The sequence below is a fragment of the Apium graveolens genome, chromosome 1 (genome assembly GCF_009905375.1).
Source record: "Apium graveolens cultivar Ventura chromosome 1, ASM990537v1, whole genome shotgun sequence".
NCBI lineage: Eukaryota > Viridiplantae > Streptophyta > Magnoliopsida > Apiales > Apiaceae > Apium > Apium graveolens.
Window position 1 is genome coordinate 184751162 of NC_133647.1, and position 72089 is coordinate 184823250.

General features: G+C 35.6%; 4 protein-coding genes, 1 non-coding gene and 1 pseudogene across 7 annotated transcripts; 4 read left to right on the plus strand and 2 right to left on the minus strand.

Moving 5' to 3' along the window:
• The first annotated feature begins 9820 nt into the window (after positions 1-9820).
• On the plus strand, positions 9821-9927 carry LOC141680591 (small nucleolar RNA R71). The gene has a single exon (XR_012558367.1). It is a non-coding gene; the product is annotated as a small nucleolar RNA R71 (small nucleolar RNA).
• Positions 9928-26978: 17051 nt separating this feature from the next.
• LOC141673271 (transcription factor IIIA-like) lies at positions 26979-30612 on the plus strand. The gene is made up of 7 exons (XM_074480005.1): positions 26979-27127; positions 27814-27978; positions 28264-28398; positions 28952-29237; positions 29435-29670; positions 29889-30032; positions 30129-30612. Exons 2-7 carry the CDS (start codon positions 27847-27849, stop codon positions 30315-30317), a joined length of 1122 nt encoding a protein of 373 aa, XP_074336106.1. The 5' UTR covers positions 26979-27127; positions 27814-27846; the 3' UTR covers positions 30318-30612.
• Positions 30613-45134: 14522 nt separating this feature from the next.
• LOC141673277 (isopentenyl phosphate kinase) lies at positions 45135-51512 on the plus strand. 2 transcript variants are annotated; one of them, XM_074480015.1, is made up of 12 exons: positions 45135-45289; positions 45595-45825; positions 46116-46213; positions 46982-47024; positions 48099-48160; positions 48302-48358; positions 49151-49186; positions 49268-49345; positions 50015-50081; positions 50177-50239; positions 50777-50880; positions 51043-51512. In XM_074480015.1, the coding sequence occupies exons 1-12, from the start codon at positions 45220-45222 to the stop codon at positions 51136-51138; spliced, it is 1005 nt and encodes a 334-aa protein (XP_074336116.1). In that variant the 5' UTR covers positions 45135-45219; the 3' UTR covers positions 51139-51512. The 2 variants fall into 2 exon arrangements, with proteins under 2 accessions (XP_074336116.1, XP_074336118.1); XM_074480017.1 differs by lacking the exons at positions 49151-49186; positions 49268-49345.
• Positions 51513-51964: 452 nt separating this feature from the next.
• On the minus strand, positions 51965-53984 carry LOC141673286 (eukaryotic translation initiation factor 5A-4). The gene is made up of 5 exons (XM_074480022.1): positions 53767-53984; positions 52746-52868; positions 52568-52624; positions 52409-52483; positions 51965-52323 (listed from the first exon to the last, which is right to left on the minus strand). The coding sequence occupies exons 1-5, from the start codon at positions 53887-53889 to the stop codon at positions 52222-52224; spliced, it is 480 nt and encodes a 159-aa protein (XP_074336123.1). The 5' UTR covers positions 53890-53984; the 3' UTR covers positions 51965-52221.
• Positions 53985-57237: 3253 nt separating this feature from the next.
• On the plus strand, positions 57238-58534 carry LOC141713201 (proteasome subunit alpha type-7-like; annotated as a pseudogene).
• Positions 58535-62322: 3788 nt separating this feature from the next.
• Positions 62323-71070, minus strand: LOC141722870 (mitotic checkpoint protein BUB3.3). 2 transcript variants are annotated; one of them, XM_074525064.1, is made up of 10 exons: positions 70740-71070; positions 70357-70487; positions 67564-67646; positions 66111-66362; positions 65683-65743; positions 64742-64822; positions 64586-64667; positions 63705-63805; positions 62807-62929; positions 62323-62706 (listed from the first exon to the last, which is right to left on the minus strand). In XM_074525064.1, the coding sequence occupies exons 1-9, from the start codon at positions 70851-70853 to the stop codon at positions 62851-62853; spliced, it is 984 nt and encodes a 327-aa protein (XP_074381165.1). In that variant the 5' UTR covers positions 70854-71070; the 3' UTR covers positions 62323-62706; positions 62807-62850. The 2 variants fall into 2 exon arrangements, with proteins under 2 accessions (XP_074381165.1, XP_074381163.1); XM_074525062.1 differs by having other exon boundaries at positions 62323-62711.
• Positions 71071-72089: the final 1019 nt, after the last annotated feature.

Genomic DNA, 72089 nt, shown 5'->3' on the forward strand with positions numbered 1-72089 from the left:
AAACAAGAATCCTCCTTTAGTTTGACCTAACCTCCTCTGTTCCTTCACACAAGATCTCTATTTTCTCCCGGATTTTTTTGGTTGTGTGACAATTGACAATGTTATTGTACATTACATTGTCAAGTGACTCTATCAGTATCAGCTGCAAGCCACTATCTAGTGAGACTATTTCTTTCTCAGGCTCAGTGTATTCTGAAGGATCTTTAGGAGCATAATGAGATGGAATGACCATGTCTCCATCTGTAGATCCCTCAACTCTTACCATGGGAGTGAAAGGCCAATTCTTGTGGATCTGAATGTATAATGGATTGACCATCCTGATGAATAATAACATTTTCTTTTTCCATAGTGTATAGTTAGATCTGTCAAAGGTGGGAATTTTGATACTGCTATGTAACAGCCCGCACTTCCGGACGATTAAATCTAAATCAAAACTAATACAAAATACAATTTACCAATTCAAAATCTCTATTACAAATGTGTCTATTACAAAAGCACAGCTAAAAGCGGAAGTCCAAAAGTCATTCTAAGTTCTCGAAACTCCAATGCTATCCAACTCAAACTCTTAGGCGAAACCTGAAATTGTAAGTAATGAGCTATACAGCCCAGCAAGAAACCAATCTGATCCAACTAGTTAGCCAAGTAACACGTACACATATAACAAAATACGATAATCTATACGATATGATATAGGAAAAAAACACTTTCGATATATATTCTTATTCTTATTCTTATTCAATACACACAATACACATAACACATAAACAAAAATAATTTGAAATCCGTAATTCATGTCATGACCACTACAAGTCGGTGATAACGGTCCTAAATTTTCAGAAAAAGGTCACTACAATCCGGTGACTACGGTCCTAAGTTCTTATTCGATATTTTCACAAACCATGGCAGAAATTAAAAATTCAAAATTATCATTGAGACAACACACATATACATCGATAAATATTCTATAACACATAATACTTTCAAATATATCATCACCTAGCCCAAATTTTGATAATCAAATATTGATACATGACTTACAATTTTGAAAACACTAGCAAGATCGATCAAAAATTTACTTCAAAACCTGACCAGATCTGAATATAGCCTTTTTGACCCTCTAAACTATGTTATCTTGACAAACACGAAACACGAAAGTTGTAGAGAACAAAAAGAGTTTTCCGAAAAGTCCAGGATCACTGAATTCCGACTTACGATGAATTTTCTACGAATTTTACAATATTGCTGATTTATGTGAATAAAGCCCTACGAATTTTATGAATAAAAACGAAGAGGACGAATATGATGTATTTATAACGATACAAAACCCTATATCTTAACCTACAAGTTATGCATATTAGAATTAGATCCAAATTCTAGGCCTATTAGTCTAATTCAATTTTAAATCCTAGTCCTTTTCTAATTTTAATATTTTTTTTCTATTATTCTATTATTAATCGAATTCTAAAAATTACGAGATATTACATGCTAAGCTTTTTTTATAAATTGGAGTGTAAATCAATTTTCTCCAACATCTTATATGTTTTATTATACTATTATATAATAGACCCTCTAGTACAAACCTTGCAAAAGTTTCTGTATGCCATAACTTCTGCAATTATCATTTTAAACATCAAAATCATTAAAATTTTTAATAACATGAAATTATCTTTATCTTTTTATAATAATAATCTTTTATAATATGAAATTATCTTTTTTCTTTTGAAAAAGAAGGGTGTGATATATGAGTGTTTTAGTTTGACAATGAACAAAATTGACCTACTATAATTTATTATCAAAATTATTTAAGAACAATAACAATTAACTATTTATAAATTATATTAAAAAATATGCGGTTTATATTTTAGATTTTTTAAAAAAATACCTTGTTTTTTTAAAAATATTTTGAAAATACTGTCATTTTTAAAATTCTTTTAAAAATACACCTTTTTAATTTTTATTTTTAAAAATACGATTTGCAACCTCTACAACATATTATGCAACTTTTTTTTAAATTGCTTTTAATATAACAGTTGTTGCAAATTTGAGACGCAACAAATGCAACCTTGAAATCAATCTTTTCAAAATTGGAAATTAAGTTGCATAATTTTCCTATATTTTGGATAATTTTCCTATATTTTATTACCTAAATACTGGTGAAGTTCCTAAATAACAATATGTTAATTATCATGACCCTTTATACCGATCAATATTTCAACCACCTCAAATACCGACAAGATACTCCATTTTTAATGAAGTACTCCTGAGTATCCCCACACATTTCTCTAGAATATCATGTATGTTATTTGTTAGTGAAGAAACATGTTGGGTGATGAATACAACACAAGGGGGTGAATGTGTTTTGGACAATTTTAATGGCTTTTTAAACTTTTAAGAATGGTGAACAAAGTAATCTGTATTGTAGAGAAAATGTGCTTTAACAGAATAATTAAAACATGCACATGAACACACTTATCTTTCTAAACTCACTTAATTTTATATTAAAATCAAGATAGTGTTTTGCTACAAAATTATGGGTTCTTAGTATGTTAAGAACTCAGCTTCTCTTTTGAGAGTTACAAGATTTTTCACATCTATTTGTTACTTCTAAAACAAAGCATCTAGTGTTTACTTTATCGAATAATAAACACTGGTTTTTACACAGCGTGCCATGGCATGTACTAAACCCTACTTTTGGATAACCAAATCTTTCTATTTCAAGCTTAGTGCATCTTTGCTAATCTTGCATGACTGTGACTTTACTTTTCTAGTTAATTTTGGCCTTCGATCTTGTAATCTTCAAACTGCTTTTGTAGACTTTTCAAATCAGTGATTGATTTGTTTGTTGATTGATAATCTTGGATATTAAACTGACCAGCATTCTGTACTTGAGCTTTACATCGAGATCTCCAGTTAGTTATATAGAGAATTAGACATCTCGATAAGTATAATGACTTATTGGGATCTCTAATTAATCTATAGTTATTTGACTTATCGAAGTCTCTGAGTTCTCTATAAGAGAATTTGGCTTGTCGAGATCTCTCATCTTCATGTCTTCACTTTAGCTTATCAACATCTCTGAGTTCTCTAGTGATAAATTGACTTATCGGTATCTCAGAGATCTCTAGTGATATTTTAACTTATCGATATCTCAGAGATCTCTAGTGATATTTTGACTTGTCGATATCTCAGAGTTCTCTAGTGAGGAAATGACTTGTCGATATCTCCAATCTTCATGTCTTCAATTTGGCTTGTCGATATATCTGAGTTCTCTAGTAGCTTTTCTTTGACTTCTCGATAAGTCATTCTGGAGTTCTACAATGACTTCTCTATAACAGATAATATGTGACTTATAGATTTCTTGAATTAAAATGTTTTTCCCAAAATAAATTTATTCAACTCCAATCTTCTTCACACTTTCTCTGAGGCATGATCTTCATGATCATCTTACAGAGTTTATTCTTAGGCTTGAAACTGTTTACTGAAAAATACTACAGTCTAATATAATTACACTTTTACAGACTTAAGTGATACATTACAAAATATAAACTTAGATTACCATACAACTTACTTAAGGTTGTCAATTTGACTTAGTCTTGTTATTGTACATGCATGTCTTTCACAACAAAACAAATACTACTTTGTCAATGGAGTATCATCTATAATTTTAAATTACTAATATAAGTTTTACACACTTTAATTATCGCATATGTGGTAGAGATACCACCGCACTCAATCTATGCCTCCACCCAAGAAGGAACCCCGGTAGGGGCAACTGAGGCTCTGCCACAAGGGACGAATCTCCAGGCTCCTCAAGGAACGAATCCCATATTTCAGTAGCTACATGCACCTGTGAACCCTCAACCCATTGAGTATGCGTACTCCATTAACGTGACCATTAGCCCCCTTATGAGATGCCTCTATACCCCGAGGTTGGAGGAAATGGACACTCTAATCGGAGTAAAGGACAAGGGTGGACGCCCAAATATGTGCGTGGCTTGAATTCTATCCCTGAAGACCGAGATTTCTCTGGACCCTACTCTGATAGAGACTCTGAATCATCGGACGATGAGGTCGCTCCAAGGAGGAGGCATGTTGGTAAGAAACCGATGCCTAGTACCAACCCACATCCATGAGCACTTAAGAGAAGATTTCCTAAGATGTACAGGAGAGGATCAGGGCTCATGAAGCTGAGATCCAAAGGCTAAAGCGCGACCTGGAGGCGCACCTGACCCCAAGACCTCCACTTGTTGCGGGGCAAAGAGATTTTCCTCCAATCATAGATCCGGATGGTCCAACACCAAGAAGGCCTGCTACCCCAAGGGCAGATCCACGTGATTTGATGACCCTAAGAGATCCTGATGATTAGAACCCACCATTCATTGACGAGATAATGAATGCCCGCATCTTAAGGAAGTTCAAGATGCCCACCATCAAAGCATATGATGGTACTGGTGACCCTGGTAATCATGTAAGAACGTTCTCAAACGCCATGTTGCTACAGCCCGTGAACGACGCTATCAAGTGTCGGGCCTTTCCTCAAACCCTATCGGGTATGGCTCAAAGATGGTACAGACGTCTACCCCCAAACTCGATTGGATCATTCAAAGACTTGAGCCAAGCTTTTATCAAGCAGTTAATAAGTGGCAGAGTACACGAGAAGAGCTCGGCTTCTCTCATGGGCATAGTCCAAAGAACGGAGGAGTCCCTTAGAGATTACTTGAACCGATTCATGTTAGGGCAAAAACACGCGCTAAAATTAACGCAAGTATACGCGTTCGCAAGTAGTATAAGATATAAATCAGATTTGTTCCCATATAGAAAGGTTTAGGTTAAGTTCAATTTATGCACCTATGCAACAATGTATGGTTATCGCTCAATGCTAAGACATATAACAAATTGGGTTTTTATTAAACTAAGAAATTAAACTAACAATTATAACTAAGAGAACAGGAATGGTTGAATTAATATATATGACAAACATGGGATTCTAACTTCATTAAATACTTCATTCAATATCCTTTTCGTTCTTAACCTTAGCATGTGATGGTGATGACACTAATCAGATAACACGAAACTGATAAACGCTAACTTTCGTTGCATGAGTACCATTCTACCAGACATCCATAAAAGAGATAGAAGCTGAATAGGCACCAATTATATTGAGACCCTATATGTCTATAGAATTTGACAACATAACGGTTTAAGCACAAGTTATCTATCGTGATTACATAGGGCAAGTAAGATGGTTAAAATTACCTATGAATCATGTATAACAAATATATGAACTTATGCTAGCATGGCAAGTTCTAAACCTTTATATTCACTGTCGCTTCAATAGAGATTAACACGTTATCTTATATGTTAGCTACGCACATAAGACGAATAAGCACAACCAATACTAGGATATCAATCAATCACCAAACACCAAGATATCGAAATAAATTAATTATTGAAATCCATAAGTAAATCCGCTAGAATCCCATGATAACAATTAGTTCATAATCGAACTCATCGTCACCGTGGGTTCCAATGAAAGCATGGTATACACAAGGTCTTAATAAACTGAATAATAATTAAAGTACGAATAAACGAGATCTAGGTTCAACAAGAACGAAAACGAGCATCCAAAATTACAACTAATTCAAAGAATCACAAGTTGAAAACAAGATCTTCTTTTTCAGAGTTGTTTTGTGTTTCTAGGTCTTCTCCTTGGTATCCCAATCTTCCCGGATGATGAAAACCCTTTTTTTAAGTATATATATGCCTATATTGGACCTGGACCCGTAAAATCGTCAAATTCCACTCAAAAAAGATTTTTCAGCGAACTCAGCCGCGCATCAGCGCGGGGCCGCGCGACACACCAGGCGGGCGCCTCCACCAGCGGGCGGGCGCCTGAAGCCTGTCTGGAAAAATTCTGATAAATCTTGTTTTGGCCATAACTTTAGTTATACTCGTCAGAATTAGGTGATTCAACTGTCCACGTGAAGCTAACGAGATTCTCTACAACTTGACAATGGCCTTGGCTTCCAATTCTGATCACTTTTCATCATATTTCCTTTAAAAGCTCCTTTCTTCATTTAACTGATATCTGAAATGCAATAACACAAAAATACATCAAAATACCAACAACTTGAGTCCAAAACACCAATTTAAGCTTGTAATAAAGTGTTCCAAGTGGATATAAAATCCGCTTATCACACCCCCAAACTTGAATCGATGTTTGTCCTCAAGCATAAACAGACTCAAAACTATAAAACAAACCTAATGCATGAATGCAACTACGTGAATACAACTAAATGATAATGCAATCGATCCCCTCAGAATAACCATCACCAAATGAATAAGCCAATGCTTCTAAGAATGCAATGACTTAAAACAGAGTTTGAATAAATCCCACAAACCAACCCACAAACCAGAAACATGCGTGTGTGGAATGCTTACCAGATATCTCTCGATACTAGATCAATAACCATAACTTATCTATCATCGAAACAATCAAAAGTTTATAAACAGAATAGACAATAAACGCATTATGACTCACAACACCTCCTTTCTACTAGAGTTATAAAAGGGTTCACACTATTATTGAACACATAACAAAGATGCTTATTTGACCGTGCAATGAATGAGGTCCCAAAAACTTATGCAATAATACCCATGTAGCGAGCGTTAGGTTAGTAGATCCCAGACTATAAAAGCCTTAGGTCACTAGGCACAAAGTCCCTTAGAACTTAATAACTCGAGTATTAAAGAGCTCACTCTTGATCAATTATGCATAAACACATACTTTTTTTTTCTTTTTTTTTCTTTTTTTCAATAATTTCTGAATGAGTGTGTTTCGCTCCATCTCATTCAACCCTAGACTCTCATAAAACTATGAGCCGGCTACTAGCCATTTGACGCCTAGCCTTACAACAACTAGCAATGAAATCCAAGTTTTTCTCCAGATAAAAAAATCATTGTTTTTACGTCATTACGAGAATATCACAAATTCTAAATATAACCAAGTGATTAAATCTCAACAAAAAACAAGTATGATCATGATCTAGATCAAAAGCAACCATATAATACTTTGTGATAATATTTGTTTCTGGCATGCAAATCAATTCATTAGGACTTAAAAATCCCTCTATTCGTGCATGGCCTCTATATAGTGAATGTCGTGCATGGCCTCTATACGCCTAATTACTCGCATGTACTGCTCATCACCAACACCAGTCCTATCAACTACCTCCTGCACATGAGAAGAACCCTATGTAGGCACTGGAGGATTCGTTCGGCTACCCTCTACATCATCAAAAATATATCCCAAGCCCTTATCATATGGTGCACCTAAGAACGCATAACTCAAGTGATCTGGTAGTGGGTGAAACTCAAGTGTGGAAACATCTTCAATAGACGATTCCCCCATTAAGGATCTCTCTAAGGTCTCTGACTTTGGAAATTGCTCAAGTTCCGAATTCACGACAAAGTCTACCCACTCTACTTTAAAGCACTCCTCTTTAGTTGTGGGTAACTTTATTTCTCTGAACACCTTAAAAGTGACCTTTTGATCGTAAACCTTCATCGAAAGCTCTCCTTTTTATACATCAATCATAGTTATGCCTGTAGCCAATAATGGTCTTCCCAAGATAATAGAAATCTTCTTATCTTCCTCGAAATCAAGAATTACAAAGTCAGCAGGGAAGATGAGTTTATCCACCTTGACCAAGACATCCTCCACTATACCTCGTGGATAAGCGATTGAACGATCAGCTAGTTGTAATGACATGTATGTTGGTTTCGGATCAGGCAGACCAAGCTTCTTGAAGATAGATAAGAGCATCAGATTGATGATAGCTCCTAAATCACATAAACACTTGTCGAACGATAAGTTTCCGATGGTGTAAGGAATAGTAAAGCTTCAAGGATCTTTAAGTTTCGGAGGCAACTTCTGCTGCAGCACAGCACTGCATTCCTCCGTTAGAGCAATGGTCTCTAAGTCATCGAGCTTCACTTTCCGAGAGAGAATACCTTTCATAAACCTCGCATAGCTAGGCATCTGTTCAAGAGGTTCAGTGAAAGGTATGTTGATATGAAGTTTCTTGAACACCTCCAAAAACTTCTCAACCTGCTTATCCGGCTTTTTCTTCTGCAGCCTTTTAGGAAAATGAGCTGGAGGATAGATCTGTTTCTCCCCTGTATTACCCTCAGGAGGAGTGTGTTCTACAGTAGTCTTCCTTGGTTCCACTTCTGCTTCCTTCTACACTTCTTCTTCAGCCACAACTGTATTTTCTGAAACTTGAGATTTTTCAGGCTCTTCGTCTTGCTGAATTTGGGGGCTTGCGACTAGGGTTGTCAATGGATCGGAAATCCGGTCCGATTCGATCCGATCCGGAGACTAATGGAGCGGATATGGATCATTAAAAATATTCCGATCCGAAAAAATCTGATCCGATAACGATCCGATCCGATAAGTAGCGGATATGGATTTAAGCCGATCCGATCCGTTAACGATCCGATCCGACTATTTATTATATATAATATAATATTATATATATATATTACAATGAATTATATGTAAAACAATTCATACTATAGTATGGCTATCATTATACCAGTAATGTTAATTTGATATAAAGAGCTCATTTTGTGCTCACTGGTGTGGTGACCATAATCTGACATGCACTGTTTTTGTAAACCATAAATATACTGTTAGTGCTCTTCATCTGTTACATATTAGTTTAATAAAATTTAATACTACAAGTGTGCGAACAAGTCTGTCTAATATCAAGCATTGATTCAAATATAACTCTGAGTAAATTGGTCACTAAATCAATTGTGTTATGATGTTTGAGTTTTTTAATAAAAATATTAACGGATCGGAGCTCCGGTCCGTGATCCGTGATCCTAACGGATCCGGATATGGATCGGGCTATAAAAAATCCGACAAAAATCCGATCCGGATCTGAATCCGGTAAAATTAAATGGATCAGGATATGGATCAAGGCCGATCCGATCCAGATCCGATCCATTGACAGCCCTACTTGCGACCTTTCCAGACCTCAAGGTGATGGCGTTCACCTGTTCTTCAACTTCCCTCTTGCCTGCATTGGCTTCTGTAGCACTAGAAAGCGTTCCTGGTGGTCGATTCAATAAGGCATTAGCAATTTGCCCTATTTGGTTCTCCAGAGTCTTGATAGAAACAGCCTGGCTTTGGCATATCAGCCAAAACTCCTCCAATTCAGATTTTTCATTCGAAGATAGACACGCACCATGAGTTTGTTGTTGAATTTGGAGTTGTTGTCTTGGTGCAATTTGTTGCTGAAAACCAGGAGGGTTGAATAGGTTATTTCCAAACTGCTGGAACGGTTGTTGCATCGCATTCTGATTGTTGCTCCATTTGAAGTTAGGATGATTCCAGTTATCAGGATGATAAGTGTCTGAAACTGGTTACTGCGATCTCTGAAAGTTGCTCACAAACTGAGTTGAGATACTAGATATAGCGCATTGCTCTGTCACATGTGGACCTGCACACAACTCACAAACACTAATTATCTGCTTAACACAATAGTTAGTCAGAGAATCGATCTTCATAGACAACGCCTTTAGTTGAGCAGTGATAGCCGTAGCTGTATCCACTTCAAGAACTCCTGCTACCTTGCCCTGTGAACATCTCTGGGTTGGATACTGATATTCATTAGTAGCCATTAGTTCAATTAGATCATAAGCTTCCTCATAGCTCTTTGCCCATAATACTCCACCTGATGCTGCATCGAGCATGGGTTTGGACTGTGCTCCCAAACCATTGTAAAAACAGCTGATGATCATCCAATCAGGAATTCCATGATGAGGACACTTCCTAAGCATCTCCTTCTAGCACTCCCATGCTTCATATAAAGATTCTCCTGATTGCTGCACAAATTGAGTAATAGCATTCTTGATTGCAGCTGTCTTCGCCATAGGGAAGAATTTAGTAAGATATTTCTGAGCAATATCTTCCCAAGTAGTAATCGAACCAGCTGATAGAGAGTGTAACCAGCTCTTAGCCTTGTCCCTCAGAGAGAATGGGAACAGTTTCAGCTTCACAGCATCTTCACAAACACCGTTGAACTTGAAGGTGTCGAATATCTCAATGAAATCCCTAATGTGCATACTGGGATCTTCCGTTGAATAACCCCCAAACTGGATTGAATTCTGCACCCATTGAATTATGACAGGGTTGATCTCAAAGGTATTAGCTGTGATAGCTGGCCTGACAATGCTAGATTGAATGTCATTGATCTTGGGTTGAGAAAAATCCATCAAGGCTTTCGTTCGTGCTGCTGGATCTCCCATTGTAATGAGTACCTGAAACACAAACAAATAAACCGTGAAAGTAAAAGAATTTGAGTTAGTGAACTTTAATGACCACTGATGACAAGCACATAAACTAAAAATTAACACCAAGTCCCCGGCAGCGGCGCCAAAAACTTGTTGGGGCAAAAACACGCGCTAAAATTCACGCAAGTATACGCGTTCGCAAGTAGTATAAGATATAAATCAGATTCGTTCCCACGGAGACTGGTTTAGGTTAAGTTCAATTTATGCACCTATGCAACAATGTATGTTTATCGCTCAATGCTAAGACAAATAACAAATTGGGTTTTTATTAAACTAAGAAATTAAACTAACAATTATAACTAAGAGAACAATAATGGTTGAATTAATATATATGACAAACATGGGATTCTAACTTCATTAAATACTTCATTCAATAGTATTTTCATTCTTAACCTTAGCATGTGATGGTGATGACACTAAACAGATAACACGAAACAGATAACACGAAACTGATAAACGTCAACTTTCGTTGCACGAGTACCATTCTATCAGACATCCACAAAAAAGATAGAAGCTGAATAAGCACCAATTATATTGAGACCCTATATGTCTATAGAATTTGACAACATAACGGTTTAAGCGCAAGTTATCTATCGTGATTACATAGGACAAGTAAAATGGTTAAAATTACCTACGAATCATGCATAACAAATATATGAACTTATGCTAGCATGGCAAGTTCTAAACCTCTATATTCACTGTCGCTTCAATAGAGATTAACACGTTATCCTATATGTTAGCTACGCACATAAGACGAATAAGCACAACCAATACTAGGATATCAATCAATCACCACACACCAAGATATCGAAACAAATTAATTATTGAAATCCATAAGTAAATCCGCTAGAATCCCATGATAACAATTAGTTCATAATCGAACTCATCGTCACCATGGGTTCCAATAAAAGCATGGTATACACAAGGTCTTAATAAACTGAATAATAATTAAAGTACGAATAAACGAGATCTAGGTTCAACAAGAACGAAAACGAGCATCCAAAGTTACAACTAATTCAAAGAATCACAAGTTGAAAACAAGATCTTCTTTTTCGGAGTTGTTTTGTGCTTCTAGGTCTTCTCCTTGGTATCCCAATCTTCCCGGATGATGAAAACCCTTTTTTTAAGTATATATATATATGCCTATATTGGACCTGGACCCTTAAAATCGTCAAATTCCACTCAAAAAAGGCTTTTTCAGCGAAATCAGCGAACTCAGCCGCGCATCAGCGCGTGGCCGCACGGCACACCGGGCGGGCGCCTCCACCAGCGGGCGGGCGCCTCCTCCAGCAGGCGGACGCCTGTCTGAAAAAATTATGATGAATCTTGTTTTGGCCATAACTTGAGTTCTACTCGTCAGAATTAGGCGATTCAACTGTCCACGCGAAGCTAACGAGATTCTCTATAACTTGACAATGTCCTTGGATTCCAATTATGATCACTTTTCATCATATTTCCTTTAAAAGCTCATTTCTTCAGTTAACTGATGCCTGAAATGCAATAACACAAAAACACATCAAAATACCAACAACTTGAGTCCAAAACACCAATTCAAGCTTGTAATAAAGCGTTCCAAGAGGATATAAAATCCACTTATCAATTCACGAAGGAGGCTTTGAAGGTCCCTAATCTTGACGACAAGGTAGCTATGATAGCCCCGTAACAAGGGACTAGATATGAGTTCTTTAAGATGTCTCTGGCTAAACGCCTTCCTGAAAGCATGCTGCAACTCCAGGATAGGGTCAGAAAGAATATCAAGGTGGAGGAAAGTATGAAGAAGACAGTGGTGAATAATGAGACTACATGCAACAAGAAGTGAAAGACGGATCAGGAGTACGATGCCAATGACATGTATCCTCGAACTGAAAAAGGCTCTTACGCGTCTTCTAAGAAGAATCAGCAACCAATGTTCACTAAATATGCAAGTTTGAATGCTCCGAAGAGCCAAATCCTTATGGAAATTGAGAAGGACAAAGAGTTCAAATGGTCGAAGCCACTAGGGGGCCCCAAGAAAAGAGACAAGAGTCGATACAGCAGGTACCACAAAGATGTTGGTCATGATACTGATGAATGTAGGAAACTCAAGGATGAGATTGAGTATTTGATTTGAAGAGGAAAGTTCAGACGTTTCACCAAGGGTGAAAAGGCTAGAGACCAAAAAAGAGACAATGATCGAAGAGATGATGATCGAAGGGGTAATGATAGAGATCGTAACCCACAGCTCCGAGGGCCAGTAATCAATATGATCTCAGGAAGTCCTAGAGCAGCTAAGACTATAATGATGAATGAACTCTCGAAAAGCTTATGCGAGATATGTGATGAGCATAGTCGGAGAACCGTCTAAGCGTTCTAAGTCAGAGATGACGCTTGAATTCAGTGTTCCAGATCTTGAAGGTTTTAAATTTCCTCAGGACGATCCTCTGGTTATCACCCTGATAATTGGAAATTGTCATGTTATGAGGGTCCTAGTGGATAATGGAGCTTTCGTGGATATTCTTTTCCATGACACATTCATAAGGATGGGCTATAATAATTCTCAACTAAATTCATCTGATGCACCCATCTAGGGTTTAAACACATAGAATACAAAGTCGAAGGAGTAATACAACTTCTCATCACTATTGGGGAAGAGCCCAGGGAGGCCACACAGATGTTAAACTTCCAGGTTGGTAAGAAAACCTCTACTTATAATTCCATCATGGATAGAATAGGGATCTATGTGTTTAAGGCCATGCCCTCAACCTACCACGTGGTATTGAAGTTCCGGACTAGGAACGGTGTCGAAGAGGCAAAATTAGATTATAAAATGGCCCACATTTGCTTTGTTGCAGCACTTAGGCCCGATGGAGCTAAGGGGCATGTCCTCCCCATAAAATACATGGATGTCCGAGAGAATGAAGAACTTCGAGGGAAGCCAGCGGAGGACCTAATCCCAATTCCCCTGGACTTCTTAGACCCATATAAGGTCACGTATATTGGAGCATCTCTAAACAAGCACTTGAAAGGCCAATTGACAACTTTCTTACAAGAGAAGAATGATGTGTTTGATTGAACGACAACTGATATGCCTAGGATTGCCCCGAACCTCATAACTCATAAGCTGAAAGTCGATCCAACTCAGAAGGCCGTGAAGCATAAGAAGAGAACTTATGCCCCTAACAGGCTGGAAACCATTAAGCAAGAGGTCGAGAAGCTCCTAGAAGCTGGGTTTATTGAGGAAGTGCAATTCCTTGAGTGGTTGGCCAACCTTGTAATGGTCAAGAAGGCCAATGGCAAGGGGATGATGTGCATCGACTTCACTGTCTTAATTGATGCTTGCCCTAAGGATTGTTACCCCCTACTAAGGATTGATATCATGATTGATGCCACCGCTGGACACGAGATGCTAAGTTTTATGGATGGCTTCAGCGATTTCAATCAGATTAAAATGCACAAGGATGACACCCCTAAGGTATCTTTCAAAACTAACTTCGGTGTCTTTTGTTATCTTGTTATGGCTTTTGGACTTAAGAATGCAGGAGCTACTTACCAAAGGTTGGTAAATAAGATACTTTCCCATCTAATTGGGAAGACCATTGAGGTCTACGTTGATGACATGTTAGTCAAAAGCCTGAGCAAGGCCTATCATATTAGTCACCTCATAGAGGCATTTGAAATGATGAGGCACCACAAGATGATGTTAAATCCCACCAAGTATGCTTTTGGTGTTAGGTCGGGAAAAATTTCGGGCAACATGGTCTTAAAGAGGGGAATAGAAGCCAACCCCGACAAGTTCAAAGCCATCCTGGACATAGAGCCACCACACTCTATCAAGGATGTTCAGAAGGTGACAGGAAGAATCGCAGCTCTGGGGAGGTTCATCTCCAAGTTTGGAGGCAAATGTCTGCCCTTTTTCAAGACTCTTAAGAAGGTGAAGAATTTTGAATGAACAGATGAGAGCCAAGAGACCTTTGAACAGCTAAAGAAGTACATGGCTAAAGGCTCGTTGCTGGCCAAACCAAGTCCGGAGGACACTCATTATTTGTACCTCGCAGTATCTGAGCAAGCCGTGAGTGCAATCCTGATAAAGGAAGAACAGGAAACTCCAAAATCATGTATAATATGTAAGCAAGGTGCTCCACGGAGCAGAGTTGAATTACTCCACCACAGATAAATTTGTGCTTGTCATCCACACAGCCTCGAGAAAGCTGAGACCATACTTTTAGAATCACAAGATCGAAGTCCTGACAGACCAACCCTTGAGGAACATTCTTCATAGCCCGAAGGCCAGTGGAAGGCTTATTAAGTGGGAAATTAAGTTGGGAGAATTTGATATCAAGTACAAGCCTTGAACAACCATCAAGGCTCAGGCCTTAGCAGACTTCGTGGTCGAATGTACCATTAATGCCCAAGAAGTCGGGGGCAAGAGATAGTAACCCCAGAAGAAGGAGAGAAAGATAAAGATACGACTCTGAAAGAGTATTAGGTTCTCCATTTTGATGGAGCGTCCAAAATAAATCCAGTGGTGTATGCCTAGTCTTGCAAAGCCCCGATGGGTTTATAATTGAGTATGTTTTGAAGTTGGACTTCCCAACTACGAATAACGAAGGAGAGTACGAAACATTGATAGCCGGCTTAGGCTTGGCTAGAACCGTGAGGGCCAAAAACCTTAAGGTCTCTAGAGACTCAAGAATTGTAGTTGCTCAAGTCAATGGAGAGTTTGAGGCCAAGGATGATACTATGGACAAGTAACTGAGAGTCGTGAAGAAAATACTAAGTTAATTTGACGAATGGTACGCAGAGCATGTTCCGAGATAGGAGAACACTACGGCTGATTCTGTATCCCAGTTCGCCTCATCTGAAATCAAGAACTATCCAAGAAGTATCTACTTCCAGGTCCTGAAGACCCCTACTATATATGTCATAAATTTGATAGCACCGGTTGGTATGGCAAGTTGTTGGATAGATCCGATCAAAACCCACCTTGAGACGGGATGGCTCCCCGGCGATGCCCATGAGGCACGCAAACTGTCGGTGAGAGCATTGAGATATTCATTGATTAAAGGCCTTCTGTATAAAAGGCCCTTTGTTACTCCATACTTGAGATTCTTGAGACCTCTTGAAGCAGAGGAGGCACTTAAAGAAGCCCGTGAGGGGATTTGTGGACAACATTTGGAGGCAGGGCCCTCGGTCACAAGATAACTCGATTGGGATTCTACTGGCCATCGATGTTAGCCGATGCAAAGGCTTATATAAAGAAATATGACATATGCCAGAGGCATGCACCAATAGTACGACAGCCCCCAGAGAGGCTTACATCTATCACCACACCCACCCATTTTACAATGTGAGGAATGAACATCCTTGGACCATTTCCTATAGCATCAGGACATAGGAAGTTCATTGTGGTAACCATATACTACTTCACATAGTGGATTGAGGCTAAGGCACTAGCCAAGATAACCACCAAGAAAATTGCCCAATTTTTCTGGGAGAATGTGATATGCCGATTTGGGATCCCACACATCCTTGTAACGGAGAATGGGAGACAGTTTGATAATGCAGAGTTCAGAGAGTTTTACGACGATAACAACATAGAGCTTCGCTTCACCTCGGTTGCACACCCACAGAAAAACGGGTAGGCGGAAGTTGCTAATAGAAACATCCTTGATGGACCTAAAAAAAGGGTTGAACGCTCAAGGAACACTAGGGTAGACGAATTTCTGCCTATATTATGGGCATATCGTACTACTGCAAAGTGATGACTGAAACTACCTCATTCATGTTGGCTTATAGAGCCGAGGTTGTGATGTCCCTTGAAATCACCCATGGATAACCTAGGGTTGAAGATTATGAATCAGAGATCAATGAAGAAGGCATAAGGCTCGCTCCCGATCTCATTGACGAGGTCAGAGATGAGGCCAACGACCGCAATGCAGAGCATGAACAAAGAGCCTCCCTCTATTACAATAGAAGGGTAAAAGAAAGGTTCTTTTAGGAAGGAAACTTGGTTTTAAGGAAGATCGAGGCATCAGGAGTCGGGCAGAGAGGAAAGCTAGCCCCTAACTGGGAAGGGCCTTATAAGGTCAGGAAGATATAAGGACGAGGATCCTACAAGTTGGAGACCCTGAATGGTAATAAAGTGCCCCGCACTTGACACGCTTCAAACCTAAAGGTTTATTATGTTTAGGATGTTTGTGATATGTTCCTAGTAGTTAGTATTAAATTTCTGAATATGGTGGATGAAACCATCTTATGTAAGGGTTGACCCCGTTTTTCAGAGATATTATCTATTTATGCAAGTTTATTTCTATCATCTTGTCTACCAATTTATTTAAGTACGAGCATCTAAAGAATGCAAGTCTTGAGGGACCAAATGCCGAAAATAAAAGACAAGTATGAAGTATAATCAAACAAAATGCATAGAAAAAGATCCTGAAGGATCATAAGTTAAGTCCCAAAGGACCAATAGTTTACAAGCCAGTATGATTCAAATAAATAGAGTCTGAAAATATAGCCACATGCGGCAACCAAAGCCATGCAAGGCCATAACAGTCACTCCTTAGAAGAGTCCTCCTCCTCATTATTCCCCGCCCCCTAAGACTTCTTCCTCCTCCTCCTCTTCCTCATCCAAACCCGCCTCAGAAGATGAGCTGCTGCACCCATGAGCTGGCTCCCTGATTTTCTCGCAGAGGACTGCTTTAGAGCTAGGGATTTCGGAAGGGGCCTTACCCTTAGAACCAGAACCTCCGTGGATTGAACGAGATTGAGACAGCATGCGGGGAGTCTTGGGCACAGACCCGGAGGCCTGCCCGGATGGATCCATAATAGGAATCTCCCAGGGGAAAGAAAAGAGATTTAGATCGACCACGTCCGAATACAAGCTATGAACGTCCTTAACACCCCTTTTCCATCCTAAGGCCAAGTTCACGGGGCGCATCTGGTCGACGTTTTCGTCCATCATCTGAGTAAACGCATCGGATCTATGATATAAGTCCATAAGTTCCCTTCATTCATTATTCCTCTTATGTGTCTCCTTGGTATAATTTTTCTCCAAGACAATAACCCTGTCTTCCGCCTGGTGAGCCTTAGACTCCCACTCATCTAAGAAGATCTTCAATTTGTTCATGGAAGTTTGCAATGTTGCATAGTCACTTCTCATATTTATGCTATGAGTATAGGACGCGGAAAAGTAAGCATTTGCCTGACAAGGAAAACACAAAGCAGAATCATAAAAAAAGGCTAACTTAGATAAGAGTCAAAGTACTAAAAATGAACAAGACTCAGAAGGACTGAGTCATCAACACACGAAGTCCTGGCCGACCAAGACCAGAAAGGGCCGACTAGACCACATGGAGGCCTTTTTGACCGAGCAGGACCTCCTGCAAAGATGGTCTAGACCCCCCTGAAGTATTCTTCGAGGCCTTCCTATGATTTTTTTTAAAAAAATTTAAAATAATTGCAATTGAACAAAAAATTTTACAAGTTAAAATTTACCTGGTACAAGACTTGAACCCCCAGCATATCAACTTCAAGCAATTTCTCACTTGAAGAGACAAAAAGAAGGTCAAGAGGAGTAACACGGTTCTTCGACCACACAAGAGCTAGGCATGAAATCGCAAGCACCGGGTCATTAGTAGAGATTCCTCATGAAGGTTCCCAAGGAACTTTTTGGCCCTCTTCTTGCTATAGCCAGAAGTTTCAAGAAATGCAGGGACCTTGGGAATGCGGTTCACTTGCTTGGCCGCGTCCCTTTCCATTCTCCCCGTAACCACGTCACTCTTGTCAGTCATGGCATCAAAAGCCTCAATAGCTGAAATGAAGAGAAAGAAAAACAGATATAAGAATAAAATTGCACAAAGTTGAGGTAGAATAAAAATAAATATCCTCTTTAGAGAGACTGTTAATGCCAGCCTCGACAATTTTTGCCTCTATGACGAACTCCCAATAGGGGGTTCTCCCATCATCATCAGTAAAGAGATCACGATCATGAAGCTCGGCATCTGAAAGATGAAGGATGTAGTGAGAGCTGTCAATAGGTCTGCTGAAGTTGCGTCTGAAGTTTACCCCCCGATCTCCATCTTTCCATTCCAAGACTACGAATTTCTTATTCAAGCAATGGATTTAGTCATGGAGAGAACTCGTATTCACTATGTGAGGAATATGAGACCTATGTTATTTAACAACCCATCCATGCCAGTTCAAAGGAGATGCCTTCATCATAAATATGGTTCAGAACATTGTTACGCTTAGTGGGATGCCCAAGTCAGTGCACCTCACTATGAAGAGGATGATGAAATCCCACCCATTGAGGTAAAGCTGACACGGATGGATCTTCAGCTCAACAAGGAGCCTCAGGATAAAGGGATGTAGTGGAAACCTTAACCCGGACTTTAGTGCTGCCTTGTATACAAATAATCTTTAAGGGCTGAGGTTGCAAGTCCTCTCGCTAGGCTTAGCCTTGCGAACCTCTATACATTTTGGCTAAGGGTAACTCGACCGAATCTCCTCAACATCCTCTTTGCTATGCACACTATTGTGGTGGAATGCATCAAAGTGGACAGTGCTCAGGTACTCATCACCCCGCTTGTCCAGCATGCTCTTCAAGCTGTTGGAACAACGATTAATGGAATAAGGGGAGACAAAAGTTATACTTTTCAAAGAGCGAATCGTAGCCCTCTTGTACATAGCCTCCTTGGTTGAAAGGGAAGATTTGCTAGTACCTTGACCTTCAGACATCTTGGAATAACTTGAGAGAAGTTGAGAGCTTATGAAAAACTTGAGAGAATTTGAGAAGTTGAGAAATGAATGTGTGAATGAGAATGAACACTTCTCATCTTCTTTTATAGGAAAAGAGCTACCTGCTACAGCAGGTCGTAACTCTGACTGGTTTGCGTTAACAGGTACCTCTCAAAAAAATACTGGAATGCGGTGGAGAAAATGATCGGAAAATCGGGAGAAAAGATATAATAATCGAAAAAAGCGATGCAGAGCATCGCATATCGTATCAGTCCTCCAAGAAATCCCTGACTGAGGCCATACACAAGTCGTTAGTCTTAACTGAAGACTAATTTTGCTAATCACCATGATTAGTGAGGCCTATGAAGACTAGATCAAGATCAAGTTTTTAGGTAAACAAGTTTTGTGAAGAACGGAATGTTCACGAGTACAAGAACAGAACGTTCTCCTCCCGGCCGACCAGACCACCCTGCAGGTGGCTCCATGGCCGACCAAAAGCAGGCTGGGCCGACCAGATAAAATGGGAGCCTTTTTGGATGACCAGGAACCTCTGTAGGTTTGGTTCAAACCCTCCTGAAGGTTTTTCGGAGGCCCTCCTGTGAAATTTCTTGAAATTTCTTGAAAGGTTGGCCTTCAACGAGAGTAAGTTTCGTGAAGACTAGGACACCCACGGGACAAAGTCCATTAAGATCATAATGTCAGAAAGAACAAGCTCCGTGGAGACTATAACGCTCACGAAAATGTGTTTCTCGAAGAGTAGGACGTTCACCATAGCGAGTTTAGAGAATTTTCTCCTCCCGGCCGATCAGACTACCGTACAGGTGGCCCTATGGCCGAAAAAGAGCATGTCGGGCCGACCAAGCTACATTGGGGGCCTTTTTGGCCGACCAGGATCCCCTATAAGATAGGCCCGGGGTCTCTTGAAGGTTTTCCGGAGGCCCCCTTGTGAATTTCTTGGAAGTTTTTACAAAAATGTGGCTCTCAGCGAAAACAAGTTTCATAAAGACTAGAACATCTACGAGAACAAGTACGATGAGGTACAGGACATCCTGTAAAATAAGTATGATGGAGTATATAACATTATGTAGAACAAGTACAGAACATTCAGTAGATTGAGCACAAAATGTTCACTGAAACGAGGACAGAAGAGCCAAATGGGGATCTAGGGCCATCATGGGGTGAGATCCATGGAAAATTAAGAGTAGACAAGGCCTAGCAAGCTGCATGCAAAGCTTGAAAGTGGATAGAAGGTTCTACAAAAAAAATCTAGGGACAACCACCCCTGAACAATAGGGGGTTCTGTCCCTAGGCTGACCAGGGGAGGCCGACCAGAATGAGTTGGCTCTCTTTTGGCCGAGAAGGACCTCCTGTAGGCTGGTCTAGGGGGTCCTACAAAATTTCGGGGACCCTCATGCGAAAATTTTTGATTTTTTTTGCAAAAATTAGGAAAAATGGAAAACAAAATCATTTTTTTAAAAATAAATCAGGATTTTAAACTTAGCCCGGATTAGGGCAGATTAGAGAAATTTTGGGCCGATTAGTGTATATTACACGAATTAACCTGAATTAAGTGGAATTATTGACTCATGTGACATAATTAGCCTCGATTAGGGTCGTTTAACCTGTTCACTCACGTGATTAGTGTGAATTAGGGATAATTAATATTATATGCGTACTAATTAGTCCTGATTATGAAAAATTAGCCCCTATTAGGGCAGATTAACCTCGATTAAGGCCAATTAGTGTATTCTAGCTTAAAATTAGGCTCTTTTAAGCCTAATTAGCGGCTTATACATGGAAATTAGCCCCGTTTAAGGCTGATTAGCCCCGATTAGGGGTGATAAACGCTCGCTTTTTAGTCCCGATTAGGAACGTTTAGTGTTAAACACTATCCAATTAGCCTGTGCAAAGGCCTTAAGTGTGTATACTCACACCATGTAAGTCTTTGTAAACGTGTAGGTCTCCACACAATTTACGGCAAATCGGCGATACCCGTGAAGGGACGATACCCGAGTAGAGCCAAAAGTACCCCGAGTCACGAAAAGACCATTATAACTTCCATAAAAACTCGAGTAGTATTCTCGGAAGTTAAGGGGCAAATGATATGGATAGAAAATACATATTAAATACACATTAAATGTCACAGTAATTAAATTTGGACTTCTTGTCTTAAGCCCAACACATACCTATCTGGTCTAAACTCATAGTAGACTCCAGATGGCCCAAGTAGTCAAGGCCCACCAGCAGAGGTCGTCAAGGTCCATGAACATAAACTGTTCATGGACTAGGCCTAATACGTTTGGAAGAGCAGAGACATGTGTTCAAAACGGACTCAAAGTCTTACAAAGAAGGATATGGAATTCTTTCCCTTACAGGACTCCTAATTACCATCTAAGTAGACCCACCTCTATATAAAAGGGCTCTACCCCTCAACCTAGAACTATGTTTTTGCCTTGATTCTCTACTACACAGAGTTACGTAGGTATCCTGCGAGAACCGATAGTCCCTACTGCGAGAACAACCATTAAAAATCGAAACTCACAAACCCTAACATTAATTACTAGTGTACCCTAATTTTTGTTCCACGACAGTTTTGTTCGCAAAAAACGCTTTTAACACTAGTAAATATGGTGCCCAAAAATGAAAAGTCAAGTAAGTCCGGCTTATTATGTCACGCTCTTGTTTTGTAGTAACAAATGTTAGATAATTGTTAAATTAATATGTAAGTAAGATATTTAACAAACGACAATATTTGGTGTATAATTGCATAAAAATTTTATGAAATTAAAATAAAATTGAAACTGCGAATCAAAATATTGGCTAAAGTACATTGTGAAACTGCACGGCGGGGCACTTTTCCCAGAAAATTTAGGGGTTTAATAAAAAATATAAATTACTGTAAGGTGGTTTCTAAGGCAAAAATTAATTGTATCATGATAGATAATTGATTTTTCTTTTAAAAAATTTAAGAGTAGTTTAGTTGTCAGCCAATCACAAATTTAAGAAGAAGAGAAGGACTAAATGCAGGAAATGAAGAGAAGGATCAAAGCCATATTACAAACTAGAATTCCACGTAATGCAGTTCATGATAGAGTAGCGTGGATTCACACAAAGGATGGTTATTATTCAGTAAAGTCTGATTATCATGTCTGGCAGGAAAGAAATTTGGCCCATGTACAAGAGGCTCAATCCAGTAGGTTGGAAGAGGTTGTTGAATTTGAAAATCCCACCGAAAGAGAAATATTTTTGTGGCGTTTATGTCGTAACAATGTCCCTGTCCGTGTGGTTCTGTAAAGGAGATGTAATGGCGTTCCTAGGATTTGTCTGATATGTAATATTGATGTGGAGCATGTGCTTCATTTGTTCTTTCATTGCGACTTTGTAGCTCTGTGTTGGCAATATATGGGAATGCAATATGATATGTGGGAGATAAAAGATGTTTCATTATGGTTGCTGGACAAACTTAGTTTTGAATCCTATGAGAGACTAAAAATGACTCCAATGGCACTATGGGGTATCTGGTTTTTTAGAAATAAGAAGGTCTGGGAGCATAAAGTGGTAATGTCAGAATTTGCTATGGATTGGAGCTTAATGCAGCTAAAAGAATGGATCGATGTCAATAGTAAAATGCACCAGAAAGGGATGCACCAACAGACCAAATGAACGACTCAACGAGGAGGTGACATATGGGCGGCACCAGAAAATGGCTCACTCAAACTTAACGTTGATGCCTCAATAGTGGAAGAAACTTCATTTTTTTCGGTAGACATGGTTTTGCGCGATCACAAAGGTCACTATCTGGTGGGTAAGGTCAAGAGGTTTGCAGAAACTGTGAATGTATTGGAAGCAGAGGCAATCAGTTTTGATGAAACTTTGTCTTGGATTAGTTCGAGGACAGCGGAAAGGGTTATTGTTGAGTCTGACTCACTTACTACAGTAAAAGCTACAAATAGTCAGTCTGGGTACCATTCGGAGATTGAACATATTTTTTATACTTGCAGAATGAAGTTGAGTGTTAGACCGAATATTTGTGTTAATTATGTGAGAAGGTTAGCTAATAGGACAACCCACTTAGTGGCTCAGATTCCTTATGAGCTAAATTGTTGTATTGATCTTGTTTCTCCTCCACATAATGTGTTGGAGTCTTTGATGTTTGATGCTTTGATTGAGTAATGAATTTAACTTTTCTTCAAAAAAAAGAAAAACTCATTTAGTGTTAGACATAAGAAATAAATTTATTGTACATGTTAAGTTTTATTTAATTACACCATAAAAGTTTAAATTTTTAATGAAAACGTAGCAAAAAGGAACGAGAAGGTCTAATAATATTGATTCTCAATTTTTTCTCAAAACTCTAAAAAATGGATAATTTGATTCATTCGCGATCTTTCTAAAATAGATAATTAAAACTTTGAGACTGCAATTTCTGCAATTTTTTTCTATGCAGTTTTACAAAGATATCCTAATAATTTACATTGACCGAATTATAAACCTGTCTATCAATTTTCATGCATTCATATCAAGATATCATAATAATTTATATTGACCATGTACAAACACATGAATAAGTTTTAAAATGGCAAATTGTATATTTTAAATGTCTAATTATCTTAAAAATATTATATATAATCGGACATGGAGTAATTAAGAATAAAAATAAATTTCTTTTGTAAATTGGAGTGTAAATCAATTTTCTCCAACATCTTATACGTTTTATTGTACTATTATATCATAGTCCTTTTAGTACAAACCTTGCAAAAGTTCCTATATGCCATAACATCTCTAATTATCATTTTAAACATCAAAATCATTATAAAATTGTAAAATCAATCACATAATTGTTCCCTCCATATTACAGTGTATACAATAATGTGAATGATATGGTGTTTTCAATAATAAATTTTAATAACATGAAATTATCTTTATCTTTTACAATAATAATCTTTTATAACATGAAATTATCTTTTTTCTTTTGAAAAAAGGTGTAATATATGAGTGTTCAAGTTTGACGGTGAACAAAATTGTCCTATTATAATTTATTATCAAAATTATTCAAGAAAAATAACAATTAACAATTTATAAATTATATTGAAAAAATTGTGGTTTATATTTTAGGGTTTTTTTTCAAAAATACCTTATCTCTTAAAAAATATTTTGAAAATACTGTTATTTTTAAACTTATTTTTAAAAATACACATTTTTAAATTTCATTTTAAAAATACGATTTGCAATCTCTCCAACATGTTATGCAACTCTTTTTAAGTTGCTTTTAATATAACAGATGTTGCAAATTCGAAATGCAACGAAGGCAACCTTCAAATCAATTTTTTCAAAATTGAAAATTAAGTTGCATAATAGTTCGTAGGGATTGTAAACCTTATTTTTGAAAATAAAATTTGAATTTTTGTAAATAAATTTAAAAATATAGTATTTTGAATAACTTCCCTATATTTTATTACCTAAATACTTGTAAAATTCTTAGATAGCCATATTTTAATTATCATGACTCATTATACCCATAAATATTTTAACAGGTAAATATGGACACGATTCTCCATTTCTAATGAAGTACTCGTATCCCTGCGCACTTCACTATGGCTGTCAAACAGATAATTCGGATACAGATCTGCCTATATCCGGATTCGGATCCGAATCCGAAAATCCTTATCCGTATCCGAATTCGGAAATATTTAAAGAATAATATCTGAATCCGGATTCGACGGATACTATCCGAATACGGATAATATTCGGATCCGAATCCGATTTTCAATCAGATTTTTTATTTTATATTAAAAATTGAAAAAATTGAAAAAAATATAGTTAAAAATAAAAATTCATTTTGAAAAATTAAAATAAGTGATAAAGTGATTTAATTATATTTTAATTTTTCAAAAAATTAATTTTATTTTTTTCAATATAATCGTTATCTTTAAATTGTTGAACTCAAATGATTTTTTTTCTTTATGTCTATAAAATTTGTATAAACATAATATTTAATATATTTATATATATATATATATATTTATATGTGTGTATATACACATAAACACACTATAAATTTAATATAATATATTTTTAAATTATTTAAATATTTAAATATAAAATATATTTATTCAGATTCGGATATTATCGGATACGAATACGCCTATATCCGTATCCGTATCCGCAATCGTCGAATTCGAATACGGATAATATCCGCTTGTGTCGGATACGGATAATATCCGCTTTATTTCGGATACGAATACGGATTTTTCGGATGAATATCAAATTTTTCGAATTTTTTTGACAGTCCTACACTTCACTAAAATATTACGTGTCATGTTTGTTTGTGAAGTAAGAGCATTCACATTAGTTTCCCCTTTTACACTTAATCTCTATAATTTAGGGATATTTATACTATTTGATCCAAAAACATTGCTCCATCCGAGACCCTAAAATGGAGTATAATTTTAGGGATCAAAAGCAAATTCCCATATGTGCGGGCAAACTGTACGCACCGCATCTCAAATGGAGGCCATGTGTGAAGTTGATATTGGTAGTTAATAATGAAAAGCAAAAAGAGAGAGAAAGTGAAGCAATAAATAGAGACTATGGGGAAACTCATAGGTTATGGGCTGCAAGAAGAAAAGCAGAATTTAGGAATTATTTTGAGGACTTGCTATTTATAGTAATAATATAGGGATGGGAAAGGTAACCGGATGTGAATGCTATAAGAGCATCTCCAAGAAACTCGTGACATCAACTCCTAAGTAAAAATTTGAAGAGAATGCACCAAAAATTTACTACAACAAGCTCCTAAGTGCTCTCCTAAATTTGAAGAGCCAACATTTTCTCCTCATATTTAGGAGCTAAATATTTTTTATTAGTATATATCAATTTTCTCAACTTCAATTTATGCAAATGTTATGTAAAAATTAGACTAAAAATAGGTAAAGGTAAATTTGAGGAGAATTGTTGGAGTGAAAACACATATTTGTATCTTAAATCACTAGGAGCTTATTTAATAAAAAATTTTATGAGGATCATGTTAGGTGACTCTTGGAGTTGCTCTAACAAATTATTTTGTCAATGGAGAGTATAATCTATAATTTTAAATTACTAAGTTAAGTTTCACACACTTTAATTAATAATTAGGATTTAGGGTCTAAGGTCCATAAATCAATATTTATATTATTCATTTTTTTAAAATGTTTGTAAGACTTATATAGGGAATTATGAATCTTATTGTAAAATATGATACATGCTTAAATATAAAATAAATATTTAATAATTCTAAAAATTAAAAAAACAAATACTCCCCTCATACTTCATTGGCAATTAACGGTTCAAAATGTGTATATCGGGCCCAGAGATCTCCATATATTTGATTATATTTTCCCAAAAATGTGCCCTATTGCTAGATTAGGGAATTAAACCTGTCAATTTGTAAAACAAAACCGAAAAAGAACATGTGAATTTGGTGTAAAAGGAATAACACAAATTTAATGTCGTTTTTTATGTTCACTTTTTACGTACAGACATGAAAAAATATATCTACATTTATTTACAATGAATTAAACACTAACTTTGATAAAAAAATTGGCTCAGTGTAAAAGAGATACTATTATTAATTTATTCACTAGGAATCATATGCTTAGTAATAGATGAAATTTACAAATTAATAAAACAACTTTTCTTTAAATTAAAAAAAGTTCTACCACAATTTTAAGAAATATTTTTTTATAAAATATTTTAAGAAATGTAATAGTATTTTTGCAGAAAGTTTCCTCCCACATTTTAGAAAAAACCCAATTAATGTATGGTGAGCCGGTGACTATCTTTCAGATCACCGGGCTCAGATAAATACACTAGTTGTATTCGAGACATTTGGGCTCACCTTACCTTACAAACATCCAGCCCAGAGCAACTCAGCCCAGCCCAGCCCAGCCCAGAACCGAGTAGTTACCTTATTTATATACCTAACCATAAATCACTCTGTCTAGGGTTAGCTGAAAACAAACAAAAAACGCGGCCGTTTAGCTTCACATTTTCCAGAGCTAAAGTCATCGTAAGTTTGAGTTTTATATGTTTTGAATTAACAGTTAACTCATGTTTCATTTGATCTTGTCTGTATTGTACTTGTGAAATTGATTGTTTCAGTTCTGCGATATTATGAATTGATATTTAACTATTGTTTTGTTTGTGTTGCAATTGGAATTATAATTAGAGACTTGTTTTGTTATAATTACACGGTGGTTATAATTTATTTGAACTTAGCTATGTGTTTTAAGCAATACTTTCGTGTTTTCGATATTGCGTAGTTCTGAGCTTGTAGTTGTGATATAATCAGATAGTGATAATAAAATGAGAATTTAGGGAAATTAGAGGGAGAATTAGAAATGGTGGAAAATGATGAGGATGTGGAGAGTGAGGTGCCAGGTTTTAGAATGAGTTGTACTTTCTTCTCAGATTATATTTTTTATGTGATGAGATTTGTGAAGGAAATTAGTAGGGCTCAAGGTGAAGATTAATCCGTATGTTGGCGGGATGTGATTTGTTTTTTGGTTGAATTTTTGTGAATATGAAAATTAAGAATGAGAATTGCCATTTTCTATCCTCAAAATAGTGGAATTAGTTCGTTCTAGCCAAACGTAGCATTTTTTATCCTCAAGATTATTTTTAGTATATATGACAAAGACAATCGTGTCTGTTTTGTTATATGTTCAATATACTGAATGCTAAACCATATTGCAGTTGTTACGATTCCTGATCTTTGTTGATTCAGAGATGGAGGAGGGAGCTACTGAAATGAAAGAAGGGCCAATATTTAGAGATATTAGGCGATACTACTGTGAATATTGTGGTATTTGTCGGTCTAAGAAGTCTCTCATCTCCTCTCATATATTATCGCAGCACCAGGTATAATATATCGAATTTTTATCTCTGTATTGCAATTAAGAAGCAACAAATTTAGCTCTGAGATGCATGCATGAGCTCTTACCTTGTATCCCTATTGTTGAATATATTCAAGACAATTTGTGCTGATCTTTTGATTATAAAATTCAATCGTTATAAGAACAAGAAAGTAGACTAGTTATAAATTTTCGAGTCATGTAATACATTGTTTTTTATGAATTCCCAAATATCTATTTCATTGGCATACAAATGAGCTAATTATCACTTATTCATACTTGTTTTAATCAGGATGAAGTAAACAAAATAAAGCAAGATGATAATGCGGAGAAAGAGAGGCTGAAGTCTAATACTTGTGAGGAATGCGGTCTGAGTTTCCAGAAGCCTGCTCACTTGAAACAACACATGCAAAGCCATTTACTCGAGGTAAGACATGTTTCCCTGTTTGTATGTACCATTCAGTATCATCTCGACTTCAGGATATCGGTTGGTATATTAATATGCGGTTATATTCCTTTCTCTGTTGAAAATGAAAGAAAAGCAGATATGTTTTTGAAAATACGTAGTCAGATTCTTGATTCTTCACATACATGAGTTTACCAACCTACTTGGTGGTGCTTGCATCGACTATAATATTAAAATGGACTTGATTCCTCTGTCCATGCTTCTTGTTCCATGTTCAAATCAGTTTAAAGGATTACATCTTGCAGGGTTTTAAGTTGCTCCAAGTAAGTTAATTAAATAAAAATGTCGCGTGAAGCATTGGATCCCACAGAAGAACTCCAAAATGCGAGAGGCTTCAACATCTACCTTGATTGGATTAGTATCAGGTAGGGGGACCTCCTGAGAAGCTCCATCAGGTGAGCCTCAGCACACGCGGTTTTGAGGTTTGAAAGGCTTTTTGTTATCTAGTAGTGTGATGTTGAAGTATTCTGAAATTTAAAGTCCTTTTTAGTTATATGTAGAACTTGCATTGCAGAGACCATTTATGTGTCCAGTAGAAGACTGCAATTCCAGTTACCGGAGGAAGGATCACCTGAATCGTCACCTTCTGCAGCACAAAGGGAAACTATTTGAATGTCCTTTAACAGACTGCAGTTCTAGATTTTCCATTCAAAGTAACATGAAGAGGCATGTGAAGGAAGTTCATGATGATTCTTCCCTTGTTGAAGTTATTACTCAGACAGAATACCTATGTCCAGAACCTGGGTGCGGGAAGGTTTTTAGATATGCCTCACGATTGAAAAAGCATGAAGATTCACATGGTAATAACATATTTACTAGTCTTTTGTAGTCTTTTTATTTTAATATTTCTATAATGCCAAAGATCTTTTTGGTGTATTATCATCATAATTCGTGATCTTATTACTAGATTTTTTCCGTTCTTTTCGTGTTTTTATTTGATTGTCATTTCTATTTTGTTCGGATTGTTGTGCTAATATGAGAAACATGTTGTTTGCAGTTAAGTTAGAGTCGACTGAAGCGTTCTGTTCGGATCCTAGCTGTATGAAATATTTTACCAACGAGCAATGCTTGAAGGCTCATATTCAGTCTTGTCACAGATACGTTACTTGTGAGGTTTGTGGAACAGAACAGCTGAAAAAGAACCTCAAACGGCACCTACTTACACATGAAGCCAGGCCTTCATCCGAGAGGATAAAATGCAGCTTTGAGGATTGTATACACACCTTCTCAACTGTAAGACTTTTTTTTGGGTCACAAACTGTAACTTGTTCTGCTGCATACATGACAAATTATCCGTGTAGTGATAGATAGCTTGTTTGGAAATAGGAAACAAATTGAAAATTATTTTAAGCAACCTGCTTCTATCAAGTTCGATATAGCAAACTTCAAATGGATATTATTATATGGTTTAAAATTTCCAGGGTATAATTTAGCTGTATATTTGAATGCAGAAATCAAACCTCAGTCAACACATGAAAGCCGTGCATTTTGAACAAAAATCCTTCCCTTGTAGCATTCCTGGTTGCGGCATGAGTTTTACATTTAAACACGTGAGGGACAACCATGAGAAATCTGGATGCCATCGTTATATTCAAGTAAGTTCTTTTTTTTTTCTAAAGCACTCTCATTTGCAAAAAGGGAAAAAAATTGGTTACATCATTTCGGTGCTTATGGGATGTTTTGTGGTTCAGGGTGATTTTATGGAGACAGATGAACAGTTTCGTTCTCGGCCAAGGGGTGGGCGGAAAAGAGTGTGCCCAACTGTAGAGACTTTTACAAGGAAGAGGATAATTCCCCCATCTACTGGATCAGTTTCTATTTCAGATCAAGGGCCAGATTATACGTCATGGTTGCTTTCATCAGAGAATGATGAGATCTGATATTATTCAGATGGGTAGTAATGCAACATATGTAATTTTTTTTTTGTAAAGATATGGATATGGATGATTTTGCCAAGAGCTTATTCAAGAATCAAGGGTTACCACGAAGTACGTAGCTGTGTATTCCTGGATAGTGTTGTTAAGTTTGTATTATATGTCTGTTTGTAATTTAGGAAAATTATAGTATCTTTGTTTAGCGGAGACATTTACATCTGAATTACGGCGTTACTTGGCTAAGATGCCTGTTGAATGTTGATTTAAATCCAAAGAAAGAATGAAGTATTTATTTAGCTTATTTTGTTTTGTAATTCATTTTTAAACACAATTCGTCTGTTTTTCAGCTAATTGGTATTTATTCAAAATTTTAAACTTTTGCCCCGAGACTTCTAGAATTTACTGATTTGAAAATTATATACTGAAGCTAATATAGATTCAAAGATTTGACGGTTTTTTTTGACAAAATGCAATTTTATTACTCCATCAAATCTTGGTGAATACAAATTTTGATTTTAACTGGAACAGATTCCCAATCAAAAATGCAATCAGGATGCATATACGACACATGTGCTAACTTATGAGCCGGTATATTCGTAGATCGCTCCCCAAAAACCTACTTAATATTGTTGGACTAACGAACTATCTCTCTGCATTCTTCAACAACCATCCCAAGCCTTGATCTCATAGGTGCCGCACTTCGAATCATTTGTATGACGACCAAACAATCAGATTCAATTATGACTTCCATCCACTCCATTTGTTTTGCCCACCTCAAAACTTCTTTAATCGCCATTGTTTCTGCCAGCATAGGATTCATGAGCTCTGCATAACATTTGGTTTTGGCGAGGATCATTTGACCTCCATGATCACGAGCCACTAAACCCACTCCTGACGCTTCTTTTTCTTCGAAAATCGTTGCATCCACCGTGATCTTTACTACGTTTGGTTGTGGCTTAACCCAGTATAATGCACCATCTCCTGAAGCAGGAGGTTGAATAGGTGCTCCAGTACCTCTACCCTGAGCTATCTTCCACTGTGAAAGATACTCCCAACCTTTCGTAACTATTTTCATGGTTGACCATCTCTTGTTGTTCCATCTCCAAATTGACCAGCAAAGAGTGATGGTTTTTTCTCTCTCATTCAACGACTGACTTGCTAGTACTTTGTCTAACTATTTTACAAAATCTCTACTTTCCTCCATATTGATCTTTGGGTCAAAAATTTTCTAACATATAGCTGCCAACTTACAATGGACTAAAACATGACAAATGAATTCGTTTCCTTCGTTACAAACTGGACATATGGCATCCAGTTGCACATGCTTAATCTGTAGTTGTATTTTGGTTGGTAGGCATGAGTTGGCTGCTCTCCAGACTAGATTTAAAACTTTTTGGGGAGCTTTGATTTTCCACAAACATCTCCAAAATGTACTATTGTTTTCCTCATTCCCTACTGCTTTCTAGCTCTAAATCAATCTATAAGCGCTCTTTACTGAATACTGACCAGAGTGCTCGTGTTTCCAGCATTAAACATCTTTCTCAAGTTCCTGTTCAATCATGGTGTTTAAAATACACTGTTGATCTCGTTCTTCAAAAATGTATTGGATTATTTCAATGTCCCGTTGTTTTGCATCAGTGCAGAATAAAGAAGCCACCTTTTGTTGAGCTATAGCAGGAGAGTTCGTGACAATGTACGGGTTTTCGACATTTTGTAATCAAGGCTGCTGCAAAATTGACACATTTTTGCCATTACCTATCCTCCAACACGAACCTGAAGAAATTACTTTCTTGGCTTCCCACACACTACGCCATATAAAGCTGGGACTATTTCCTAACTCAGCCTCCATAAAGTCCTTATCCGCATAGTATCTAGCTATACACGAGCCACCAAGCTATCTGGGTTCGTCAACAGACGCCAACATTGCTTTCCCAACATGGCCATATTAAAGTCCCTTAAAAACCTGAACCCCAGACCACCTTCATATTTATGCTTTGACATTCTTTGTCGGGCCATCCAACTGATCCTTGACTCGCTTTTCTTTGAAGTACTCCAGAAAAATTTGGACATACATTTCTCGATATCTTTGACAAGCTCCATTGGTAGTAAGAATACATTCATAGCAAAGGATGGTAGAGTTTGAGTTACCATTTTCAACAAAAAAATTTGGCTGGCTTCGAAACATTTTTCTCACTCCAATTTTGGATATTGGCCTTCACTTTATCTTTTAAATAACTAAAGACCACTGATTTGTTCCTCCCCAATATATTTGGCAATCCCAGGTACTTAGAGGAGTTATCAGCTTTCTTAATTTGCAGATTTTGGCAGATCAATTCCTTATTATACTGAATGACATTTGCACTATAGAACACCGTAGATTTAGCTCTGTTAACTCTTTGTCCCGAAGCACGTTCATAAATTGCCAACAACTCCATTACTTTCATTGCTTCTCCTTTATCCGCCTTACAATAAAGATAGCTATCATCAACGAATAGTGTATGACTGACAACTGGAGCTCGCCTGCAAATTTTGACGCCCGTCAGCCATTTTTTTTATTCATAATGGGATATTAGAGCAGATAAGCCCTCTGCACAAACAATAAAGAGATAAGGAGACTGTTGGGAACCACGGACTTAGGGTGTTAATACGTTTTACGATAAAGATTACGAAAAGAGGATTACCTTGTTAATGGTTGATTCCACGCTCTTCTATTGTATTCCCAAATTCCCTTGAGCGAAGTGTGGCCTCCGTCTTCTCAAGTTATCCTCTCTTCTTGCTCCTTGGTGGCTACAATATGTTTTCACCCAATTCCAAGCAAGAAGAGAATAAGAATATATATATGCGACAATAGGGACCATGGATAATTAGGTTGGGCCTTCTAATTATATCTTGAGCCTAACCCAATGTAATTAAATATTAATTCAATCCACTAAATAATTAATATTTGCACTACCTTTCCTAATACCGTAATTTAATTAATTCGGTTCCAATATTATTTGCTTATTAAATTCCCCATGTTTAAAATATCATATGTCCATTAATTAAATAAATTACTGATAATTTATTTAATTAATATCTTTTATCCTTGATCATCCACTCAACCTTTATTTAATTATGCCAGAATAAATTTCACCTGCAGGGTTTCACATAATTAAATCTTTTTGAGCTTTCAAGGGGACATCATTAACCCGAATATTATCAGGACATGGATTCCTTCAATAAATAATATCCACCATGTATATAATTCCATCACCCAAAATATAATGATATAATTCAAAAAAATTATTTCATATATAAATCAAAGCATGTAAATAATATACACGTGTCAATTACTATTTCCGGATTAAGAACCTAAGCATTAATAATAACATAGAATCTTAGTTCTCCTTCTTAATCAGTATTAAGGGAACAATTCTAAATTTGATCATGTTCAATATACACAAAGTATACTAGTATTATTTATTAGTCAATATAAACTAATCTAAATAATACTACAACCATACCAGTGGATTGTCCAACACCACTTGTGCTGTGAACCTTATTATATTATATAACCATATTTAACAATCTAATATTCTGTATCCCATTTGATACTAAATTGTTCACAATATATAATATTAGACAACATGTAAACATTCAAATGATTCTCAAATAAACTGGCCAGAAATAAATGTACATACTTCAAATAAATATTTTCAGTATACACTAACAATCTCCCACTTATACTCAAAATATTCTATGTGTACATCAGTGTTTATTTAATTCACTATTACATAAAAATCCATGTGTCCATCCATCTGACTCCTATCGCTTCCACATGCTTGTCAAAAACCTTGGTTGGCAAGCTCTTTGTGAAAGGATCTGCTCAGTTGTCTTCTGATGATATGTGAGCCACAACTATATCCCCTCGCTTTACGATTCCTCGTATGAGATGATACTTACGTTCAATATGTTTAGCTGCTTTGTGGTCTCGCGGTTCCTTTGAATTTGCCACATCACCAGTGTTATCACAATACACCGTCAAGCTCCTAGGCAAATTAGGTACCACATCTAAGTCCAAAAGGAAGTTCCTGAACCATACAGCCTCCTTGGCAGCCTCAGAGGTCGCCACGTACTCGGCCTCCATGGTGGAGTCTGCAATGCATTTCTACTTTACACTCCTCCATATAACGGCTCCACCTCCCAAAGTAAAAACATATCCCGAGGTTGATTTCCTCTTATCCCTATCTGATTAGAAATCTGAATCAGTATATCCCAAAGGAAATAGATCTGAGGCCTTGTAAATTAACATATACTCCTCAGTCCTTCTCAGGTACTTGAGTATAGTTTTTACTGCACTCCAATGTTCCTGACCTGGGTTCGACTGATATCTACTAACCATGCCTACAGCAAAGCAGATGCCAGGCCTCGTACATAACATAGCATACATTAAGCTTCCACATGCTGAAGCATAAGGAACTGCTTTCATGCTCTCTATATCCTTAGGTGTCGAAGGACACTGCTTCTTAGATAGAGAAACTTCATGCTTAAAAGGTAGAAAACCTTTCTTGGAGTTCTGCATGTTAAAACGAGCTAATACTTCATCAATGTAGGGCTCTTGAGATAAAGCCAACATCCTTTTCTTGCGATCCCTTATAACTTTGATCCCAAGGATGTATGCCGCTTCACCTAAGTCTTTCATGTCAAATTGTTTGAACAACCATGCCTTTACTGATGACAACATCTCAACATTGTTTCCAATGAGTAAAATATCATCTACATATAGTACTAGAAAAACCACTACATTACCTTCACTTCTCTTATACACGCACGATTCACTTGGACTTTGATCAAATCCATATGACTGGACTACCTGATCAAAATGAATATTCCAGTCATAGAAGCTTGTTTAAGTCCATAAATAGACCTCTTAAGCTTACATACCAGATGCTCTTGGCCTTCCTTAATGAATCCTTTTGGTTGCTGCATATAGATGGTTTCTTCAAGATTTCCATTAAGAAAAGCTGTCTTGACATCCATTTGCCAAATCTCATAATCGAGATGAGCTGCTATAGATAAAAGAATACGGATTGACTTAAGCATGACTACCGGTGAAAAGGTTTCCTCATAATCGATACCTTCTTTCTGAGTATACCCTTTCGCAACAAGTCTTGCTTTCCAGGCTTTCACCTTTTTATCTAATCCCCTCTTTTTCTTGTAGATCCACTTACATCCAATAGATTTTATACCTTTGGGTGGTTCCACGAGCTCCCAGACCTGATTAGAATACATTGATTCTATCTCAGATTCCATCGCCTTTTGCCAAAGATCTGCATCTTTGTCTTGTGCTACCTCTTCGTATGTACGGGGATCATCATCATGTTCACCAGAGACCAAGTCTGAAGACTCACCCAAAAATATGAATCTATCAGGCTGTTGAACAACCCTCCCACTACGACGAGGCACTGGTGCGGTATTAGTGACAGGTTGTACATTATGTTGTGGTTGTTCTACTTGTACTACAGCTTCATGGGTATTATTTGTCCCTCCCACTAGTTCCTCTAAAACGACACTACTCATGGGCTTGTGATTCATTATATATTCCTCCTCTAAGAATCTTGCATTGGTGCTAACAATGACATCCCGATTCTTCGGACTATAAAATAAATATCCTTTCGTTCCCATGGGGTAGCCTACAAACAACCTTACTTCTGTACGAGATTCTAACTTAGTCGCGTTCTTGTTCAGCACATGTGCTGGACAACCCCATATTCGAATATGTCTTAGACTCGGTTTATCCCCGGTCCACAATTCTAAGGGGGTTTTAGGAACCGACTTAGAAGGTACTAAGTTCAGAAGATAAGCTGTTGTCTCTAAGGCATGTCCCCAAAATGGCTTGGGTAAATTCGAATAACTCATCATCGATCTAACACTCTCTAAAAGAGTCCGGTTCCTTCTCTCTGCTACACCGTTCTGCTGGGGTGTGCCTGGTGCAGTTAACTGGGATTTTATCCCATTTTCTGATAAATATTCCCTAAATTCTCCAAGCAAGTATTCGCCACCACGATATGATCGTAGTGACTTGATACTTTTATTAAGTCGCTTCTCCGTTTTAGCTTTGTACTCTTTGAACTTATCAAAGCACTCAGACTTACGGTGCAACAAATAAATGTACCCATATCTAGAATAATCATCAATGAAAGTGACGAAATATTCATAACCACCTCTTGCTTGGATATTCATGGGTCCACATAAATCAGAGTGAACCAATTCTAACAGTTGTTTGGCTCTATTCCCTTTTGCCTTGAAATGCCTATTAGTCATTTTACCTTCCAAGCAGGATTCACAAACTGAAAATGGCTCCACTGCCAATGAGCTTAAAGGCCCGTCTACTACCAGTCTTTGAATCCTCCTCAAGTTAATATGACCTAATCTTAAGTGCCAAAGATATGTTTGGTTCAAACTAGAAGGTTCCTTTCTTTTAGTAGAGTTAGAAAATGTGTTGTTCAATTCCCTAAATTGCAGTTGCAGTGCAGGTTGACTAGGATTAATTATATACAAATTGTCTTGCAATGTACCAGAACATATAATTCGTTTATTCATCATAATAGAAACATTACGATCCAAACAAACATTATAACCATCCAAAGCAAGTTTAGAAACCAAAATTAAATTCCTTCTAAAAGAAGGTACATAAAGACAATTGTTCAAAACCAAAATCCTATCAGAACTAAAAGATAAATGAATAACTCATACTGCAACTACTACTACTTTCGTAGCATCTCCCATGAACACGTATATCTCACCATCTCTAAGCATTCTGGATAGTTGGAACCCCTGCATAGAATTACAAACATGATCAGTGGCTCTTGTATCTACACACCAAGTGCTCGTAGATATAGCCGCTATAAATGTTTCTGTAACTAGAGAAAGAGACATACCAGTATTGTGTGTCTTCTTAGGAAGAGGACAATCATGTTTCCAGTGACCTGACTGTTTGCATCTGAAGCACTTTCCCTTAGGATTTTTCACACCACCCTGAACTCCCACTGCCTTCACAGCTTTCTGTGTCTGAGCCTTTTTCTTCTTCTTAATACCTTTCGGCTTAGAGGAAAAACCTTTCTCAGCCACATTCACTTGAACACTCTGCCGAAATAATCCTTCAGCTGCCTGAAGTTCTGTCAGCAGTTCCGCGAGACTATACTGCCTCTTGTTCATGTTGTAATTCAAGCGGAACTGCTCAAAACTCTTGGACAAGCTCATAAGGATAATGTCAATCTGGGTTTCCCCGTCAAGTTCAGCACCAAGGATCTCTATCTCATTCAGATGCGACATCATCTTGAGAACATGATCCCTTACAGGTGTGCCTTCAGCCATCTGAGTGTTCATTAAAGCCTTCATGGCTACTTGCCTAGCAACCCTATTCTGATCTCCAAAAAGTTCCTTGAGATTAAAGAGCATATCCGAAGCAGTGGCCATAGACTGATGCTGATGCTGCAAAACACCCGACATTGCTGCCAGAATGTAACATCGCGACATCTCATCAGCCTTAATCCACCGTTTATAATACTCTTTCTCATCTTCAGGAGCATCAGCAGCAGGCTGTTCAGGCTTGGGTTCATAAGTGCAAAACTTGTACTCCTCAGCAGTCAACACAATGTCCAAATTTCGTTTCCATTCAATATAGTTAGGTCCGGTAAGTTTGTTATCCTTAAATATGGTGAATAGTGGATTAAAGCCCATTTTATCCTGAGAATCATGCATAAAAACATCACATAAATAAGGGTGCATTAATTATTAAGATCTAAATTATTAAAATTTAATGCACTAACATCTAAACACCATAAGCTTCTGGTACGCCACGATGTGTGACATGTATACCACCTAATTTTGTTTAAATGTTACTTCGGTCCTATTACTAAACAATATGCCACGTTGGGGTGGACTATATTATTTTTCATAGCTAAGTGTATACCATCATCAAATCTTAAATTATTCGAAATCTATGGAACTTGGTACGCCACGATGGGTGGCGTGTATACCTTCCAATATTCGTAATTTTTCCTTGAATAGAATACTTCAATTCAATATTCATCAATGGTTTGATTTCCAGGTAGTGGAGGAGTCACATCGGTCTCGCTTAAAACCCACAGCCTTACAAGTTCGATGAACCCGTTTTTGACAAAATCGCCCCAAATCAGAAATAAAGAAAATCCGTATTTATTACTTTCAAAATTTATTAATTTAAGAAGTTTGTTCTAGTAATTTCTATAACATTCTAGACACCACAAATTAAATGCCACGATGGGTGACGTATATATAATTTATATTCGTCTTTATGTTAAATTACCTACAACCAATAATGGAGACCATGGGATTTAGTTTCATATTAATTCCCTCCCCCACTTAGATTTTTTTTTATTAAAATTGAGGAATTTTAAAATTAAATGGGGCCCTATGTTGTTATAATTATGTCTAATCATGCATTCAAAATACACACATAATTTTAGCAACATATAACATTTAATTAAAGCAATAAATAAATTTTATGTCCATGTCGTCCTAATTAAGTTAAACATGCAATTTAAAAGAATTACACACATAATTAACGACACACATAATCAATAAATTAAAGCAATAATTAAAATTTAATGGAAAAAATTAAAATAAATTTTCCACTACTATGGCCCTTGAAAAAAAAATCCAGCTCTAAAAAAAAAAATCTGCCCCAAACGCCCCCAGCAGCCCCAGCTGTCGCAGCAGCCGCAGCAACTCCAGCAGCCCCAGCAGCCCCAACAGTCCCAGCAGTCCCAGCTGCCGCAGCGGCCGCAGCGCGCGCGCCTGTTGCTTTTCTGTGAGTTTTGTTTTGATTTTGTTCGATCCAAACATCAACAGCAGCCCCTTGTAATCGCACAGCGGAACAAAAAACTACCGGAATTGATTTCCGATCGAACATAACTATTACAAAATACCCGGGACAATTACAAAAAAAAATAGATCTAATACAAAACTAATTTGGTAAAATCTATTCTAACACGATCAACTTTCGTGTAAATTACAACCACGATTAAACCACGTGGAAACCAAAACAAAAATTAACCACGATTAAACCACGTGGGATCCAAACACATAATTAAAATATACATGGCCATAATAGTGAATTAACAACCTGCATCAAAACCAATACAAGCAAAACACTATATACACGCATATATAATTACGACATGGACATTATATCATAAAACGTAGAACCCATTACCAGGCTCTTGATACCAATTGTTGGGAACCACGGACTTAGGGTGTTACTACGTTTTACGATAAAGATTACGAAAAGAAGATTACCTTGTTAATGGTTGATTCAACGCTCTTCTATTGTATTCCCAAATTCCCTTGAGCGAAGTGTGACCTCCGTCTTCTCAAGTTATCCACTCTTTTTGCTCCTTGGTGGCTACAATATGTTTTCACCCAATTCCAAGCAAGAAGAGAATAAGAATATATATAGGCTACAATAGGAACCATGGATAATTAGGTTGGGTCTTCTAATTACATCTTGAGCCTAGCCCAATGTAATTAAATATTAATTCAATCCACTAAAGAATTAATATTTGCACTACCTTTCCTAATACCGTAATTTAATTAATTCGGTTCCAATATAATTTGCTTATTAAATTCTCCATGTTTAAAATATCATATGTCCATTAATTAAATAAATTACTGATAATTTATTTAATTAATATCTTTTATCCTTGATCATCCACTCAACCTTTATTTAATTATGCCAGAATAAATTTCACCTGCAGAGTTTCACATAATTAAATTTTTTTGAGCTTTCAAGGGGACATCATTAACCCGAATATTATCAGGACATGGATTCCTTCAATAAATAATATCCACCATGTATATAATTCCATCACCCAAAATATAATGACATAATTCAAAAGAATTATTTCATATATAAATCAAAGCATGTAAATAATATACACGTGTCAATTACTATTTCCGGATTAAGAACCTAAGCATTAATAATAACATAGAATCTTAGTTCTCCTTCTTAATCAGTATTAAGGGAACAATTCTAAATTTGATCATGTTCAATATACACAAAGTATACTAGTATTATTTATTAGTCAATATAAACTAATCTAAATAATACTACAGCCATACCAGTGGATTGTCCAACATCACCTGTGCTGTGAACCTTATTATATTATATAACCGTATTTAACAATCTAATATTCTGTATCCCATTTGATACTAGATTGTTCACAATATATAATATTAGACAACATGTAAACATTCAAATGATTCTCAAATAAACTGGCCAGAAATAAATGTACATACTTCAAATAAATATTTTCAGTATACACTAACAGAGACAAGGGGTAGGGTTTCCTTGTCTCAAACCTCTACTTGGCTTAATCAAGTCACTCTCAAAATCACCATGGACTATTTTGTAATCCACAGTTGATACGCATTGCAAGATCAGAAAATCCACCAATTGCTAAACCTCATTGCCAACAACATACCCCTCAAAAATCTCCATTCGATTCGATCATAAGCTTTGGACATATCCAATTTAATGGCCATGAAACCTTATTTTCCGAACTTCTTGCGTTTCAAGTAATGAATAATCTCAAATGACACCATGATATTATCGGAAATCAACCGACCTGGTAAGAAAGCACTTCGAGTGCCCGAGATCACAGTTTCTAACACTTTCTTCATTCGGTTTGCAATTACTTTCGTGATTATTTTCATAATAACATTACACAATGCCATTGGCCTCAAGTCTGTCACTGATATTGGGTGTTTCTTCTTTGGAATTAACACAATATTGGTAGTATTGAGACTTTCCATGATTTCTCCTGTTGCAAAGAACTCCTTGGTCGTCTGAAAAACTTCTCTTCCTACTACAACCAGTTTTTCTGGAAGAAGGCAGGGGTCATGCCTTCAGGTCCCGGTGCCTTGTCAGGGTGTATGTGAAACAGTGCTTCTTTGACTTCTCCATCCGTAATTGGCAGTAATAATTCACTGTTCTGCTGCTCCGTTATTGACTGTGGGATATAGTTCCATACAGCTTCACATTGTGTTTGCTCTTCTGTAAACAACTGTTGAAAATACCCTGTAATCACGTCCTGAAGACCATTACTCCAGTCATCCCACTCTCCCTCATCGTTCTTCAGTTTTTGAATATGGTTTGCCCTTTTTCTTCTGTTGCAAGATTGATGAAAATACTTAGCACCAGCCTGTAACCACAGTTGTTTAGGCCTCAGGCGCCAAAAAATTTCACGTTGGTCCAACACCAAATATAGTTGTTTCTTAACAGTATCATATTATGCTAAAGATTGAGGATCTCGCTTATTTCGTAGCCACTTCAGTTTGATTTTACAATCTTTAATACGTCTGTTAAAACAACTAGTGATCTCCCTGCCCCACACTTCCAAACTTTCAGCACAACTTCTAACTCTTTGAATGACATTGCTAATACTGTTATCTTCCCAGCAATTCTTAGTAATTTGAAAACACATTGGCTCTGTTAGACAGGCATTTTCGAAGCGAAACTGCTTCTTTTTGTTACCTCTGGGTTGTTGTTCCGGGACTACCAGCAATGGACTATGATCAGACGGTGAACCTTCAAGGTTATAAACCTTTGCCATTTGAAAAGTGTTAAGCCATTGGGAATTAGCAAGAACTCTATCCAACCTTATTTCGATCCAATGCGCAGTATTGCGTCCTCGCTCCCATGTAAATTGATGTCCAGTAATATTAAGATCTCGGAGTTCTGTGTCATTCAAACATTCATTAAAACCATCTATCAGTTATTTCGGGTTTGGAGCTCCTCCTCGCTTATCCTCTTGAGAAGTAACATTATTAAAATCCTCTACTAGACACCATGACAGGTTTGCATCTCTGGAAAAATTTCTCAAAAGGTCCCAAGTTTTATATCTTTGTGATCTCATTGGTTCTCCATATATACTTGTGAGTCTCCAAGGAGCTTTATCAGTCGAACTTATAGAAACATCAATATGCGACCTCGACAAACTAACAAATTTACTACATCTCAATTTTTCCAAAATATAGCTATGTCACCACTATTTTCTTGCGGCTCTACTGTAAAAAAGCCTTCAAAATTCAACCGACTGCATAATTCCTCCATCTTGGCATAACTACTTATTGTCTCACTAAGAAAGATAAATGTTAGTTTTTTCATATGGGTTGTATCTTTGAGGAACTGAATCTTCCCAAGGGAATACAAACCCTGGCAGTTCCATGACAAAACATTCATAATGATTGGCGGGTCCACACTGCAGCACCCGCCAATAAGTCATTTTTTGAGTCTTGATCGATACTGGTCTGTGTCTCCATGTCTGTGTATAGGGCTTGGGCCGTAGGAGTAATTTTCTTGTGGTCTCTTGTTACTTTACGTTTTGTAGGGTCCACCACAAATAAAATATCCGGTCCATTGAGATTTCCCTCCTCATCAGTGTTTGAATTATCACTTCCATAATCTATTGGTTTCCGCCAATCCTTCCTAACATTATTCCCTTAGAACTTGCACCAGATTGTTCTCCAATCCCTGATTTATTGCTAATCAGCTGTACCTGCCCACTTTTTTCGGGACTTACCTTATCCATATTATCCTCTCCTCCACCACCCGAGTTGCTTCCCTGAGAACCACCTCCGCTCTTCAACCACTTGGCTCCCATCGTATGTGTTCTTTTTCGTGATTCTACCCTAAGCCATGCTCCATATGGTTTCTCGATACATTCAAGTGGAGTATCAAAGATACGATCACAAAAACGTTCACCATGTCCAATCATTCCACAAATGAAGCAAAATGTGGGGATAACTTCGTATTTAAAATTGACCCAACTTCATTCCTTCTCTGAATTTCTTAACTTCATTCGACGTTTGATAGGTGTATCCAGTGATATTGATACTCTTATACGCAGAAATTCTCTCCAGACACCCACAAAATTGTTTAGATCTCCACCAATATACATACCTAAGTAATTGCCAATATATGTGACTACGCGTTGAGACATGAAGCCAACACTCATGTCGTGAAGCTGGACCCATAAATCGATCTTATTAAACTTTACTGTCCTTGGATTGGCTCCTTCCTGAAGCCTTTGCAACACTAGATGAAATCTTCCGAACATCCATGGGCTCCGTCAATAACCCTCTTAATATCCACTTCATGATAGAATTGGAGATGAACCTATTAGTTTCCAGTTGTTTTACATATACACCCTTAACAGGTCTCCATAGTGAGGCCATCTTATATTGCATGGCCTGAAAATCGATAGGTGAATCTGTAAGAAAACGGCCTACCAGGCACCAACGTGTGTCGATTTCACTTATATCCTCTGCTACATTCTCATAATTAAGTCCACCAGTTTCTTCATCTTCAATTTGTATCGTTGCAAAAGCGTCTTCCATCTCTTGTAAATATGATTTATGATTGTTCATTTTGAAATAGGTAAACTGAGGGTAAACAAACTGATTGAAAAAAACTGATACTCCAAATGATTGAATGAAAACGAAGTGATTACCACTTCACCGAGACAAACATGTCAAATGACAAGACAACGAGTAAATATAAAACACCAACACGATGGTTTTTTAGATGAAACACTAAATTTTAGTGAACTTGGATAAACTATCACAATCATTTAGTAAACTTGGATAAGACCAAATCTTTAAGATTTGACAGTTAGTGAAGCCAAAACACCACATTTTAGACTTTCATTATGAAGCATCTACGTTAGAATCTTACCGACTAAATAACTTATTAACTTTTCAACAAATATTTTTTTTTAATAAATAAATAATTGAGAAACCAAACCAAACATATCCTAAATCCCGCTTATCGCAAGGGTCTGAGAGGGTAAGATGTACGCAATCTTCCCCTCGTTCAGAAGAATAAAGAGGCTGTTTCCCAAAAACCCTCGGCTTGTGTTTGCATTTGAAAGAAAATTATAAGTGTAGCAATTCCAAATACACAAAAATTTGATAGCATAAATAAATATAGAGGAAGACAAAACTTAATGTATGGTTTTATTCATATAGGATTTCCAGAAATTCAAATGCACTCTACTTTTGAACACGAAATTATAGAATATAGTAATTTTGGTTATTACGGCGGTTGAAAGCGATTGTAAGCGATTGACACATCTTATGTTCTTGTAAACCCAAGAAATATAGATGTTAAGATATCCCCGTTGAAAATCTTGCATGTATGTATCTTGATCTCCAAAAACGATCATTATCCTTGTTCTTTGTATGATTAGGCGACACATGTATTTACATTAGACTTATCTTTGTCCTGAAATCTACATTCTTTTGCAACACCGAACTTTCCATCCTAGTACAAATAAGATGTTCATATGTCAGCAACAAATTTTTCATCGATGTTGTGTTTTTGACTTTCTATCAAAACATTTCATTAAGATACAAAATTAAGATAAAAAATGAACTTTGATCTTTGTTGTAAATTGTAACCGTTAACTTTAATTTAATCGTGTTGTCTTTTTTGTTAATCCCAAATAAAAGTATAGTATGGATGTATAAGGCAAATGTAAAAAAATTAATAAGGAAGATATAATAAATAATTGAGAAATTATTAAAAAATATATTTTTTATGCCTTTTTGCGATTTCACTCTATTCTAAAAAACATTTATAGAAATACGGGTTTGGTAATAATTAACGTTGCATTTAGTTACACTCTGGGAATTTATTTGTTGCGTCGGATTATATTTGGTTGAAAAGTTGTATTTTTACGATGAATGAAAAAGAAATCACTTTTCTCGGTAAACCTCTTTATGTTTGAAAGTGCAAGAGTGCAACAACATATCAAGTACTTTGGTCAAAGCAGAGGAGACACAAACACAAGTATACAACACAACACAGCTTAGGAAAGAAAAAATGGAGTTGGAGCACAACAGACAACAAGCCTCCAAAACTAATAAGCCAGTTCGTTGCATCGTCAAACTCGGTCTCCTTCTATTCTCCTCTCTGTCCCCCATACATCATATATATCTTACACACACATAATATGCTGTTTCTAAATTAATTTATTGCTTTAATTTTTATTTTCATTTTTTTTGTTACTTACAACTGCTGATAGACTTGATCATTTGAATTGTATAGGTGCAACATACTCGTGTTTCTTGTTTTCGTAAATTAAGTTTTCGAATAATGGTTGAATGTTTGTTTGGAATTGTTAATTAATGAAAATTAGTGCTGATAAGAGTATGGATGACTGGATGTATTGATTTAATTGTGTTTTTGTTAGTTTAGGAGGTGCGGCAATTACGTGTAAAAATGAATTAGAGAAGATTAATGAAGACAATCTTTTAAGTGTTTGCTCCCAGCTAAGGACTGCAATGATGTCGGGATCTTTGTCTGATAAGGTCCTTAGTTTGGATTGGAGCAAGAGGCCTGGTGGCTCCGACACTGCCCCCGTTGTTGAGGATTTTACCAGTCAGTTGGTTCCGGAATGTGACAATTTTGTTGTTGTTCATGGAGCTGGTTAGTAAGAAATTCTGAATTACCTTTTGATACTATATGTGATTGATTATGTTGTCGTTCATGGAGCTGGTCACTTGTCAGTAATAAATCTGATTTATTTTTGATACTTAATGTGATTAATTAGAAATCGGATTCGTTGTTTAAAGTCTTTTCTTTTTTGAGAATTTAAACAATGTATGTGAAGAAAATAAATGAAAAATGTGGTTTCATTTATGCAGTATGTTCTTTCTTGAGTAATCTAATTTCGTAAGAGAGTGTGAAATTTACATCTCATTTATTATTGACTTCAGGTTCCTTTGGCCACTTTCAAGCTAGCAAGTCTGGTGTTCACAAAGGGGGTTTAAGCCAGCCTCTTGTGAAGGCTGGGTTTGTTGCTACACGCATATCCGTAAGTTTTTCTTATTTGACTTTTTAAGAAAGACTTGTGAATCCTGAATTTTATTGGCTTCAAAGTTTCTCTATTAAATACATTTTCAACAAACTTTAAACTTCCTTTTTCTTTTACTCTAATAAATTGGGATTCCGTTTTTTTACTGTCAATGTGCTTTCTGTCATATTGATTCTTGATGCAGGATATATACTCTGAAACAAAAAAAGATTTGTGAAATTGAATAGTAAAGGAAACTACAATTTTACGCTGGTAAGCCACATCAAAGAGAATTGTGTGTGGATCGCAAACCCATAATTAGAAAAAAATTCTCAAAGCATTAAGATAACCCAGTATATAGGAGATTACAATATTTAAACCCGTGAAACATTTTTCTTTAGTCTACTCATGGTACTTTCTTAAATCCACAGTGGACTAAATAAAATTTTCTTTACAAATACAATTGAAAACCTATTAAAAAAAGCCTAATGACAATTACTGCAAAATTTCTTTCTTGATTTTCACTGTTTGCATTTCCATCCCATTTCATTTATAACTTTGAAACTATAAAGTACATATTTTAAGCTGAATGAGATGATTGCTATTAAAGAGATTCATGTTGATTCTCCGGGTGGAAGTCTATGTTACCTTTTGTATTCCTCTTTAAAAGTACTTCTGACAAAGATTCGATTTTTAAGTTTTAAAAAAACTCAGCCAACGGCTCCCATATCAATGTACTGCCCTTGTTAGGTCGTATATCTGAAATGTTGTTTTTCCCAAAATAATCAGGTTACCTCCCTCAATCTTGAAATTGTTAGAGCACTAGCAAGAGGTATGGATCTTTCCTAAGTAGACTTTTGTCTATGTTATTGTACTTTGTGTGTATTGTATTTCTTTGTATTCATATTGCTGTCGCCTGTCGGTGTTGCTGGATTGGCCTCATAGATATTGTTTACTAAATCTTATGATTTAGTGTGTACCCTGTTTACCGTCCATGAAGATTAAGACACATTGCTAATAGTCTTGCTAATTATAATATAACACAGCATGGCCTTTTCCAATCAAGTTAAGCTGCAAATTGTCTTCATTCCATCCCTTACTTACATCTAACTTATAGGTGCATTTCTATCTTAAGATAAAATTTCATGATGATACTGGATACAGAACATAGACATGCTTGAATAATCAATTAGCCCAACAACCTGTTTTGCTTTCATGCTTCACTCGTGCGATTTTCTGAACTGGCGCCGACATATATCGTCACCCCTTTATTGCCAGGAAAAAGAGAAACATTATTAAATACTTATATTATTATATATGTAACCTATACACTTGAGGATCTTGCAAGGTAATTCTGTTTAACCCCTTTCCATGTCTAGTGATCAGGGGTTTCGATCTTGGTGGAATTACACTTCACTAACCTCACTGAGACGCTTTGTTGTAATGATGTCCTGTAACATGCTTCCACTTTAATGGAATAATCATGTAACAGTGGCACTACATTTTTTTTTTGGTAATGGTCAGTAACATTGCAGTAATAATTTAAACACGCAGACAGATGCATGCCTTTATTTAGGCTTGAACCCTTCACCTCTCGTTACTAAGAGAAGAGGGGTAGCCACTATACTACAATGCTAGGGCTAAGGCACTACTTTATGGTATACATCTTGCCGGTTACATTGTTATTCTTTAAGGTTATTAAATATTTTAGTGTTTGTCATCTTTAAAATATAAATTGCCTTGTATGTATTCTCTTAAATATGATGTGGCAGTTCAGGGAATTCTTTGACTGTATATTCAAATCCAGAAACTTTAACTAGATTAGAGTTTTAAGGATATATTTGCATTCTCTTAATTGCTTTTGCACTAGGCATTTCACAACGCTCAAATTTTTCTTTCTTTGCAGAGGGAATTCCTTCCATCGGGATGTCCCCATTTTCATGTGGATGGTCAACTTGTGATAGAAAGGTTAGAAACATCCAGAAAGTCTGTCTGATTATAGCATTAATCACTCATGGCCTACTTATATGATTTCATCTCTGCCCTCACTTGTTTGCATTAAGTGCTGGATATGTTCTCCTAATGAAAAGTTTACTTTAAATATGTCAGATGGATTCAGCTGACTTGACTATGATAACAAAGGCCATCAACTCTGGTTTTGTGCCTGTAAGTCTTAGATTTGAATTTTTAAGAATACTAAAAAGATTCCCTGATTTCTGATTTAAGTTATCTAATTTCTAAATCAATCCTTGTATCCATTTATGAGATATGTATAAGATATGAAAACACGTGATTGCGCATAAAACAAACAAACGAACATGAGAGAAGATCTATGAAATTTAAAAGAGCGCAAAGTCTTATGCAAGATTAAAGATGCTGTCAAACATAAGCTCTTACTCTATCTCTAAAACAGCACATCTTGTTGTGTTTATATCGGAATTACATATATCTGATCAAAAGGTCAAGGAAAGTCAAGAAAGTCAACACTCGGCTATTAATACATTAATGACAATTTTAAAATTACCTTCGCTTGATCTTGAATAAACCTTTGAAAAGGATTGAATATGCACCGCGGACCTCCTACTTTCAAAAACTAGCCAACTATATATATAGGAAACACTCGCATACGGATATTGGAGCCATGCTTCAGCTACTCTTCATCTGAGATGTCACCACAGCTGAGGCTAAAGTATGCGTGCCTACACATTCCTCAACCACCTCATTGTGTCTATATGAGGAGAGACTGCCTCTATGCTCCATCATCTCTACCACAACTTCTATGTCTTTCTAGCAACAACAGAAGTAGGGGGATGCATAAACTAGACTGTCACTCACCGCTCCATGTGGTTGCTCCACCTTTTCATTAGTTTTGTGCTTATTGCTGTCAGATTTCAATATGTATGCCATATTGTGCTCTTGATAATGACAATTGTTCCTCCACGGTGTTTCCCATTCTAGGTTCTACATGGAGATGCTGTACTTGACGCCTCTCTGGTTTGATCTCTTTGTTAGTAGGTTCTTAAGTTCTTGATTTTATTGGCAACTGTATGAGATGTTTTGACTTTGATTCGTCAGGACTGCACGATATTGAGTGGAGATGTAATTATAAGTCACCTAGCAGCACGGATGAAACCGGAATTTGTTGTTTTTCTTGTATCCAATGTCTACAAGACGAGTTCTCAGTTCTGATATTTACTTTTTCTCGCTACCCAACAACCTTTTCTGTTATTATTTTTTATTAATTTGGAATTAAAATATGAATACTTAGAAGTAATGATTGTGAGAAAAAAATCAATTGCTTGTAGGAATATGTTGTTAAGCGAACATCATTAGAGGTCTTATTCTGAACAGTTTTCTTATCAACACCTTTAGCTCTTTCTCATTTGTGCCAGATGGCCTGCAGATCGTAAGTAATGACATTCCAGAAAATCAGTGGTACAATAATTTCCTAGCCTGTGATGTCTCCAGTGAAATGGTATCTAAGTATCCAAACTGGTTGGAGAACAAACATTGAGGACTGAATAGTAGTTTTATGTGATAAGACACTAATTGATGAGGAAGAGTAGATAACTTAATTCTTTACTCCAGGATAACTTAGACATTAATGTTTCTCGCCAAAGCCCTTAATGACTGCTCATGTAGATTTAACAAGCAGGTTAATCTCTTGCATCTATTTCACAATTTCTTTTTTTTTTTTTGAAAGGAACTATTTCACAATTTCCATGGGTACAGTTCACCAGCTTTATAATTACACTGCACACACAAAAATATACATGTCAAAACATCTTTCTAAGATTGTTCTCCTATATACATGGATGAAAGACAGATGTTTTGGGCGTCTATGACCGTCCACCATCAGATCCTAATGCTGTTCTCCTCAGAGAGATTGGTGAGCATACTTGATGAGTTTGAAGAATTAATAGCACCATTGAACTTCTGAAATTCCGAATATTATTTTTTCTGATAATGATCCAATGGTAACAGCTGTCCGAGAAGATGGGAGCTGGTCAGTTATGACACCAGTATTGCAAGGAACTAGTAAAGAAGGTAAGTAGAGGGTAGTTTTTTTACTTAATACTGTTAGAAGTGTATAGCTCAGCACTTCCTAAATAAAATGTTCCTACGTTCGGTTAAACTGAAGATGTGGTCTTTATCTATTTATACCTTATGCTAGATCTCTTTGGCATTTGTTAGTTTTTCTAGTGTTCTACTTGCTGCTTTTATATACACTGTTTTTAAGGCCTTACTCACTACATTAAGCTGAATGACTTTCGATAACTATCTCCACTAAATCATTCAACTGCTTCTATTTATCCTAATAACCAATAGTATCTAACAATTACAATTTAGATATTTTAAACAATTAAAAATAACTTTGAATTGTTATTCTCACACTCCCTCTTAATTCAAGGTTCTAATTATTTTGCTCTCCGCAATTTCTTCTAGATGCACTTCTCACCAAATCCATGTTGATGCGTCTTAAAAATAAATCAAAACTTTGAGTTATTATTCCTTAGTTTGATTTTTTTTGGAAGTTGCAATTTATATTGTTTGTTTATGTTTCAAAAAAAACATCATGGACAGTTGAGATAACTGTAGCAGCTCACGACACAACTGGAGGGATGGCAACAAAAATATCAGAAGCCGCTATGATTGCAAGACAAGGGGTTGACGTCTACATTGTCAAGGTAAAAGGTCTTTTGGTTTTTCACCTACTAATTATACTACAACTGTCCCATAAGAATTCTCATTTTTACTTGCAAATGTTGAAATGGATTCTTTCCGGGGGTGGAGTAATACATTAAAGGAAAAAAAGAACTTATCACGAACCGGCATTTTAATTGGTGCAGGCAGCCACAAGTCACTCCGTAACTGCCTTGAGTGGAAGGTTAAAAGACGATATCCCTGAAGGCTGGCGTGGAACTGTCATAAGATTTGTCAGATAGAAGATATAGTTTAAGAGGAGATGACTATTTTACGCAAGTCTCATTATTTGTAATCTTGATATTTGTCGAGACTGGGAGGATATTTTGGGTGATTGTAACTCATACAGGACATGTTTCAGAAATGTAAGCCTGAAGAGTTGACTAGAATGACAAGCTACTTCGTCCCCATCTTCTGAAGAGGGATATTATCTTCATCTCCTTGAATCTTAACTTGATCTGTGTTCCTTCCATCTTATCTCAGCTGGGTTGTAGACTAATAGGTAGATTATATTTTTTTGGCTCAGCTCTTTAGTTTTGCGATGTAACTTGAATATAGAAAGAAGAAATTATGCTTTTCTTGTGAAAGAATTAATAAATTAAAAGTTTTGGAATTCCGTGGTTCTGCTTGATAATTTGGCAAGTCGTGCATTTGAGGCTAGGTCTTTCACCTTTGGGTTAAAAATTTACTTGTAGCTTTTCCCTAGTAGTGCATCATTTCTTTCATGTCTCCTCAATCCTGTGTTATGTTTCAAATTGTTGGTGCAGACATATTAATGAAGATTTCTAAGGGTTACCTTCATAAGATCCAAACAGGAAGTTGCAATGAAACTATTTTTAAAGTGAATGAGAAATTGTCTCAACGACTTCAAACTGATTTTTTTAGAACTATGTTGTTTTGGCATTACAGGTGTACAATCTAGTATCAGTAATGGTCCATGGACTATAGAACAGTAGTAAGTAGCAGTTCCAATTAGTTGTTGATCTGATAAAGAAGTTCTAAAAAAACTTGATCTAAAATATTAATAGCCTCATGCTCTCAACTACAATGTAAAAAGGGCACCAGCTATAAAATATAAAAAGGGCACCAGTTGGTCACAATTGATAATGTAAACAAAAGGTCAAGGTTCATAAAGAGTATAAACACTGCCAGCATACTAGTAGCAGCACATTCATTTCAGAGTCATTCAAACAGTAACAAAAATACAAATCAAACAAAGCTGGAATCTCTAGATATGGTATGGGCTTATGCCTCGTGACCACCATAATTCCGGTGTTAAACTTCATGAAAATGGTGGCATAAGTACACCCTCACACTGGAGCAAATTACTTGGGACCGATATCCTTGAGAGCATTGATCTGCTCCTCACCCATGGCTGACATGACCGACACAACCAGGTCCTTCCCATCATTAAATCCATCCGTGATCTGTTTAAATTTTCTTGTCAGTACAAAGAAACTAAGCATCACAAGACAAAAGAAAGTACATCCTCCTGAGATATAAGTTGTCAACCTGAGAAAGGAGAGTTTCATCAGTTGGAAGCTTCAGGTCATCCTTTGTATTCCCGTTGTCAGTGAGCAAACTCACCTACAACATTTTATTATGATTAGTAAAAGATTATATTAGTCGAATCAAAAGGAAATGCAAAATAAATGGTCATAATATACATACAAATCCATCCTCAGAAATATCAATAAGCTGATAATCAGTACGGGTGACATGAGGGACCTACAAAAACGCATCTTTGTTTAGTAGAGAACAAATGACCGTAAAAAGAACACACTAGATGTTGAAAACTAAAGACGAGGTGCAATACAAATTAAACTTAGAAGATGAACAGTGAACACACATCACAATTGTGGGAAGATGGAACAATATCTTCGAGCTTCTTCCCATTGAATATGTCAATAGCAACAAAGTGACATTTAGCATGTCCATGCTTTCCTGTCTTGGAAGTTGAGACCTCCACAACCTACATAAATCACAAACATTCATATAATCACAACCATAAATCACCTCCGTATCTCATATATAAGAAAAACAAGAGTGATACACAAGGATAACAAACAACAATCAAAAATGAGAAAACTACAACAGAATGAGATCCAGAATCCAAAATCCAACTAATGAATATAACACTACATTATTAGCTCATAAACCCCAAGTCCAAAGACTGCAGAGAAGAAAACACTACTTGACCAGAAACCAATTTCAATTCTAAACATATCAATTCTACATCAAGAATCTGCTCACATGAATTCTACAAAATAGCAAGTATACTGTAAAAGCTCGATTTATCAACCAACCCCTATAATTTAACGTAATTACAATCAAATCAAATAGGCTCCGGACTTAAGCTCATTAATCACAATTGACACATGTCTAGGCAGACTATTAGAGTCTAGACAACAATAACAGTAAATATCAGTAAAAACTGAATCAAAAATGGACCACTTACATTAGACATAACTAGTAATATAGCCCATGCTTCGCACATAATAATAATAAAATCAAATATATGACCTCAATTAATTCACAATAAACTCATATACGAGGCAGATAGTCATCAACGGCAAGAACTCAAATAATCAATGAAACCCCTAAAATATAACCTAATTACAATCAAATCAATTTAACACTAAATTAAATCAATTAAACACAATAAGAGATCCATTTATACTAATTAAACACTAAATTGATCAATAACATAACCTAATTACAATCAAATCAATTCGAAACTAATTTAAAACAATCAAACACTCAATTAATCAATAACATAATCTAATTACATTAAAATCAATCAAAATCAAATCGAACAAACACCGATCTTAAAAAAAATCAACAAATTCAACAAAATCAATAATAATAACCTTGCAAGCACGGCCTTTGATGACAATATAACCGCCTTTACGAATAGTACCGGCTTGTTGAGGATACGTCTTTGAAGCTCCCGCATCAGCTTTGGACTCGAACTGGTGCTCCTCGTCAGACATGGTTTCTAGAGAGAGAAAGAAGAGGAAAGCTGTAGAGAGAGAAAGCAGTAGTAATTGTAACAGATAAGTGAGAGAGGAGTACGAATACAAAATGGCAGGTAGTCAATTTGTACTAGTAGTGGGGAATGTTTTTGTTTTGTTGAAGATGGTTTGTTTTCAGCCGTTAGATTATAAATAATCTATTCTTATTCTTTTTATTAAGTTAAAAAATGAGGTGCGAAAAAATTAAAATTGAAAATGAGAGTATTACTTTTTGTAATTTGATTGCGTCGAGGGAACGCTAACCTCTAGCTTTGCTTCTCTGTCAAGCATATCTTCTGTTTCGGTTCTTTAATTGTGTGTTTAATTTACAAATAATTTACAAAAAAGACTATATTTTATGATAACTATATATCATTAATAATAACAATAATACATGTTTTTATTGCTTATAAGCTAATAATTTGTTCTTTATTGAAATTTATTCAATTTTAAATCATGTAATTTTTATCTTCACATCATTACGGATTTTAAAAGAGATTCTAATTTATGATTTATCGGAAATATTTTTAAAAATTAGGTAATTTATCGATGATTTAACTAATCAGTCAAATATTTTTGGGCAGTTTATTAGCAATGATTTTTCAAGATTTTTATAACCGAGAAAGTAATTTTTATAATTAAAAAGTTCAAGTTGTCTTATATACACATGGCTTAATTTTTAATTTTGTTGTTTTTATTGATCTTCTCATTGTTATGGAAATTGTCTTGTATTAATTTACCATATTTATGTATATTAAATATGTATAGTGTTGTTTACAAATTATAGAATTAAAAATATGTAGATGGAGTCATTTTACAAAATACACCTTCGAGATTTTATCAAATAACAACTAAAAAGTAATCTATATTCCTGAAAAGTAATATATTTCAATTGTTGGAAACTTTAAAATTTATTTGGTATAAAAGGTAGGTATATTATATTACTTGAATACATTTTTAACTGGAAAATAATAGAGGTACAAAAATAAATTTCAAAATAATTACAAAATATCACATTTCAGTTTTTTATTTGCTAAATAAAAATGAACCCCCCAAATTTACACAAAAAATATCAAATAAATTATTTCAGATTAATCATGTCGCGTCATTTTATAATATATTTTTTTTACATTTTTTTTACCTCTGGCATTATTTTTTTACCAACTAAGTAGATACTTGATAAATAAATATTCGAAAAATGAATAATCTCGACAAATTAATATTTTTTTCGTTCTGAAAGAGACGTGTATTTTTGACCTCGATAACAAAAAAATCTAGATTAATGAATAAAATATTTCAGTTCCGAGATTTAACTGTACTTCGGTTGAGTAAATTAGTAATATATCAATGGCATGCTTACATTGGATGAGCGAACGCGTCATAAATTTACTAATAAATGATTGATATGGATAGAAAATATATAATATGTCAAATTAATTATGTTTGAAATTCTTGTCCAAAACCCAATATAAATCAGGTTGATCAAAAATTGTTACAGGTTAAAAATGGCCAAGTGGTTGAAAGCGAGTCTAACTGTAAACTCACTTGTATACATGAGACTCTATCCCTCAACTCAAAACTTATTAACAATACAAAAATATCTAGGTATTTTACGAGGATAGCCGGTTTCCATGAGAATAATCATTAAATCTCCACCCTTACATAATTGCATTAAATATTATCGAACCCTATTTTTATCTTACAAGAACGTTTTTTATAAGAAATAATTTTTGTTCGTATATGCCTTTTTTGTGCGAATTATATGTGAGATTTAAACCCTCCTGGTAAAACTATGACACTAGAATCCATGCTCCATGAAAGCTGTTTTAACAATTTTTTTAGGATAGGTTGGAGTCAAAGATACGTTTACTTTTAGCCAACCCATACAGTAACGATAAAAATAATATTTTCAACTTCCCATTATTATCATTAGTTATCCTGACAAAAATAAATAATTAAAAGTCAAACATCCCGGAACAATAACTTGATATACATCTTGTCACTAGCACAGGTGCAATAAAACAAGAGTAATGTTATGGGCACCTTTTTGTACAAAAATTTATTATAAAATGACGTGTCATGGCTAATGTAGCTGTATGAAATGATTTTGATAATATGAAATGATTTTATTGGTGTTTTTGATATAAATACAGGGGGTTCATTTTCATATAACCAATAAAATCCTTACACGTGACATTTTGTAACTTTTTTGGGAACCAATTTGGTACCCCTAGCATTTTCTATAACACAAATACATTGAAGTCTGCAGCATGAGGATTAGTACAAACAAATTGCTGACTCCAAGTGAGTCAAGTGACAATGAACTCGACGTGTTTTACAGGAGAACGCACACTTGTTATAGAATCCAACTTTACATATTATCCCCCGCACCAATGCCTTTGCTTATTAGAGAATGATTCCATCCAAAAGAATAGCTAGCAGCATATGTTCGACATTAAGATCAAGTGTTGTTTGCGGTTTCTAAGAATAAATGAACTTGAAATAAGATAATTGCAAGTTTCAGAAGAAACTGACTCTACGGAAGGAGCTAGGAAGTTGATATGTTATATGTCTCTAACCATTTGATTCAGAAAATGTAGATGGATCATCTCCGTCCTGCACACGAAGCATTTATAAATTGAATGTCGCAGGGCAGATAGATTTTATCCTACAAAATTAGTTATAGTCTCTAACCATTTGATTATAGTTTGAACCATGATGATGTGATAGTAGCAAATCCTATTTGGAATTTCCAGCAGCATATAATGGAATGTTCCAGTCATGAAGTTTCTGAATATATATTTGAGGAGATTCTTCTCTGTAACAAGCAAAGCATGTAATCAGCATCATGTTATAGTAACGGTATTTTAGGACCAAGAATTACTAACATGATGATTACATGAAATGGAAAGTAAGAACAAGCTTAGTGGTGGTTCTCAGTACTTTACTATATTTAGATTATATCGCATACATTGAAGATTAAGTACAGTTACAAAGAAAGGGGATGTAGCTGTAAGTTGTAACAAATTGATGAACCCAAAAGATTTGTGGAGATTATATTGACACCCTAAACTAGAGTTTCTGGGATCTCAAGAGTCGGCCTGCTAGTGAAACTCTATGTTCGTGCAATGGTGCAAATAGTTTAAACTAGGCACAGTCGGCATCTGGGACTGAGCTACTTAGACTTTCACCAAATATTAGTGCAGGACATGTTTTCAGTTTTCGGAAACTTTAATATTTCTCTTGTTATAAAAGGCAAGTATAATATATTATTTGAGTATATCATTTACCCCTCTGTTTTCTAAACAAGTCTGAATCTGGTATAACATGTTGCAGTCTACAATTAAAGTCTTAACAGTGCATCACTGCAGGAAGGGTGCAATATCTACAATTGCGTTGTATCAGTAAGCCAAAATATGTATTCTTTTATCTTCAATTTTATTCTTCCATATAGAAGTAGAAAGAGTATGGTCATAGTTTGAAGTTTGATTTTCTTGTATGGTTAGTGCTCAAGAGGTCCAACTTCTACGAAAATGTGTCGATATACGTACATGTAGAAGCACATTAACACCTTAAAAGATAAGTTTTTTTAAAACATACAAATACTACTGGGTGGAAGCATGAAAATAATTTGCTTTGTATGAAATTTGGCATTAAAGGATAAAGATTAAGCGTAAACAGTGTTTAAGAGTCCATTATTCCGTGTAGTGTCAAATATTTAGGGGGTTCTTAATATTTTTCATGTTACAAATGAATGGTTCATGAAAAGGTTAAGAATATGCCAGCCTAATCTGAATGTAAAGTGTAACTGAACCCTATATGCACCTGTGCAAGCTACAGGGCGTCAAGAAACTGTTATGAACATTAGTGTTCGTTTTTCTTCCAACTATAATAATAGGAATTGAATTAAACTCAAATAGAGGAGCAATGAAGGGTGAATTGAATAGATAGGAATCAAAGTATTCTTTTTCTGATATTATGCTTATTGCGAATGGCCAAAAGAGAGGAAAGTTTTTCTTGCTGTTTGAGGGTGACTAATGACTTCAAAGTTTCTGTCTTGACTAAATTTGTCAATTGTTATGATACCGCGGGAGCTAAATTTTTCTTTCAATTAATTACGTCCACATATGATATGACATTCTAAACATTTTATTTTCTTGGCTACTTATGTATCCTTGTTGCAGATCCTTTAGGAAGATTGTAAATCTGGATGATCACATTGCTTTGGCCTGTGCTGGGCTTAAAGCTGATGCTCGAGTTCTTATCAACCGGGCACGTATTGAATGCCAAAGCCATAAGCTTACTGTTGAAGATCCAGTTACTGTGGTGTAAATCACCCGTTACATAGCTGGTCTGCAGCAAAAGTATACTCAAAGTGGTGGTGTAAGGCCATTCGGCCTGTCAACTTTAATTGTTGGATTCGACCCACACACTGGTGTGCCAGCACTGTACCAGACTGATCCTTCGGGAACCTTTTCAGCTTGGAAAGCTAATGCTACTGGCAGAAACTCCAACTCGATGAGAGAATTTTTGGAAAAGAATTATAGCTGGTCAAGAAACCTTGAAACTTGCTATCCGTGCACTACTTGAAGTTAAGTATATGCTGCCTGCATTCCATTTTTAAAATACAAATGCTTTATCAAATTCTGTTTGCAGTCTTATCACCTACTCCTGTTTTTATGAATGCTGGTGGTTTATTACAGTAATATGCACTATACAATTATATTTCTCTATTTATGCTATAGCTGGTGCAACACAGGTGCCAAAAATGGTGCAAGTGTAAAACTAAGACCTATTTCCTTGATTGCATTGTATATCTAATTAAAGTTTTCATCTCCCAAAAGAACTGCCAATGCTGTAATTGCAATTGAAATCATTAACAAGCTGCTTTCAAATTTTTTAGAAGTAGTGAGATTATGTTTGAATATCAACTAACCAATTATTGGACAAGTCATAAAATATGTGGTATATTTGGTGAAGTAGAGTGAAGTGTTGGGTTGTTGGCACATTACAGTCACCCCAAAGTAATTGTTGATGATATTTGTTGTAACTTAGAAGAGTGGTATTTATGTATATTAAAATTTGTCTGTTATTTTGAGATGTATCATTAAACTTATTATGCCTCTTTTATTTCCAATCTGAGTCGTTGAGATAGCTGCAGCAGCACGCAACTGGAGGGATGGACAGTTGAGATAACTGTAGCAGCTAACGACACAACTGGAGAGATGGCAACAAACATATTAGAAGCCACAAGTTAGCTGGCGCAGGCAGCCACGACAAGTCACTCCATAAGTGCCTTGAGTGGAAGTTTAAAGATGATATCCCTAAAGACTGGCTTATCAAAGAACATGTGAACATGACAAAGTTGTCAAGAACTGCGTTACTTGATGAAAATACATTGTGATCTGTGAAGCTAAGCCTTGCAATTTCACAGCATGAAGATTCTGATTCATTCCCAGACATTTTGTCTGTGGTTGGACTTGCAGTTTGAGGTGCACTGTAGACAAACTGTACAGAAGTTTGTAAAAGAAATTCACAGAAAGGTATTATAAGGGGATGAAATACATTAGTGGGTCCTCGAAGATAATAGGGGAAATGGTTTTCTGAGGCTGCAGACAGTAAGAAGGGAGCTGGGTAACAAAACTGCTAGTGATTGGTTTCGAATCATAACTTTAACGTTTCTTTTCGGTCCTTTCTGTTTTGGTTGGGTGATGAAAGCTTCTACAGGTAGGCTGTCATGCCAGGCTGGTGACGAAAATCATGCAACTCTCAGTTACATCAATCTGATAAGACTATATCTCTGTCCACCAAAATCAAATTTACAGTAGCTTTTTTGGCAAAATCAAATTTATACTAGGGTTTTGTATATTATTTTCTTGTAAGATTGATGCTGATCATTGTATGATGAACATGGTAACTGTATACTTTTTGTAAACTGTATTAGCAAGAAAATAAACAAACCATTGTTAGGTTCAAAGTTCCGTTGGAGATATTGAATGAATATGCTACTAATTTGGTAAAGAAATAAGGTGCAAGTATTGAGATACCCTCATTCACAATTAAAAAAAAACAATAAGCTTAATAAGGAACAAAAAAGCTCTTGTCCACCACCAGTAGTACATTGAGGTAGTTATTATTAGTGATTGAAAATGTAATGATAAGAAGTTACTGTATGTAAGATTGTCCCGTAATATCCACATCTCGATCTCCTGTGGACGGGGGAGGCTTATGCTTAGGCTCCACAACTGGGCCCACCGGCCCATCTGCACTCTGGGTGTCGCTGGCCAGCTGCTTCCTTCTTTCAGGCTGCTCAATTTCTTCTTCTTCTTCATCGTCGTCGTGTCCGTACATTCCACCACCATAAGCTTCCTTAGTTAGAGGCTTCATGTCGGAAATCAAAACACTAGTATTACCATGCCTTTCTTCTTCTTCTTCTTCTTCCTCTTCCTGTTTGTGTCCCTTTAATTTCTCATCTTCCTCCTCCTCTACTTCTTTGGGCACTACTGCTTTCTCAGCTGACATTTTTTTAGCTTAGCTTCGTCTTCCTTAATTCTTCATATCATACTCTTATTACTGCTTTCCTTTTACTATTATTATCACTATCAATTTGATGCTACAGCAGGTGGATTGTCCAGCATGCGACATCTGTACTTTTTTTGACATAACGTGCCACTCAAATACCGCTTCCACGTACAATGGAATGCACACTTAAAATAGCATTATATATCCTTATTACAAAAATGTTATTTCCAGGACTTTTTTTTAAGTCATGTTTATTGTAAATGCAGCAGTTTGATAATTTTACCTAATTTTTGCTCTGGAAACCAAAAAACGTTGAAGAAATAACATTTCCTCATTATTATCTCTCTATATTATTTTTATAGTATTAAAAGCAAAATCATGAAAATTTGGTGTTGATTTTATATAATTAGGAATTAATATGAACAGACAAGCAACCACTATTTTTTATAAATCTCATTATTTGTGATTTTGATCTTGGTTGAGAGTGGGGAGGATATTTTGGGTGATCGCAAGACGTGTTTCAGAAATTTAAGCCTGCAGATTTGACCAAAATTAGAAGTTACTTCGTCCCTAATGTTATGAGGTCTGAACTGCAGTGGGATATAATCTTTCCATCTCTTTGAATTTTAACTTGATTAATGATCGGTGTTTCTTCAGTCGAATATCAGCTGGTTGTAGACTATAGGTAGAATATATTTTTTGGCTCTGCTCTTTAGTCTCGCAGAGTAACTTGAGTAGAGAGAAAAAATTATGTTTTTTCTTGTGAAAGAATTAAACAAATCCAAATTATGCTATTATAATATTTTATGTGTTTTTACCAGTATTCGTAACCATATGTGATTAGGCACAATTGTAAAAAACCTAAGCCAAAATATAAAAAGTAATCAAAAGGTAAAAGTTTATAAAAAGATATAAAAACTGCCAACAGACTAGTAGCAGCACATTTGTTTAGAAGTAATTTAAACAGTTACAAATCAACCAAAGCTGGAATGTCTAGATATGGTATGGGCGAATGGCTCTTGGCCACCCTTATTCCGGTGTTAAACTTCATGAAAATGGTGGTACAGGTGCGTGTTGAGTAACTAGCTCATCTAAAATCTTAAGGTGTTAGACGAAAGCCCCAATAGGATCATATATTTAACACTCCCCCTCACTCGAAAGCCCATTTATCTAAAACCTTAAGGTGTTAGACGAAGGCCCCTTTTAGTTCTCCCGTCAGCATAAGCTCTGATACCATGTTGAGTAATCAGCTCATCTAAAACCTTAAGATGTTAGAGAAAGGCCCCAATATGATCATATAATATTTAACAGTGGCGCCCTCACACTGGACCAAAATGACTTGGAATCTAAATCATACACGGCATAGATCTGCTCCTCCCCCATGGCTGACTTGACCGACAAAACCAGGTCCTTCCCCTCATTAAATCCATCCTTGATCTGTTTAAATTCTCTTGTTTACTACAAAGAAACTAGGTACTATCACACAAGACAATAAAGTACATCCTACTAAGAGATAAGTTGTCATTAAGTAACCTGTGTAAATAGAGTCTCATCGGTTGGAAGCCTCATGTTATCCTTGATCTAAATAACAGGACAACTAAAAAGGGACCGATAAGTAGTATAGTTGACTACTGCTTATATTGTGCAGGATAAAATTCAAAAGACAATTTTCATACAAATAATTTTTGCATCATATATGTTCTTTTTGTGCGAATTATGTGAGATTTATCACTCCTGGTAAAAACCTATGACATTAGAATCAACGCTTCACATGAGAGCTGTTTTAACATTTTTTTGGGATAGGCCAGAACCAAAGATACGTTTAAAATACATACGTTAGCCAACCCTCAGATCAACAATAACGATATTATTATCAACTTATATTAGTTTTCCTAACAAAATATTAATTAATATTTAATCCCAAAACAATAATTTGATATATCATCTTGTCATGAGCAAGAATACAGATACATTGAAGTCTACAGCACGAGGACACAAGTACAAACAAATTTGAGGTCCAGGCCGACTACAAGTAATAATGAAAGAGATGTGTACACCAGTGCCTTTGCTTCTTAGAGGAGGATTCCATCAATATTTCGAAAAGAATAGCTAGCATCATATGCTCAATATTAAGATCAATTGTTCTTTGCGGTTTCTAAGACATAATGAAGTTGAAATATGGTAATGGCAAGTTTTTGAAGAAACTGTCTCTACTGAAGGAGCTAGGAAGTTGATCTGTTCTAACCCATTTGATTCGGGAAATGTAGCTCGTTTCTGTCCTACCCATGAAACATTTAAAAAATGAATGTCATAGGGCAGATGTTATCCAATGAAATTAATTATATTATAACTGACGGAATTTGCACGCCGTTACCTTTCTTTGAAGTTTGAACCATGATGATGTGATAGTAGCGAGTCCTATTTGGAATTTATAGCAGCATATGATGGAATGTTCCAGTCATCAAGTTTCTGAATATATATTTGAGGAGATTCTTCTCTGTAACAAGCAAAGCATGTAATCAACATCATGTTATAGTAACGGTATTTTAGGACCAAGAATTACTAACATCGTTACATGAAATGTAAAGTAAGAACAAGGTTGGTGGTTCTCAATACTTCATTATCTTTAGATTGTATAACTTCGATTAAGTCCAGTTATTACAAAAGTGGATGTAGTTGCAAGTTGCAACAAATTTATGAACCCGTCACATTTGTGGTGATTATATTGAAATGCTAAACTAGAGTTTCAGGGATCTCAAGAGTCAGCCTACTAGTAAGATTAAATTTATGCTCGTGCAATGGTGCAAATCGTGTACACTAGGCACAGTCGGCAACTGGGACTGAGCTACTTATTTTTAAGTATAAGCTATAGAGTGAGCACAAACATCATTTATCCCTCTGTTTTTTAGAAAAGGCTCAATCTGGCACAACATATTGCAGTCTACAGACTTACCAGATTCTGTGTTATACTATAGAAAGAAAGTAACAGTGCATCACAGGAAGGGTGCAATATCTACAATTGTGGTGTATCATCAAGCAATATTTTTATTCTCATCTTCAATTTTATTCTTCCACATAAAAGTTCATGGAGTATTCTCAATCTTAGGACATCGCTCTGCCTCTGATTTTGTGTGGGGCATCAATAAAGCATTCCCACAATAAAACTCCCAAAGTATGGAAACAAAGATCAGTATCATTATTGCAACTGCCAAATAATTAATAATGAATGACAGGTGATACACATAAATTTGGTAAAGAAAAGATAAACTAACATTTCATTTGCTTCTTGGTAAGTGTAGCTTGAAGAGACAGCCAAAAGATGCCCACCGTGATTTATTGATAATGAGGCAATACCACTGGAGTATTGTGGAAACTGGAAGTATCAGAAGGTTAGATCTGTAACAATTATATATCACGTGATGGAAAAGAAAATACTTCAATCAAAAACTACCATTTACAACTTGCACCAGAAATTTGACAGACAAGAAAAAGAGCATAACTGAAGGTAAATGCTTCTACAACAAAAAGAATAAAGGGGTGGGGATTATGATTATAGATGCAGAATCAGTACAACCGCAAAGATTAAGGCACTAAAAAGTTGGTCCAAAGAATATGTATCTACCAAGTGGCTACTGCAAATACGATGCAGAACAGCCTTGAGCTGGAATTTATAAGTTGGCACCTTCGACAAAATTACAAAACAATCTTTCTAACATGAAGTAGTTAGATTAAACATATAATAGTTACAGTACAATCAGTGCCTGGGCCACTTAGTGCCCTGAAGAATATTTTGCCTACTCTCTATGAGTTTTGACATGTACACTTGTTAAGAAAAAAATGATTCAACTAATATTTTGAACATTAATTTATTGTAGTTATAACATGTGATAAATCAATAAAAAATTGAATATGGATTGCCTCCCTACACCAAATTCCTGCTCTGCCACCGGATACATGACAACAATTGATACAATTCTAGATACTGGTCTGTGCCTGCTTGTAGTCTAATTCAGTCAGAGTTACATCTGCTAGTTCAGCTTATAATCTAGGATTTTAAGACTACTAGCACCAGCTGAATGAAATTTTTTTTGTTACATTCACCTTTACACATCCCATTCAAAATCGTATTTAACTAGATTTAGATAGAAAGTACCTCAAATAATCTTCTCTTGCTGTGAGCATTCCAAACAATCACATAACCCTCGTTATCTCCGGTGACAAAAGCGCCACTAATGCTAAAACAAAAGATGCCATTATTAAAACCTCTACAATAACTTGGAATTAACACCTTAGACGATAAAATACATACAATGGAATAAATGCAATATCATTCACCGTAACAGGGTACGTTCTTCCATTCTTCTTCTTCGGATGACATCGGAATGTATATCTGCCAAATTAATACCCAAGTTATTGTTGTTGTCTTGTCATATACAGGACTTGGACTGAGGGAAAAAAAGTACACTGTAGATAATAGTTCCTAGGCAGTCTATTGCTGCATTTAAACAAATGTACAAGAGGGGTAGCTGTTAAAACTTTTGAGTTGCTTGTTTCAAGGAAATCATTTTTCAAAAATCAAAGGACTTTCTCAGAAAAATAATTATAAAACATGATATGTGTTAAGGAACCAATCACTCTAAAACATCAAGGTGTTAGAGGAAGACCCTTTCTAGTGGCAAGGTTCGATCCTGAGTCTTCTGCCAGCATGAGCTCTGATACCATGTTAATGAACCAGTCACTCTTAAACCTCAAGGTGTTAGAGGAAGGCATTTTTCAGGATCTTATATTAGTAAACATGATATGCATGTTACTTTTGGCATATGAAATATAGTAGAAATTTGTGATTAGCATAGCTAATTTAAATTATCCCATTTATTATTATTTATGTGTGTGTGATGTCAGGGTTCATCCACAAATGGCTCTTTATCTTTTCTTTACCATGGATGACGGGGGATTCTTATTTCTATCAATGACTGCTCGGGAAAAGCAATCATAATGTTATGAGTCTCCGGTATTTGTTTCTCAGAGTTGTCCCAGTTTCACATGGCATTAAAAAATTAGCAACTCGGATCACCCATATATATTAAGTCATCAACCCAGGCCATTAACCCTGTGTATTGATGTCTTTCATGTTTTCTAAGAACAATTTCTTCTGGGTTCTGATATCCCTTGCATCACTCGGAAAACAAGGGATAAAACTTTTGAACAATTAAATATAAAGAAAGTTTGTTTTAAAAATTTAAAACTGACCCGTCAAAGTTTGAAGTTGACTTCACAGCTACACGCCCGTCGATCGATCCAACAACAAATTCTGCATGAATATATAAATCAAGTTGAGGTATAAAACCACAAAAAGTAATCTGATTTTTAAAATTTAATACAAAGTTAAGAACACAATTAAAAGTCGGGTAAATTTTCGCTAGTAAAGATTGACATTAAGTGTCCATTCAAAGCTTATTAAATTAACTGACATATGGCTAACAAAATGTAATTGTAATTACAAGTACTTGTGGCTGATACATGTATAATAATATTATTTTTGTGTATCAAACATGTGCCAGTGAAAGATATTCACATATTCTTTGTTGGCTTTACATTCTTACACTACAGCTAGGCACTCTAGAACAATGACAAACATTATTTTGATTTTTTATGTAACAGAGTTTTTGCTACAGTACCTTCAAAGTTAATACTCGGACGGACACAAGTTATCCGGCTGTCCATACACGTTTTTTGTGTGTCAGTTGATCTATCAAATTTGCGCAAATCATACATATGCACTGATGGCCCAGCAGCAACCATCAAAGTAACACCAGATATGGATAACGAGTCCACCTCTACAGAAATACTGTTCAAGCATTTAAAAGCCTCTGTTGAGCGTATATCCCAAAATTTTAACTTCTGATCCAAGCCAGCAGTAATCACTTGACCTTTTTAGTGGAAAAAGGAAAGTAGATGTCATACAATTGTGGATATATATATATATAAATGGCAGATAAATGCATTAAGCATGTGCAATGCGTTACATGCTATGAGATGCATTACAAAGTATTATGCACCCTAAGCACGGCCGGTAACTATCTTTTGAGTCTAAACACATTTTAAGCAACAAATGACTTGATTATAAGTTTGTTGATGAAAACATAGAATAACATAATGATTAATGAGTAAGGTTCGACGGAAAACTGGAGAACACAATTCTAATTTTGCAAAGGAGTTCACCTTGTCCAGCAAAATGAAGATTTTTTATGATGAAACTTTAGTATTAAATTTGTCATAACCAACACAGAAATTGGTGTAAAACATATAGATTCTTATTTGAACTCTTTAATAGTAATTATTGTTTGTAAAAAAATTCTTTCATGTTATAAATTCATGTTCTTGTAACAGATGATCTAAAAATTAAGCCTACTTGCATTGTTCTTGCCTTGAATTCTACCAGGCTATAATCTATTGGGCTGGCCAGAAACTTTATTATCACCGTCTCCTTAATAATTGTCTTCTACAAAGAACAGAAAATATAAGCCTGGGTCAGTCTTCAAATAGTTCTTACTGCAGCTGATGATGCACAGATATCTAAATGCCAGAAAGATCTATGAAGACAACAGCATGACACACAGGTCCAATAAAGTCAAGTTAAAATTTCATTGACGGATCTACCTTGCTGTCTGTAACGGGGACACTTGCTCTTTGAATTTTCCATTTATGTAGCAGCACAAGCAGGTGTTTATCATTATCATTTAAAATACAAAGCCATGTGAAGAGTCTGTACGATTCTTATAAGTGGCTAATGGGTGACAAATTTTGTTTTCATGGAAGCAGTCTATTTACCTCTAGGTTTAAAGGCAAGGTCTGCATACATGTTACCCTCCCCTTACCCTACATCTGAGTGGAACATAGTAGGCTTCTTTGGTTTGGTTTATGCAAGTCGTACATTCTTCATTCCAAGTCAAACCGTATACATCTACGTATTGGTACTTGTGACAATGTATTATGTATGACTACTAAAGAAAAGCCATATACAATTATTTATGCCATTATCTAAAGTTTAAAGCAAATGAAAAGACACATAGCAATTCATCAATTTACAAACCTTACAAGAGTAATACTTTAATGATGTAAACAGCTTACATGTTTCAGAAGAGAAATCGACGTGGGTTGCTAAATCGTCATGATTTCCAACTGTAAATTCATGTCCTGAATTAAAATCATACCTATTTTTCACGCAAAACATCAACCCGATTAAACAAAGATTATAGAACACTATGAAATTATGGCAACATGAGATTACATAGAACATGAAATAGTATGTTATTTGGTGGTAGAGATTGTAGATTATGCTATATAAACTACATAGAATCCAAAGCAAAGAATACTGGCTCAACAACAGTACAAGTCAAATCAGAATGGACTAAAACACTTATGTTTTTCTAAATGCGATGTTTGCCCTCTGCACCGCAGCCTCTTTGAGATAATTATGAGCTTTTTAATTTCATTAAATAATTATAACAACTTCTATGAGTCCTTCCTTGTACTACAAAAAAAAGTATATGAATTCCTTACAAAACGCAAAGCAACAGAATTTGATGTTAAAAAGTCGTCAAATGTAAATATAATAAGTTTTAGTTGTTTCTTCTACATATAAGCCCCAATCTTACATTAATGAAAAGTTACAGCAATTGTCAACACAACAAGAGTTAAGACATATACAAGTTAAATTAGTACTCGCTCTAGGAGTTTTACCCACATTGCCTCTTTGTCAGGAAAAAAATTTCAGGAGACCAATCATGGCAGAGAGACTAAGGGCACAATGGCTGTCAACATTGAAGATAATTTTTAAAGAATCACTTGGCAATGAATCCTAATTGACAGTATTATAAATTGTCCATATTAGTTGTGATCTTATATTTCAGCATTCTCAACTCTGCTAGTAAAGTATAATTCATAAAATCAGGAGTGCAGGCTAAAAAGGAAATTAAATCTTCTGTATCATTAAGAAATAAATAAGAAAGTGAGCAATTTAATAAAATTCCCCATTCACAGGATTTGGCATTAAATTTACTAATTACTCTTTAATCTATATAGAAGAATGAAGATCAACACATGAGCTGAAAACCCGGGAAGATCAGACGCAAATGGGCAAGCATTGCACAAGTCTCATATTCATATATAGACAGACAAATACAGAAAAGAGGGAAATTCACTTAGGAATCGTAAATTTAGTGGCCAACTAGACTCTAAATTTAGAGGACACATACAGTAAAGTGTTGCATTGGTTTTAGTTACTCACCCAGAAAGTCAGAGGTATGTATCGCTTGGTGGGTAGAGCACATAAAGATGAATATCCAATATGGTTAGCAATGACCATGTAAAATGGATTTTTATGTAGCTGAATTAGGATTGTGTAGTTGGGGTTGTCAATATAAATGTGTATAAGAATATGGCCAGATGCTAACACTTGAGACTGTTAGTGAGAATAAATATTGCAAAATTTTTATGTTGTCACATTAGAATTTAGATTCTTACTTCAGGCACGGCCTGCTATTGCTATCTTAAAGTTACTATAGGTTTCAAAATTAGACCTGTATCTTAATTATTAGGTTGGATTCCGCACTAGTAGAGTGCTACATTTAACTTCTGTCTAGGATTAATTGCTAACTACCTGGTCCAGTCTATTTTTTCCCAACTCTTTGTGTGGTACCAGTGTCAAATGCTTCACTCCCAGAGATGGGTATGAACAGCCACCCCGCACTTCATTTTGCACCAAAAAACATTCCAAATTAAAAAAATTCCTAGTCTGACACTTGGATGTGTGCCTATGCTAACTTTTTCAGCCGAATCCGTGCAACATAAGCATAAAAGTATATCATCGTCTACAAAAAAGTTTAGGACGCAAAATAGAAAATTTTCAAATCAGCTTTACACTTACTGTTTAACTACTACTGTAATAGGCACCTTAGGCTTGAAAATCACATCTACCTTTAAGTTTTTGAAACTATTGTATTGCATTATTAATTCAGAAACATAGCATTGGACAAATGGGGTAAACAAACAAACTGATAGTAATAAAATATCTCAGAATTCTAAAGGATTAATCTTAAGATATCAACCCTTCCAAGAGTAGGGTACCAAAATGTTGAGAATTTATAATAACCACGCATGGTTGTGAATGTTTATCAATTTATTTCTATGGTCAATAGTTATTACTGTTTAGAGCTTGTTTTGGTAGCTGTTGTAGTTGTGAAAGGGTTAGCTGTTATTATGGTGAGCGGTAACATTCATCATCCTTTATATAGGGGGGAGCTATCACTTGCCCTCAGTAATAGTAGTGTGAGGGGGGTCAGAGATATCTCAGAGAACAAACTTCCATAGCGATAATAAGCCCTTCCAAAAGGGTCATACGATCAACTCGACCCCAGTAGCAGCTATTACCTTGCATCACTCCTCAAAAGAGTCTGCTTAATAGTCACGTATTTCAGGTGTAAACACAGCGATATGATATACATATTAAGTCTCTAATCTCCAAAACCTCGAGCTTTCAAGAAAGACGTTAATTAAACACATATACGAAATCTTTAATTTGCAAGATCAACTTAGTAATTTCCCTTACAACCTAATTTATTTATACTCTTACACTTCACTCCGCAATCTTATGCTGCTTAATACTGTAAATCTATCAATCTAGATAACAAAATAAAAACATCATAACCACTGATAGAACTTTCAAAATCAAATTAGTTTCTTAAATCTACAACTCCAAGAAAAAAATTACTAAACAGCATTTGCAGAATTCTCAAAACACAAATTTACCTATCTTGTTTTAACTCTTAAAAACTGAGCATAGTAATCGACATAAAACACACAATAGCAACTTTATACCAAAAAAGATTGAGGGGAAACTGAATAAAATTAGAAATCACCAACCTTTTAATAGCACAATCAGCAGAAGCAGTTAGAGCAAAAGACTCGTCTTGAAAACAACAATCAAGGATTGGAGCCTCGGTTCTAGCTTGTGCCCTCAAATTACATCTCTCTGTATCATACAACCTAAGATTCTACACCATAACATACATTTCTTCAATTAACAATTACACAAACACTTACAAACATAACTGTAATTTTTTTTAGAAAAAAAACTCGATTTTAAAATTACACAAAAAAACACGAAAAATAAATACTTTCTACACCATAACATACATTTCTTCAATCACCAATCACACAAACACTTAAATAATTGTAATTAAAAAAAAGGAACAAATCTTTATTTTAAAATTACACACAAACACATTTAAAAAAAAGATACTTACAGAGTCCCAAGAAGAAATGAGTAGATTATTAGATATGGGTGCAAATTGAATTCTTGAAATAGCATCTTCAATTGGGTTGTGTTCGAAATTCAGATAAGTCCCTTTACTGTTCATTCTTGGACTGTTTAGTTTCAGACACAAACCAAACTAATGAACTGAAATTTAAGATTGTTGGTTTTGTGGGTGTGAGAAACAGAACTGAACAAAAGGGGAGATACAACAATGTAAAATGAGTTTAGTTTTGACCTCAAAAATCAAACTTTCCCGCTCATGAATTGGGGTTTGTTACTTTTCTCATTTATTTTGGCTTCTCTCCCTTTTTATAGTCAAAATCTTCTTCACTACTATTCTTGATGCACTAAATATCTTTTTAGGTATTTGTATAATATATCCCAGGTAAACAGACTATTTTATAAATATGTCCCATTTTAGTTATAAATTATAAATATGTCACAGGGTTAATTTTTAACTTATATATAACTCATATATATATATATATTTAATTTATATATATAAATAAAGTTAGCTGAATATGACTAATATTGCCGCCATAAAACAGTTAAAGTAAAAATTAAATTATCTGCCAATAATTAATGTTATCTAGGTAAATTTTGCATATGACCTCCTAATGTATTTTGTAAGAATGATATGAAAAAGAAGAAAATACAACAGATTAAATCATATAATTATTTAAGATGATTTTTTATGGTTCAATTGTAAATATCTTTTGTCAAACTCAATAGTTTTTATTGATTTGATAATTTTTGTCATTTGGTACATATAACATGAATTCAAAATTAACTTTATTAATTTGTAAATTTTATTTTTAGAGTGATAGGTCATACTTTTCTTTAAAATTTTAGCAATGCAACTCTACTTTATTTTTATTTTATAATAAAAATCTTTTATGTTTTGTGCGTGTAAAATTGTTATATTTATTATACCCAATTGCATACATTAATTTGGTCATTATCATTCTAGGGAGGACAAAAAAGTTACAGCATTGAAAACCAGTTAAATATCACTTGTTGTGGATAGTTTTTTTCTATTTTAAAAATGAATACATAGTTAATACATATTTATTTCTTTTAAAATATTAATACATATTTGAGTGTTAATACTATTTTAACTTGAAAGTTTAATTTTAATTTTAATTTAATTTAATTTTTTTATGAAATTGTTTATATGTGCTAATAGTATAAACAACTTAAGTAGAAAGGACCTGGTGAGTGAGTCAAAAGGCTATATGTGTCAATAAAAAATTTGAAATAGTAAAATTAACTGTAGTTAATATGAAATTGTTAAAAAAATTAAATTTGGGACATATTTATAAATAATGTTAGAAATGAG

Excerpts from the sequence above, each read along its gene's own strand:
- LOC141673271 (XM_074480005.1), top strand. The coding sequence starts at position 27,847 with ATGGAGGAGGGAGCTACTGAAATGAAAGAAGGGCCAATATTTAGAGAT. Across the intron at positions 27,979-28,263 it reads ATATATTATCGCAGCACCAG|GATGAAGTAAACAAAATAAA; the intron begins GTATAATATATC and ends TGTTTTAATCAG. Across the intron at positions 29,671-29,888 it reads GTATACACACCTTCTCAACT|AAATCAAACCTCAGTCAACA; the intron begins GTAAGACTTTTT and ends ATTTGAATGCAG.
- LOC141673277 (XM_074480015.1), top strand. The coding sequence starts at position 45,220 with ATGGAGTTGGAGCACAACAGACAACAAGCCTCCAAAACTAATAAGCCA. Across the intron at positions 47,025-48,098 it reads TGTTAGAGCACTAGCAAGAG|AGGGAATTCCTTCCATCGGG; the intron begins GTATGGATCTTT and ends CTTTCTTTGCAG. Across the intron at positions 48,161-48,301 it reads GGTCAACTTGTGATAGAAAG|ATGGATTCAGCTGACTTGAC; the intron begins GTTAGAAACATC and ends TAAATATGTCAG.
- LOC141673286 (XM_074480022.1), bottom strand. The coding sequence starts at position 53,889 with ATGTCTGACGAGGAGCACCAGTTCGAGTCCAAAGCTGATGCGGGAGCT. Across the intron at positions 52,625-52,745 it reads CATCTTCCCACAATTGTGAT|GTCCCTCATGTCACCCGTAC; the intron begins GTGTGTTCACTG and ends GCGTTTTTGTAG. Across the intron at positions 52,324-52,408 it reads ATGAAACTCTCCTTTCTCAG|ATCACGGATGGATTTAATGA; the intron begins GTTGACAACTTA and ends AAATTTAAACAG.
- LOC141722870 (XM_074525064.1), bottom strand. The coding sequence starts at position 70,853 with ATGAACAGTAAAGGGACTTATCTGAATTTCGAACACAACCCAATTGAA. Across the intron at positions 67,647-70,356 it reads GCTGATTGTGCTATTAAAAG|GTATGATTTTAATTCAGGAC; the intron begins GTTGGTGATTTC and ends CGTGAAAAATAG. Across the intron at positions 64,823-65,682 it reads TCAACTTCAAACTTTGACGG|ATATACATTCCGATGTCATC; the intron begins GTCAGTTTTAAA and ends TTAATTTGGCAG.